This window comes from Phyllostomus discolor, chromosome 10, assembly GCF_004126475.2.
Source record: "Phyllostomus discolor isolate MPI-MPIP mPhyDis1 chromosome 10, mPhyDis1.pri.v3, whole genome shotgun sequence".
In the NCBI taxonomy this organism is placed as follows: domain Eukaryota; kingdom Metazoa; phylum Chordata; class Mammalia; order Chiroptera; family Phyllostomidae; genus Phyllostomus; species Phyllostomus discolor.
In genome coordinates, this window is record NC_040912.2 from 48,309,795 (window position 1) to 48,381,883 (window position 72,089).

Here is a 72,089-nt window from a genome sequence, read left to right on the forward strand (position 1 = left end):
TCCTTAGAGAAGTACTTTTTCCTGTGCCTCCAAGGGCCATCTATACATCAAATTCTTATCATGAGACCTTTCTGCCCCCAAATCTATATATCCAGCTACTTAATATACACATTTAAGTATCTCAAAGACGTCTCAAGTCTTTATACAGGAATTGTGCTTTCTCCCCAAAACTGGTCTCCTTCCAGTGTTCGCTCTTAGTTAAGAGGCACTGCCATTCATAAAGTTGCACAAAGCAGAAAACAGGAGTCATCTTTGACACCTCTCCCTCTCACTCTGTAATTCTTTGAACTGAAGGAAGACCAAAAAAAAGCAAGTCTAGAAATATGCCATTACTGGAAGCACACAGTCAAATTTAACGTTTCACTAATAGAGCTAAACTTTATTTCCATGTTTATTAAATGTTTATCTTTGATGTCGAATACATATTAGAATTGATTTAACATACAACTTTGGAGAAAAGTGGACATTCTCCACTGAATGGGTTAAAAAGGAATGTAAAACTATAAAATACTTGTTTAAATGTTGAATTCTAAATTATGGCAAACAGAACAATAAATACCTTGCCATTTTTCTCTTTCTAGTTTTCCAAATTATAAAATATTTTTCATAACAATTTATTTCAAGAAAGGAAATAAGGGATAATCACTAAAACCATTTTACTTTAAGTATAGAGTACAAATAAAGAGTCTTAACACAGAACTATCTCCTATTTAAAATACAAATACTTCATGATGTTACGAATTGAGGAGGATTAACTGATGTCAGCTGCAAATCTAAAGATTTAAGCAAACCCACATGCCATTTGCTTTTGTCTGGAATAAGTTAGGCTGATTTAAGGGTGACATGGCAGAGTTCTATCTGATTATCTATGTTAACCACTGCTACTCAGAATGGTGATGGGCTAATACTAAGTGCTTAGGATGGAAATTCAGGATTAATCAGTTACAAGTGGCTAAGAGCTAACAGAATTAATCATTCCACCCTGCCATCTATGGCCATGTCCAAATGTACAGATTTTAGCATTCACTGAAAGTTTTAAAATAAAACTCCTCTAGACACTCTGAAACTGCTGAAATTCACAGTACAAAATAATACTGTCTGTAGTATAATTCCAGTGTTTGAACAAAATCAAACTTATGGGTGGTCATCACAGGTATTATTGGTAATAAATGTATTTTCTTTTAATTTACTATAAGCCCCTTAGCACATTTTGTGAAGATGTGTTCTTTTTAATGCTACTAATTGTTACTTGAATACATTTTTAAAAATCAGCTTAAAATTATTTTTTACCAGAAATTACAAGACGAAAACTTTTACTGAAGGAGAATAACACTTACTATTCACATTAAACAAGTGTTTAGAATCATCTGCAAAAAAAATTACTTTCTTGTGTAACTGTTCAGGTCAGATGATTTATGGCTTTTCAATTTATAAAATTTCACATTTAATATGTTAAAGCTTTTCTAAATCGGTCTTCCAACCAGATTCTTTGATGAGAAAAGAAAGGACAAAAGAGAGACGAACTCTGTATCAACTTAGCCTCCTCTCTTCCCTGAAAACCATTATTTCTCATAAAATTCAAGGCACACTCCTGAAGAGCCAGATAATAAACATTTCAGGCTTTCTGGGCCATGTGGTCACTACTGCAACTATTCCTGCTGCTGCCTAAGAAAGCTGCCACGGACAAGATTTTACCAAGAAAAAAAAAAAAAGAAAAGAAAAAGCAAAAAAAAAAAGCGCAGTCCAAATTGGCCTGTGGGCCATAGATGTCCAATCCCCTGCCTTACAAGAATAGACCTATATGTAAAGGAATCAATTATAAACCCCAAAAGACAAACAAATGGTCTCCTGTCAGATGTGATGACTGACTCAGAATCTAGCAGTTAATCACTCTAGAACATTGTGAGGTTGAACACTTTGAAATTAGCCAACTTTCTGCTTCTGGTTAAGATTCTTCTATTCAAACATGTCATCATGCTTTTTCATTGGGGATCATTCATCTTCATTTAAAAACTTAATGAAATGCTATTTATTAAGGGATTCAGTTTAAAATTAATAAATGATGTCCATACAATTTAATATTCAATTTAATTTTTTAAAAAACTTAATGAAAAATATAACAGAATCAAAAAATTTAAAATAATAAGTACACTGACTACCCATTCCAGTATTAAGTCATATTAACCATAGAATAGGAAAAATAAACTCAGACGTGTAATTACTTTAAAATACACTACTTCCATTTTTGTCAGTATTTTACATTTATGTATATATTCTATAGTGGAAGCAGAAATTCTTTCTAAAAACATTATCTCCTTAAAATCTTGAGGTGAATATTATAGCCACAGGCAATATCTGACATATAAAACTGCAGTACAGGCCTTTCAGATTTGGCATTTCACTGGTACAATACAATGACCAACGTATATAATCACTGTACAGTGCCTAGACATTCCAGTAAGAACCATTATTTTCTTTAATGTAGAATGATTAATACATATTCTACAAGGGGCAGTGAAATTAGTAATTCTATAGGGTATGTCCCGACATAATTTTCAAATTGTACATAACACAAACAACTTTGTTAAGGCCATGTTTTATTTGCTGATTAATGGACAAAAGGCAATGTAAATTATTTTCAAGTATTTTCTTGAAAGTCTGTGCTCATAAAAATCATGAAAAGTTGGAAAGTGTTAAATCACTGAAACTTTAAATATATCGTACACAATCTTGTTTGTACAAAAATACAAGTTAAATATAAACATAAAGCAATCATGATAATTTTATGCAAATCTGTTTTATGTGATCTTTAGTTATATATAAAAGTTTCTCAGTTCTGTTATTTGAGAAAAGATCAATACCAGATTAAATTACTATCTATTGGCAAAGGGCCTAAAAAGCTTACTTGAGCATTGATCTTTTACATGGTCAAGTGCATTTACTAATTTGAGATCACCTAAACACTGGAAAAAACGAAAAAAATTAAAGGGCAGTATGTCCATAAACCAACAAATAATTTGGCTGTAATGTATCATAAAATAAAGAAACCCCACACATCTGTACAATGTGTTATGTATCACACATTCGCACACACAGGCAAGAACACTCACGCAGTCAGAAAACAAAGTCTAATGAGGTGTTGCTTCCAGTTCAATATTCAGCTTTGCATTTTTTCTTACTTCATCAAATGAATAGCTTTTTGTCACCTTCCCATTCTTGAAGACAGTATGGAGAAGATCCTGCACAAATATAACAATACTAAAATTTAATGATTAGACTATCAAGCAAAATACTTACCGTATGCGATGCTTGATGAATGAGTAAATACAGAGTTATGCCTCAAGTTATGAAATTGTTTTACATGCAGAGAATGCTGGTAGAGCAGGCAGAGAGCAAGGCATTATCTAAAATGGTTATGTAGAAATATTTAACTTTTATGAACAGAAATGATTTAACATTACATTCTTAGGACAGTTTTCCTTAAAGAAAAAACCAAAACACCTAGATGACCCCATCTTCCTCTCCCCCCCAGGTAGAACACAAGTTGCCCAGAACCCTGGCTGTTGCTGATAATCACCACTGACGGTGCAAGAAGAAAAACCTGCCAGACTTTCCCTTGTTCCTAGCCAACAGACTCAACACCAGTTAAATGCATAAGCCTGGAATTTAATAAATTTGTTAGTTACCGAGTTTTTGACTTAAAATAAGCAAACAAACAAAACCCTGAAGAAGAAGAAACCAAACCTAAACAGAAACAAAAATAATTATTGATTTCTTAACTAATGCACAGTGACTGATTTAAAGAGACACTGTATATATCCAAAAGTCACTGATATATGTAATCCATTTGATCCCTGCAAGGGTAGCAAAGATATATTAGCAAAGACAATTTAAGAAATTAGGACTAAATTCCCTTTTGGGTCTGTTAAAGCCACTACTGTCTCACTGAAGAATTATCTGCTTCTAATTTCCCTTTGAAAAAATCATAATCTACCATGTTTAAGTTTTCTATCTAGTATGAATATTGTTAAACATATGATATTACACATCATTGTTTTTTAAATCGCACTGCTCTAGCCATAGCATTTTCTTTCATAAAGTTAAATATAACCTGTCAAAATGCTTAGATACTGCCTTAAATATTCTGGAATATCATTCACATATGCTTAATATCAATGGCTTTTTTAAATTAATAGTTATGATTATGCCTAAAGTAATTCAGGATAGTCCTGGTAGCTACAATTAAGTGAAAGCTACTCAAAGAACTGCATAAACAGGCTCTATAAAGGGATCTAATTCTAAAATTTGTTTATAAACTTTTTTTCATTAAAGTTAACAAAAATGTTATTTTGTTAATTCTGGTTCAAAATCTTAAAATATAATAAAAGTAACAAGTAGAATATTTGAAATAACAAATCTAAAGTTATAAGTTAATGTGTTTATGTTTAATGTAAATTTTCTCTTGTGAATATATTCATGAGTAGTTTCCCTCTAAAATTGAGTAGTTTTTTAATTCAGAGGCTTCAAAAATAGAAATTTTGTAACTTTTGAGTTCACAAATATAAACGTACTTGTATATGTTAAAGACCATTAGATCATATGGACTACTTTAGCATACTATAAATTTTTCCAATTTGGTTGACTTGAATCCGAAAACAGTTAAGTCTAGGTTTCACCTTTTATTCCTTATGTAATCACATAGTTTTCACCTTTTACACTAATAAGGTAACATAATTTGCCTTTTTATCCCATAGAGTTGCTGTGACAATCAAATGAGACTAAAGAAAACCATCTAGACTGGATTGTTGTTTTTTAAAAATTAAGTTAACTTTAACAACATTTGAGAATTTGGATAGTCTTTCTTTTAACTATTAAAATTACCAAAGCTTATAGTAATATAGATAGCTATGGGAAGTGTAAGAGCATCCTTTAAGTGTTTGTAATATTCCTCTTCGGAAAAAATTCACTACTAATTGGCAAAAAAAAAATTCTCTGCTCATGGGCAAAAAATGGAAGATCAAATACAGGTTGCTGAAACTTATAGTCACTACTCTGCTGGTCACTATTTGGAAAAACTTTTACTTTTTTTGAATGTTACAAAATATTTCACCCAAAGTATAAATAAGTCTCACATTTATGATCTAACCATTTTTTGTTTTTCATCCTAATTGGGTAGGCTAAGTCAGCTATTGTATAATTTATAAAAAACTACTTTGTCCTCCAAAAAAATTGTTCTGAAAATAATTTAAAACTAAAATACAACATAAAATCCTCCTTTTTAAATTTGGAGAGCCAAGCTATTACTGTTAAAACAAAACAAAACAAAACAAAACAAACTTTATCAGCATAGATACATACATGACCATATTCCTCAAGGTCTCCTTTTCCTTCCTCTAGTGTAACAAAATTCCCTGCTGGTGTCCTATGTAAAGATAATCGGCCCTTTTTGGACCTTTTGTTGGGATCAGCAACTGGGTCCTTGAAGACATTAATCTGAAATCCAAATTCAGAAAAAGAAGACTAATCATAAGAAATGGTCACTTAACTCTATTTTAAAAAGCCATACACTTAATTTATGTATAAATTTTAAGGCATTTTATAGGTATAATGAAACCAATCCACATCAAACTTTTAGAAACATAATTCTAGCCTGTTTTGGAGGACAGAGTGAGTCCTCTGCTAGGAAAAAACAAAATCTAAATCTTGGCTATCCTTTCTTACCACTGCAGAACACCAAATCCTCCTTTGTAGGAAGTCACTGAGGTTAACATTAATCCTTAAGGTATCTTCTTTTACATTACAAGTTGTCTTTAAACTGATCTAGGCATAGCACAGGCATGCTAGAAAAACAATTCCAGGTCAACTCAATTATATAATCTGTGGCTCCAGAAGTAGGATTTTACTAAGGTAAAGGCTTTCCTATTTAATAACCTTTCCATTTTGCTACTTTTTATTCTATTACCTTGTTACTATTAGAAGCAAAAAAGACCTAGAGAACCTAAGAGCAGAATGCTTGCTTCACAATAAGAAAGGCAGGGGGCAAAACATAGTAAGAAGCAACTACTGATGGCTTTGAAAGAAGCAGGTGGGTCAATCCCAGTAATCTCCAAAGAAAGGTGGAGGTGAACAAAGCAGGGTATTGAACCGTGTGTTCTTAGGCGAGGATTCCCCTCCTCCACCCTCTACCCATGGACTCTTAAGCAGGGGTGTCCAACCTTTTGGCGTCTGTGGGCCACACTAGAAGAAGAGTTGTCTTAGGCCACATATTAAATACACATACACTAAACTGATGAGCAAAAAAAAAAAAAAAAGGTTTTAAGTAAATTTACAATTATGTGCTGGGCTGCATTCATAGCCATCCTGAGCCACATGCTGCCCAAGAGCCGTGGGTTGGACACTGGAGTGTATGAAGGGCTAAGGGGAATACCGTTCAGTTGCCTAGCAGCTTGGGTTCCCCTATTCTAAGGCTATGAGCACATGATTCTGGTAACAGAACTCCAACCTCACACTCCACCTTTCTAGGTTAGCTGATGTTCCTAGTCAAGTAGGGTCAATTTTTTATTCAAAGTTCTATACTGTAGGGAGCAGTAGAAAATGATTGACCTGCACTGTCTCTGAATCTCTCATCTCATTTTTCCTAGTCTCCTTTATTGTCCTAAGCCATGCTATATTTATTACCTAGTGTCTCTTTTCTTTCCTTTTTTATGAGCTACAGTGAGTGATACCTGACAATATATTAATATCTCAGGACCTTTTATTCTTTATAACTGCATTCTACATAGACACATAAAGAAGGTACTAACATATTAAAGGTTACAGGACATACCCCAAGGCCATTGGTTATAACGTAACTACATTTGAAGGAACAATTCAAGAGGTCCCTTGTTAATTTCTGCAGCAAAGCTCCACCAGAACCGAAAGAAACATTTTCAATACTCCATTTTTTTTGTTTCATGCCTTCTACAATCTAGAAGATTAAAAAAATAAAACAAATGCTAAATTATTTGGAAGAGAAAAACAACAACAACAACAACAAAAACACTAAGTAATTTGGAAGAAAAAGAAGGTAATTGGGAAGAAAAAGATAATATGGGCCCATATGCATCAATAGCCCATACTGATGAATAAACCCATCCTACAATTGTCTTACAACACAGTAAATAATAAAGTATATACAAAATTACATCCCACATTTTCTATTTTAAAAATCCAACTATCCCAAAAAGGGCAATCTGAAAGGGATTTTGTATTGTCGTCATACCTGTGGTTAGGATTAAGGAAATGAAGGAAATTAGAGGGTAAGAAAAAAATTGGTTATAAGTAGCTAAGTTTACTTGAATACACTTCTCTGCCTCCTGTAGTTGTGGCCCAGATGCCAGCAGCACAAGCAATGAAACCTAGACATTTGTCCCGTATTACTATATGTTATCTATCACATGCCATAATACATGTCAAATGTAATGGGGCATTTAAAAAATAAATTGATATTGGTGGTAAAACAATATAAAATATTCTCTCCTACATATCAGTTCAGACACTGTCAGAGTCATTTTACTCTGGCTGGAACTCCAGTGCCATAAACACAATTATGACTAGACTGGGCATTAACATTTATCATTGGATCATTTTTGGCAGAAAGATTATCTACAAGCCAGCTAGAGAGACCTGTTTGAACATATAGTTCTGACAACTAGAATAGTTTTTATCAAGGGACACATAATTTAAGTTACACTGATTTATTAAACTACATTATTATTGTCATTTATATTTCTTTTTTCTAAGTAGGACTTATTTACCCTGCATCTGTCTTATGTATCATATCTTGAATCACTTTTAAGGTAGAAGGCTGTGCCCTGGCTGGTGTAGCTCAGTGGACTGAGCACCAACCTGTGAGCCAAAGGGTCTCCAGTTTGATTCCCAGTCAGGGCTCATGCCTGGGTTGGGGGCCAGGTCTCCAGTAGGGGGGCTGAGAGAGGCAACCATGCATTGATGTTTCTCTACCTCTCTTTTTCCCTCCCTTCCCCTCTCTAAAAAGAAATAAATAAAATCTTTAAAAAAAAGGGCAGAAGGTTTCAAGTGAAATTTAGTAATTGTTCCTTAATTTCATGAGAATAGTAAAAAGTAAGTACTGGAAAGTCTAGTTCCTTTTTATTGAAACAGAATTTTCAGAAATAATTGAAAATCATAAGCAGATTTAATTTTATGCAAATCATTAATATAAATTCACTATATTCTCCTCAAATAGTAAGAGTCTTAACCTGATGTATCTACTATTTGCAACAATGAACAATAAAAATATTTTAACAATCCCACATTAAAAAAGGCAAGTTTCTTCCTAAATCCCATCTAATTCTACTACTATATGTGATAAATCAAGATGAAAACATAAACAATTTAATTTAAAGTGATTCCTTAGGATATATATATATATACAAACTCAGTCTCATGTCATTATTATTAAACCTGAATTCAAAAGTATTCAAAGGTCCTGGATTCAGATTTATTTTTTATTGATATAACCGTGAACACAGTATAACTAAAAAAATAAAAATCTTATAAACAATACAAAATTAAGACGTTTCAAAACAGTAAATTTCAATATGGAAGAAATGTAAAGAGTAGAAAACAAATATGGAGGAAAAGAAAGGGAAATGATTGGAGGGTAAGGTGGTGAGGTTAAAACAAACAAACAAACAAACAAACAACAAACAAACAGAAAATAAGTTTTGGACCTGTCATATGATTTTAGATATGCCTCAGAAGCATAAGAATGAGGAAATTACAAAGAGTAATCACCTAATGTCATATCTCTGCACTCCTGGGCCAGTTTCTTACAGATATTCTTCTAATATAGCTGCACCAAAAGTTATACAATTCAGACAATTTAAAGTTTAAGTGAGCTGTTCTGTTAAGAGTACAGGAAATTACAGAATCTGGGAGAAAATTATTACTTAAAAATATTTACACATACCATCAAAAGGAAATCTGATTAGACATAAATTGACAAAATTTAACTATTAGACACTACTCTTCGTTTTCCTATTTATGCCCAGGGTATCTAACTGAAATGAGAAGAGCCATATTATGCCATCAGTATTTAAATAAAATGTTCTTGTGCCCTGGCTGGATATATCTCAGTTGTCAGAGAATTGTCCTAGTACACCAAGACTGTGGGTTCAATCCGCAGTCAGGGCACATACAAGAAACACCCAATGAATACATCAATAAGTGGAATAATAAATTGGTATCTCTGTGTGTGTCTCTCTCCCCTCCATCTCTCTAAAATCAATAAAAAGTTTTAAAATATTTTTGTTATCACATCCATACATCTCAATCATGCACTATGATCTATAATTGTTTTTACAATACATTATATTTAGATAAATTAATGTGTCCCTATTGTTAAGATTTATATAAATCTTCTATTTAGTCTATGGACCAAAGTTGTGAGGGTTAGGGGAAATTTCCTAGAAATGTAAAGAAAAGGGTTCTAGGGAAAAAATACTAGATAGCTAAAAGGAAAGAAAAGTGTTTAAAATATGTGGGACTTCACTTGCAAAGAAATCTTCTCACCAAAATTTGAGAATTTGATATCATTTTAACATTGTTAATGAACCACTCCAATAGAAAGGTCTCCCCGATAAATCAAGATGACTGAATCCCTAACCAAGACACAAACAGAAAAAGAAGATATCTGTATTTTGTCCAACACAAAAGAGATTTTACTTCTTTTCCTAAATAAGCAGACTGATTTTGGTACACACAAGCTAGGGCGTGCTTATGTCATAAATTTCATGTGGATGTCACAGGGAAGACTGGGAATAAGCAGTCCAAATAGTGAGGCTGACAGTCAATGAAAGAAGTCAGATGTCTGAAATTAAACAGATTTTTCATTTTGTCAAACTTAAGGCATCCAATTTAGTATATATAAAAAGCAAAAGCACTACATAAATCCTTCCTTCTGCTTCTAAAAACTTATTTTGACCCACTTCCAATATGAAGAAAGCAGGTTTCACTCTTTAGGTAAATCAACATGAGTACATTTGCATTACAAAAATTATTCATTCTCTGATCATTCTGTTTAAGGTTTTACCAATGCCAATCACTATTTGTGTGCCTGTCTCAGTATTTGACTTTTCGTTCATGGTTAAAAAAAAAAAAGAAAAGAAAAAAAAGAAAGCCAAGAGTTTCAGTTTCTAAAGGGAAGTTCAAATACCTGATTGAACATTCCAACTTAGGGCCCACCACTGGAACAAGGGAGGGCAGATATAAGTAGAGGGAAGAACATGGAGCTAATGGTTTTCCTGAAAATGGTACAGTACCCTGCCCATGTTTCTTCATCTGAAAGAAGGATAAAGAGGGTACCTACTAAACTGCCTAAAGTGTAGAAATGGGATGCCAAGATAAGAAACCTTTGATTCAGCTGAGCTAAAAAGACAACAGAAATTACACATGCCCACTGAGATCTCTAAAATAAGGTCTTTTTCCTCATCACTACAGACTTTTTTTCTATTTCTTCTTTCCCTTTCACAGGAAAGCCCCAAATGTTCCAACCCAAATGTCTTACAGGAGTCTGGGGAATTTCCACTTTTCTTGGGCAAAGCAGTTTGGGAGAGTTGGTGGAAGAAACCTCATTTTGGAACTCTAAATCCATATCACTACAGAAATCCTATTTCTTCTATTCAGTAGTTCTTTCTTTTAAATGACTCTTTGGAAAACACATTATTTAAAATTTGAGTACTGATCTTACTCTAACCACACTAAATTCTGTCAAACAGAAAAATCTTTGATGACTCATATTATACAAGTGGATACCATTGGGGACTGGTATACATTAAAATGTCAATGGTTTATAAGGGCAGAGAGTCCACATTATGAAATCAGTGATAACCATAACTTTTTGGAGTATATTTTATGAAGTTATAGCTCTTCAGAAGCTTATCTGAGAATAAAAGAGGCAAAAGTTTAACATAATACACTATTTGACTAAATCTAACAATAATAGTGATGACAGTCGAGGCTTAATTTAGAAGAGCTGACCAACCATTTTATAATTTTGAAAACACACATATGAATACATGTGAGTTTCACATGGTTAGAGTATGTGAAGCTCCACTCCATTAAAACTGAACCTGTATGAGCAGTGTCAAGACTTTTTGTTTTAGCACTGACTGGTGTGGCTCAGCAGATTGAGTGCTAGCCTGTGAACAAAAGGGTCACTGGTTTGATTCCCAGTCAGGGCACATGCCTGGGTCGCAGGCCAGGTCCTTGGTGGGGGTGTGTGAGAGGCAACTACACACTGATGTTTCTCTCCCACCCTTCTGTTCTCTCTAAAAATAAACTAAAATCTTAAAAAAAAAAGAAAGACTTTTGTTTTATATACAAGGAACATTCCTTGACTGGCGTTGTCTTGTTTGATAGTGATACTTTGTTAGGCTTGTCATCCAGGGTGGCCAGTGAGAACTGGGAATAGCAAATGTGGTTTGGTTGGTACTTCTATACTTTAAGTTACTATTCTTTATAAAATCTAAGCAATTAACAGAAAAGACACACACTCTTACGAAAAGAATAAATTGTGCTGAAATTATAAATGTATTATTTATCAAACTAATAAAAAAGGAGTTTAATTACGGTTATCTTATTGGAACACTTAATATAAACACATACCTCTTGTAAAGTATTAATATCTACTCCATCCCCTTGAATAACTCGAAGATAAGGTGGTAGCAGCTTGTAGCCCTTTGAGTTCTCAGTAACAGGGAACTTTTTACCCAAAATATCCAAAACCTGTACAGAAAAATACACACCCAACACAAAATAACTAAAAATGAAAAAAAAGTATAAAAGCTTTCCAAAGTTAAAAAAGTGACTTTGATTTGCTAGACAATCTTGAGAATATAAAAAACAATCAATTTACTCAAAAAATTTTACCTTATGTGTAAATCTTTCAAAATTTAGTCTGAATTCCTTCTGATAATGTTAGAAACAGGCATTCTATTTCTATCACATCATTTTAACAGTAAAGTGTCTCAAAACAGTATTTTTCCCTACATCTTTTAAATTATATAGATTCATTTAAAAAAAAAAACTAACATTAGGAGCTTAAGATAGTAAATAAAGGTATAGAAAGCACTACTTAACAAACTCTTGATTATACTTTTGATTTGGATTTATTCTTTTTGTCCCTGATAGTTTTGTTTGGTTTAATTTTGATAAAACAAATATAAATCCATTTGAATTACAAAGTTCAGAGAACTATGATTTGCAAGACAAAGTTGGAAATGAAGCACATATAACCCAATTTCTCTGAAGTTCTCCTCAATTAAAGATGACACACAATTTTTAAGCTAAACTGCATAATATGCAAATCATACCACTCATTCATTAACTACTAAAAGTTGTGTAGCAGCTGAAATACCCAAACATTGATTTAAAATTTCTCAGAAAGCTTAAAAATTCAAAAGACCTATCAGACAATTTTCCTCCTCAACAACACTCCCTTCTCCTAAACAGACTGATGATTCTAACAATGAGGAAATTCCATATTGATGACTTTCTTCTTCTTCTTCTTCTTCTTTTTTAAGATTTTATTTATTTATTTTCAGAGAGGGAAGGTAGGGAGAAAGAGAGAGAGAAACATCAATCCTGCAACCCAGGCATGTACCCCGACTGGGAATCGAACCTGCGATACTTTGGTTTGCAGCCCGCACTCAATCCACTGAGCTACGCCAGCCAGGGCCAGACTTTATTATTCTTAAAACTAAGTCTACATATTTTTTTATTAGGTAACAGGAAAAACATGAAAACTGTTAAATTTGTTAAAACTAAATCTGTTAACATTTGAGGCTAAGATAAGACTTTAAGGCTCTGGCTGATGTGGCTCAGTGGCTTGAGTGCTGGCCTGCAACCCAAGAGGTTGCCAGGTTGATTCCAGTCAGGGCACGTGCCTGAGTTGCCAGCCAGGTCCCCAGCTCGGGGCACATGAGAGGCAACCACACATTGCTGTTTCTCTACTTCCTCTCTCTCCCCCTCCTCCCGCTCTGTCTAAAAATAAATAAATAAAATCTAAAAAAAAAAGACTTTAAGATTGGCCTATTACATAACAGGATAAGAAAAGACTTCCTTGGTTCTATATTCCCCTTTTTTAAGTGGTAATTTATCATCCAATCATTAGGTGGGAAACTGGTAAAATGAGAAGGTGACAATGACAATGGATACTTGGCTATTTTACATGTTGTGTGACCTTGAGCAAGTTACTTTAACCTCTTTATCTAAGTCTGTTTCTTGGTCTATAAAAAGAGAATGTAATACTTATCATAGCGAGTAAATGACAGCTTAAGTACAGCACCTAATGCAATATTTTTCTAGTGATGAGGATCAAATAACCTGCTCTAATTTAGTACTTTTCAAAGAAGGCAAACCAAGTCCTGAATACTAAAAACAGACAACACTGCTACACTGAGGACTGAAGTACCTTTAAAGAATTACTACTTGAGTGGATTGAGCGCAGGCTGCGAACCAAAGTGTCGCAGGTTCAATTCCCAACAAGGGTACGTGCCTGCGTTGCAGGTCACAGCCCCCAGCAACCGCGCATTGATGTTTCTCTCTCTCTCTCTCTCTTTCTCCCTCCCTTCCCTCTCTAAAAATAAATAAAATAAAATCTTAGAAAAAAAAAAGAATCACTACTTGAGTATTTTCAATTTTTTTTTTTACTACATCACCTTCCACATATTTCTTTTGCACTAAGAATTTGAAAGGTATAGCAATGGCTTGTGATAAAAGAAAAATAAACAAACTATAAACTTGGTTAAGTCACAGGATTCCTTAAAATGGTAATGCTATTTATTAATTTTGAAAGTAAGCAGGAAATATCAGTAGTACTTAACTGTCTATTTGACAGTTTATATAAGTAACCCATAAGTCTGGGTACCCTTTCTGTTATTATCGTGTGACCTTGGGCAAATCTATTACCCTCTCCTGGCTGCAACTCTAAAATAAGGTCCAGATAGCTCTGAAATGGCATGTGTATAAATAAAATCAAAAGTAGTGTTGATGCAGCTGGTCGACAGGCATTTTAATAATCAAGTTATGTATTAAAATTTACCTTTAATACAGTGTCAAGAGGATTTCCAGAATCGGGTCTGATTATTAGTGGTGCTTCTGTACTTCTTGATACTATTAAATGTCTTAGATCTTCACCCCATATTTTCTCACACGCATTATAAATATCATAGCTATCGCTGACCACAGATACAGGCACTGATGAAAACTGTGTTACTATATGTTCAAAAGCATCTTTTTCATGGTCTTTCCCCCAAGCTGTTATGGTACTAGAAAACAAAATGAAGATACAGATTTACTTAGGCGGTCACATTACTGTTCCTGAATCATATCTCATGTTTACTATACTATACCATCAACACTTCAGAGAAAGTGAGTGATTTAGTTTAAAGAATGCACAACAGGTTAGTCAAATAGTTGGACTAAACCACCCCTTGAATAACTTTTTTAAAGACTGAAACTTAATATTTTTCCTTTCCAATAGTTAGTTTAGCTATTAAGTCATATTCAACTTTTTTGGGAGGTACTCCTGAACCTACTCATTTGAACTCAGTGAATTAAAAAGCCCTTACTGAATGCACTCAATTCGTTATGCCCAGATGTTAGAAAAAATGAACACATGCTCCCATTATTTGCTAGGCAATGTAAAGCACTTAGCTCCCTCCTGTGAATTTTCAAAACCATATTCCAATAATAGCAGACATGTATTTGATCTTTTTTATCTTTCAAAATCTAAAACTTAAAGGCAACTACTTAACCTATATACAGATCCATATAGTCAACTAAATCTTTACCTATTGTATCTTCTAATGGTAAGTCATTTATTTCATTTATAATATTTAGTTTGTACAGAACATAATTTAGATGGGAAATAAAGTGTGAGAGTTTCTATGAAGCAAGAATTGTTACAGTGATTTTTATAATGTCCTCAATAATGGTTCTTCTTATTGAACAGATTAATAATATGTAACTTAAGTACTTGTGGGCTAATACAGAAGTAGGAAAAATAAGTTAATAATAATAATATAATAATAAATAATAAAAGAATAAATGTTTTGCATACTCACAACTGTCAACCTACTTATGTCTACCTGTGTATACAATCTTTTTATTATATACAAAATAATAAATTTGAAGATTGCCATTTCTTCATGCCAAGTAATTTTTCTTTATTCCCCAATTTTCTAGTCTTTGCCTTTACCTCATTTTCATAAGCAAAACAATGAAAAGACAACCCTTTCATTTATTGTAGAACACTATGCAGATTAAGTTTACCTCAAATAGTTTGAAGTGTCATACTAATTTATGTTTCAAATTGTTATTTCATTTCTACTTTTTTTTTGAAGGACTAGAGTAAACAACATTTTCCATGCTGCCAATGGTATGCTGGGCATAGCAGAGCATGTACCATTCAGGTTTATTTATCCAGAGACACTACTCTTGTCTGAAATGGAGAAATGGCCTATTTACACAGTGAACACTCTTCTAAACAACTAGAGGCTGCCAGTAACTATGTTGGCCTCATAGGTATTATGCAAACATCTACAGGCTAAGGGGAAATTAAGACATGATGAAGAGAAGCCCTTTCTTCATATTAAGAATTGCTACTGTTGCCCTGGCCAGGTGGCTCAGTTGGTCAGAGTATTGTCTGGTACATCAAAAGGTTGTCAGTTCGATCCCTAGTTGGGGGGCATACAGGAGGCAACCAACTGATGCTTCTCTCTCACAGTGATGTGTGTGTGTCCCCCTCTCTAAAATCAATAAAAAATATATTTTAATGTGAGGATTAAAAAAAACAAAGAAGAATTGCTACTGTCCTCTTTATCAGGGACACAATCTAGACTTGCAATACTGCAGAGCTTTGTAACTGAAGAAAAAATATCCTACAGTTAGAGGTCATTGCTTATGCAGTTATGTTTTACTAGCATTGTATCAATAGTCATCTAACTCAGCTATTTGTGTTTATCATGTCTAGCAAATTTAACTGTTCATTTTCAGCCTTTATTTTATGTTTTCTCTGTGGCATTTGAACTTTCCTGAAGCTTTCTCTCCCATGACTTCAATAACACCTCCTACGTTTTGATTTTTTCCTACTTCTACAGCTCCTTTTCAGTCTCCAACAGATGCTATGCTCTCTCTCCTTTCTTCATTCTGACCAAAGGTTCTGATCTGGGCACTTGTCTCCCTTTATACATCTCTGTGAATCGAAAAACTCTATATGCTTTTAAAAATATTGTGTGATGAGGGTTTCCAAAATGTGTACTCTAGCACAGGTTTTGCTTCTGTACTTCAGATGTACTTTGTTAGGTAGGAAGATGAGTATCTTCATCTCATTATCCCAGTCATTTCCTAAAGCATCCTGTACATAATCCAAATGTTTTATCTATTCTTCTAGTATAGTATTTGGTCTATGAAGACCAAATTGGTCTTCATAGTATTTGGTCTATAGTATTTGGTCTTTTTCATAAATATTTACTCAATGAACTCTATTTATGCTAATATTCCAATGTGCGGTACATAATTAGATACCTTTCCCAAGTTTGAGGGAAAAGTTATGTAACTGAATATTTCTAAACCCAGATTAACATATTCCTTAAGAAAATATCTATAATAATGGCAGTGCTGTAAATTTTAGAGTTCACTTATTTAAAAGTTATTTTAGATATCAGCTCATTTATTCTCATTTATGCCAGCTGATGTTAAAGATGTAAAATTTTTGCTCCTCCTTTTGTTTGGCTGGATGGAGGAACTGAAAAACAGAGAGATAAGTGATTTGCCCAAGGCCACCCATATGTCAGCTGTGAAGTTCTATTCACTATACTGTTGTTTAAAAGACTTTTGTATTTAAGGTCATTTGAAATACTCTTAATTTATATCAAGGAGTTGAACACTTACAAATGTAGTAAATACTATGTGACTGTATAAGTAGAATGGATTTTCACCATGTTAACATGAAAACCCTAAAGATGACACTGACGCTATCTTTTTATTCTCAGATTTATAGTACTATACACATGATGTTATTACTATGAAATAAAACCATTAGTCAAGTGTCTAACACACAGATACTATAGTAAGTTTTAAAAAATGTATATACATCTAAGTCTGAAATAAAAATACTGTTAACACTAAAACCATTATCTGTTCATAAATTTTCCCAGTTTCACTAGTCTTAAATGTGGCATTCAATAAGGCCCTAATATGGCAATTCTCATAAATGTTAGCTGAATCTACTCTCTACTGAGTCCTAATTCAAATCATCAAGTTCTAGCAACTTCATCCCCCAAGCCATTGCTCATGTTTATCTGCTTCTTTCCATTCATTTTGGCCAGTTGGTTTTGAACCTTGTCACCTCTCATAACTGCTGCAATAGCTTCCTATAAGGCCTCCTACCTTCTTGTTTCTCTTTTCCAATTCAGAAGAAACCCTGCTATCAAAATAATGTTCCTAAAATATTTCTCTAACATCACTTCTTTGCTCAAACATTTCAATGCTCACTTCCATTTGAAAATGGAATTAGAATAACCTAGCATAAATTTGAGAGTCTTCACTAACCTGTCTTCCCAGTTTACCTTTTGTTCCCTACAGTCTCAATGTGTTATCCCTGATTCCCTAAACACATTCAGTCTCCTCTTTCTTTCTGGCTCTTTCAGGACAATGTGTGATGCATGGTAGGCATGCAGTAAATTCTCATTTAGAGAATGCGTCATCCCCGTGACTGCCATTAGATTTTACCATTCCTTCAATAAGTCGATTTCACATCCTACCTCCATAAATCCTTTCTTGATTCTGTCATCGGAATGCAATCGTTCCTTCCCTTCCTTCCCTTGCACCACTAGAGCGCTTTGATTGTACTCCCTTAAAAGTATTTAATCAACAGAGAAGAACATCACTACTGTACTATTTTATCCTGAAGAGAGTCAAATTTCTATCCCTTGTAGTGCTCAGTAGATTAACTTGAATAAATGTTTAGCTTTTGCATCATATAAAACAAGTGCTTAATAAATATAAATTACTTTTTATAAAAAGCTCAAGCTTTATTCTAAGCTCACTACTGGTTTTGGCACCCTGCAATATTCTACTGTAAGTAAGACTTAATAAACCTCCCAGAAAGTAAATAAATTTTGTTACAAGAACCAGAAACAAAGTTTGACATGATTGTTTTAGCTTTTAATTTTTTTTTCTATTACCATTTATTCCACCACACCCACTTCTACTCCCCACCCCCATCCCAGCATATCTTTTCAAAACAAATTAACTCTAGGATCAGACCAGCTGCTGCTTAGATTACAACTGCCTCCTAGTTCGCCTTGAGATAATTTAGTGAGATTAGATAAGGAAGCAAAAGGAGAATCTGAACTTTCTTCTTTTCATTGAGAGGGCTTACTTGCTCATCTACAATTGAGGGTACTGAGTCCAGATGACAATTCCGAAGGCAAAGACAGGTGAGGTCATGTAGAAGAGCAGGGAAAGGGAAAAAAGTGATCAGGTTTGAGTGGTTCTAGACTTAATTTAACAGATACAATATATCTGCACATGGCCATAAGAGCAGCTGAAAAAGTCCTTTAAAGAAAAACCTATAAGAGCAATATACCAATTAAAAAGAAAAGCTTTTAAACTGTTTTCATTAGATGGTTACAAGTTCTCTACCTCCCGGATACTAATCTTTACACAAAGATAAGTAATAAATTTGTATTGCTTAAGGTCATGAAGCATTACTAGAGAACCCAGCTCTATATTTAAGCAAAATTATAACTGAATTACAAATAAACAAAGGAAAAAACTTATTAATTATAGACAACAAATATTTAGATGGCAAGAGAATGAAAACAGAATTTTACCTGTGTTCTGCTGCGGGAACAGAGTAGCCTGGAACAGGATCTTTTGTTCCATAGTATTTTTTAATTAAAGCAATTCCTGCTACTGTATCTGTTCCTTTGAAGTTAACCAAATGAGCAGACGCTCCTATGCCAGCAGTCTGGAAAATAAACCCAAAACCAAATCCAAAAGAAGAAAAAAAAAAAGACCCATACTTGGGTATAGACCATATAGCTCCCAAAGAATTACTGTCTTCTGCTATTCTTAGAGAGATATTGAACTATTATCAGAGAAAACAGTTCCTATGACAAAGATCCAGTTTTCTTACGTATTTAATAATTCAACTGTTACCTCCTCAAAGAGAATGGTTTAACAGTGACCCACTCCCATTTCCCATCACCCTCTTTTCCCTTACTCTGCCTAATGCTTCTCTGTAGCATTATCTGACATCTGCCATATTACGTTTGTCTGTCAGTCTATCTACCCACTCATCTGATATATAAAGGATAGAAACATTTGTTGAAGACTATATTCCATGAACTTTAAACAGAGGCTAACACACAGTAGGTACTTTATCTGTTCACTCAATTTCTAGAGTTTCAAAATGTGGCCTATGCAGACCAACATCAATCCCATAACTTCCCAGGAAGTTTATAATTGTAACCTACTGACAATCTACATTTTATTCAATGAGGTTTTCTTCAGTTCCTTACCTCTTGGGAAGAGACTCCTCTGTAGCCAAAATCATGCAACTTGTATTCCAGACCATCTAAGTTACCAGATGTTTCTAACAAATATTTGGCCAGTATTTTCTTCTGCTCTCTAGAATTTGTGGCCACAGTGATTGGATACCAGGACTGAACAAGAATGGTCTGTAGTAATAAAATTAACCACAAATATTAATACATAAAATACTGGGTTCTTTCTGAGGAGAATCCTAGCTTTCCCTGGAGATATGTTCTGAACTTCCACACTACTGGAAATACCATTTAGACATTTCAACTGTACAACAGGATGTCATCGCATGCATTCCAGATACAGTGCATAGCTTGGCTCTCAAATCAGCAACATAAAGGAAAAGCACACCAGGTCCTTAATAGTTGAGAACATCACATTTTTATCCAAATCTCCAAAGATGCAAATAATAGTTGGAAAGACTATCTGTGATGCAGGACTAACTTTTGAAAGTATTTTCAATCTGTCATGGACTAATAGTTTTTTTTAAATACATACACACTTGGATGGTGAGGCAACTACCATAAACGTTTCTAAATGCTTATTCTTGATTTCTGTGTTTAATGTGAAGCTGTATCAAATAGTTCATGGACCAGCACTGGTCCATGGTCTACACCTTGAACAGTATAGTATGGGTCTAAAGTTATCCTTTTACTCCTCTAGACAGACTTGGATCTAATACAACTATTGGTAGGTTATATACTTGAATGCTTTTGCTTAGCACTAGGGAATTCTATCCACTGAGTTGTGCTTTATGTCCATAGTTTTTATCAGAAAACTATGGTGACTTTTTATCAGAAGTCACTTTAAGAAGGCAGCATGAAACATTTCTGCATGTCGTAAAACTGCAAGGCCACTATTTATAATATACTTAGTACCTATTATGTAAGTTATCAAATGAGGACAACATGAAAGAATCACTAAGTTCCTTCTTTCTGATAAGAACTGTACCTTGGTTTTCTATTTCACCTTTGCTGTCAGGAAACCCAAAGTAAGTCTGATGCTTAATCATGGCAAATATATTAATTATTATGGCTTGGGAATTCATACCTTCTCCATAATAGGACCATAACTTTCTATCTTTATTTTATAAACCAGATAGTCTATTATTAGAAGTGGTCTCAAATTTATTTCAGAAAGACCTAAGATAACAACGTTTGACTGCAATCAATAATCTATTTAATGTACCAATTAGGTTTTACAAAACTAGTTTTTACTGAATACCAGTTAAGTGATCAATAAATAAAATAAGTAAAAACAAAAGATTATTTAACCTTGGATTTTCCGACTCGGTCACCTAAAAAGAAAAAACAAACAAACTGTAGCATTAGACTCCTATGATGACTGATTAAATATGGCCCCAAATCTTTGCAGCTCTTCTCATCAAAAGATGGAATCTATTTCTTCATCCCTTGATTCTGGGCTGTACTTATGATTTGCTTTTAACCAACAGAATGTGGCAGAAGTCATCTTGTATGACTTTCAAAGCTACTGTTTCAAGAGGTTTTGCAGGTCTCAGTCTCCTGGATCCTTGAGACTACAATGCTGTGAAGAAGCTAAGTTACTGAGAGAGGCCCAACAGTTCCTGCTGTCTCAGAGAGGCCCCAGACTGCCCTGTCCTAGCTGGATCCTCAGCTGCATGCAGACACCAAAGTCCAAGCAAGAGCAGCAGAGAAGCATCTAGTCAACACAGAATCATGAGAAATAACAGCTATTTTATTTTGGGATCATTTGTTAAATAACAACAGAAAACTAAAGCAACTACTAACTTAAACTCTATAACCAATTACCTTCAATCTCTAACCATTCTGTTTCTGAAATTACTCTTCTGATTCCACTGCCATTGCCCATGATTACCTACCTCTAATCTCTGACTTCCTCTTCACTTCCTTTAGGATGATAACCACTGATTATCATCCTAAAGAGAATGTTTTATTCAGGTCCTGCTATTCCTTAAAGTCATTTAATGACTATCATCCATAGAGGAAAAAGCCAATTCATACAGAAATTCGAGGCTTCCTATAATCTTGTCTTATTTACCATCTAGAGGTTGATTTCCTACTATATCTCCCACTTTAATGCTGAAGTTCCCTTTGGGCTATTTGCTACTCTAAAAATGGTTTTTAAAAATATTCTAAGGATATTGCTCAGCTATTCCTCTTCTTTATTAAAATTTATTTACTGGGTTGGCCAAGAAGTTCATTTGTTTTTTCCCATATGCTGGCTGCAGTTGTGCTTAGTTGTCTTTAACTTCGTTCAAATAATTGTGTTAGATTGTCTTGTGAAAGCTGTCGTATCAGCATTAAAAAATATCTTATCAAAATGGGTGAATTTTTGTGTAGGCATTTTTAAAACTGAAAATGAAAGAAAATATACAACACTGTCAGTGTACTATACTTTATTATTTCAAGAAAGGTATAAATGCAACTGAAATGCAAAAAGATTTGTGTAGTATATGCACAAGGTGCTACGATCAATCAAACATGTCAAAAATGGTTTGCATAGTTTGTTGGTACTACTGACATATCGGTCAAATACTTCTTTGCTATGGGGCTGTCTTATGCATTGGAAGATGTTTAGCAGTACCCATGGCCTCTACACATTAAAAGCCAGACAGTGGGAGTTAGCTGACATACTCAAAATATCTAAATCAATAAAGTTATTGGTGAAAATGAAAAATGTGTCTTTTATTTTATGGAAAAAAATGTAACAGACTAATATGTTTTCCAATTCAGATTCCTTAGAATTACCTATTTTTTCTCTACCAATTTATCATTCTTACATATGTTAGTGGTTAGTTAAGAGTAAATTGCTGCCTGGCTGGCGTAGCTCAGTAGATTGAGCGTGGGCTGCGAACCAAAGTGTCGCAGGTTCAATTCCCAGTCAGGGTACATGCCTGGGTTGCAGACCATGACTCCCAGCAACCCCACACTGATGTTTCTCTGTCTCTCTGTCTCTTTCTCCTTCCCTTCCCTCTCTAAAAATAAATAAAATTAAGAAAAAAAGAATAAATTGCTCCTCCCCCAAAGACCCTTAAATAAGACATATCTTGTCCTAATTTCTGTGTCCAGAACTTTTTTGTTCATAGCTAATACTCAATCAATGTTCACTTGTTGAATTTAATTCAATGAACTCATACTTTAATTTAACTTACACTGACATTATCTAGGAGTATGAAAAAGATAAAACATAACGTGAACAACTCTAGTTGAGTTAAAAGGTAGAAGATTGACCTTACCCCTCGAAAAATGCCAGGGAAGGAAGGAAATAACTATCAGACACAGTGATCCTTCACATCACCATTTCCTTTTCATAGTCCAACAAAATCAGCTTAAATTATACTCTTAACAAAATCAGTCCCCTTTAAAAAAGATCACTGTAGGTGTAAGCAAGGGAAAAAAAAAGGCAAGTTAGTTTGGGTTAATCCAAGGTCTAATGAAAGTAGGCCTTGTTGGAAACTTTTCCAAAATAGCAATTTGCCCACACAAATCAAGATTAAATTTTTAGCTAAAAACTAAGACTAAAGTAAATAAACCTGCAAAATTCATTTAAGATGTGTTTATTATAATGTTACTGTTACAGGATGAAGAATGTTATGAAAGAATAAAAAATGGTGTGGTATAGCAGAAAGGGGACTGGGCCTACTCTGTTAACTACAGTCCATTCACTCAGGACTCAATTTCCCCATCTGTAAAATGAGGGCATTTGATTAATGTAATGTTTTTTAAAGTCATCTTTTCTTTTTAACAGTGCAAGGTTTTGTTTTATGGTTGGAAGAGATGGATAAGTTTAGCCTAATATGCTTGATCCTTGGCCCCTTGTAAGTCTGAGACACTACTGCAGAGCCCTTAGGATCTCTTAAAAATGTTCTGAGATTTGATGTGTAAACTAAAATTTCTTCTAGCACTAGTAATGAAAGAATGGTATTAAAGAATGGTATTAATTAATTCATTCATTAAAGAATGGTATTACTAACTTGGAATATAAAATGGGAGAGAGAGTTGGAAGGAGCACTATTGAGTATTATATTTAAAATATTTTAAATCAAGAATTGCCTAAAGAAAATCTTCAAGTTTGTAAATAATAAGTTTATTGAATTTGGTAACAGATTTCATATTATAAGGCAGTAAACTTGGATTGGGGATGAGTAGAGTAGGATGAATCTCTTTTAACCCCACATAAAAACTCACAAACCCTCTTTTAGAGACCTGGTATTGAATGTAAACACAGTATTTTATAAAACATGGATCGATCAGAAAGAACAATAAGGGGATGTTTTTATAATACCATCCCTTTAAAATCAAATATTTGCCAGCACAAATACAGTAACAACTACACAAAAGTTAATAATAAAATACATTTTCTTTTACTTTGAGTTCACAGTTAATTCAAAGTTTTAAGACAGCAGTGAATTATTCAAAATCTGCATTTTAGTTAATTGTAAATTTTTTCTGAGCCCATTAGTTTATTGTTGATGGCCCATTAAGAATCTGATATGAAAGTTTTAAATTTCTTGTCAACTTAGCAAAAAAGGAGTTTCAAACATATTTTTGGACCTCTTACTTCTAAATCTTTTCAAGTTTTCAAATAAACTTCAAATGTATTATTTTACAACATAACAAATTAGTGTAAACAATAAACTAGTAAGAGTCAGTTGCATGTACTAAATAAATACCTCTCAAAGAGAAATGTGGTATTTCTACAGTCACCTTCCAAAATATTTTCTTTTATAGAGAAAATATAAGTTAAGCTGGTATTGCTTATCGGCCTTTTGGCTAAGATCAAGTGTGAATTAAGCTGTTGAGGAGCTAAGTAGATATTTAATATCAAAACTATAAGCATGTGAAAAAACATGATTGCCTGGGTGTAGATACAAGGAAAAACAAACAAAAAGTCTTGTAATATAAACTCTTATAATATAACCTCCTTTTACCCATAGAAATTAAACAAAATAACCAGTCAATCTTAAAATGTATTTAGATGAGAAATATCAGGAAGTAGAGCCTAGGCCCTAACTCATTAGGTAAGAATAAAGAAAGCAATTATTAAAAATTTGAACAGAACTCCTTTAACTGGAACAGAATATCCAAAAGATTTCTCAAGTTACTAAAAATGTACCTGTGCTGTTTTTCTAATTTTTCTCCATGATAATACACATTTAAGAGTGTGACAAATAAGATGGAAGCCAACTGAGTTTTAACAGTAATAATTCTTAATACTTTGATTTAGATAAAATCTCAGAACATTACATTTCACTGGAAGGAACCTTAAAGATTTTTTCATCCAACTGTCATTTTATAGATGAGGAAATTGAGGATTGGAAAGGTTTATTAAATTGTGGAAGACATATCACTTTATTAATAGCATTTTTAAGACTAGAATCCCAGTTGAATGGTTTTCACAACTTCAATTAATGTTAAATAAAAAATAAAAACAAAACAATTCACCTCAATCCAATTTGTAAGCCAATAACACTCTGGATCTGTGTTTTCCACTGTGAAGAGAACATTTCCTCTGGGAATGACAGAGCCCTCAGGAACAGCTTTTACTTCTATTGGAAGATGCCCATCATATTTCTGGTAAGAGACAATAATGAATTTATTTCATTCAACAGATGATGTTCATTACCTGTTTTTACGACTCTTTACATTTTACAGAGGCTAAACTTACTGTGATAGAAATGACAATTGTGGATGTTATTATAATGTTAGTAATAGAATATCCTCATCCTCCTGAAATAAAATTAGCTAAAACAGCTTAAGCAATGATATCAATTTTTAAATTTCATGCTGTCAAAGTGCTTTTGCTATGAACATTTATCATTAGAAGATACAGATAATTTCAAACTGATTATAAAAGTCTTTCAAAAAAAGAGAAGAGTTTATTTCAACATATTCCAAAAACAGTATGTTTCTTCTTAAATCATTTTCATAAAAGAAAGGCTAAAGACTGAAAGATAAAACAAAGAAACAAATAAGGGGGGGGGAGGTATCTCTGCCAGTAGAAGAATCTTAAATAGGTTTTCTTTTTACTCTTGGTGTAGCCCTGAAACTATTTTGATAGTATACTTCCTAGAGCTCTGACAACCAATATAAAAAACAATTAATTCTCTCCAAAATTAGGCTGAGAATACATTTGCTACATGGTATGTTACTAGATATTTAACTATACCTTCCTACTTTTAAAGCTAAAAGTTGTGGCTAACTTTTGGCTAGGAAGGCAAGTTGTTTCAGATTTCTTAATAGTTTATGTGATTTGGGACAAGACAACTAGATACAAGAAAAATCTGTTTAATGAGAAGCACTGAAGGTCTCGTGAGAGAGTGGAAAGAATACTCACTTAGAAGTCCTGGCTTGAACTCAAAAGCAGGTAGTAGACCTTTGGCAAGTCATTTAACATTTCTAGGTCTCAGACTCTACTTGTAAAATGGGGTTAGACAAGATTATATCTAGAGAACCTGTGAAAGCTAAGATTCTCTCAACATAAAATCAAAAGATTTATCATCTGGCCATTGGAAATTATATCAGTAAGCATAGCACCTAACTTATATATTACTATTACCCTCACAAAAACCCAAATGGAGTAAGTGCAGGAGTTACCCAACAGATTTTACTTCAGATGTGAGGAAACTACAGTTACAGAATGCTTACTGGACTTCTTCAAAGACCCATAAGACCATGAGTTCCAAAAGGTAAAATGCATTCTTACCAGATAGGTATGACAGTTTTTAATTACTTTATGTTTAATAGTTTACAATGGAAAAGATATTTGTTTTTGAAGTGTAAATTAATTAGCAAATACTTAAGATGACAAGATGCCAATAGATCCCACTCCCAATCTATTTTGGTAATAAAGAAAACCACCAGAGGACATTCAACTCTTGTAACTTAATTCTGATGTGTTTGGATACCCCAAAATTTAAGCAAATGGTTCTAAACATGCTAGATGTGAACATTACAGTACAACAAAGAATAAAAATCAACCTCATAGATCTGTACCAAATCATTCTAACTACTCAGTAAGGGAAATCTCCTAGAATTACTGTGTAGTGATAGACCCATAGCATCTATTTTCTTAGATAACCTATAGTTAAGAAAACACACTTAAATTCTGAAATTGCCAAATAAACATGCCCTTTCTTAATTATAGTGTATTTTCAAAGAAAGGGTTAAATCACCTCTTTTAAAAAAATGCTAGTTAATTAAATCATAATTCATGTATGTTATAACAAATTTGACCTGTTGTAGATTCTAGACACTAATAATTTGCCATCAGAAAAAAAATTTAAACGTTACCCTTAACTTTTCACAAGAATGTCTAAATAGCCATCATACTTAGGGTTGCAGATGGAAAAGAGTTGCAATTGTAGTCTTAATTTTCTATTCAAATTCCTTTGCAAGAAATTTTGAAGTAAATGCAAAACCAAAATAGTAGACCAAAATATGAAACTAGTTTTTACCTCAAGAATGTAGTTCCATCCCTTTTCATTAAAGACATCATCTTGAAAATGCTCTTTGTACACCTCTTTGGCTTCCTGGATCTTCTCTTTGGTCACTACTTTACCTAAAAGCAAATACATCTTCTGTTTACATTTTGAAAGGCATTCTGTGAACTGCTGAGTTGTCACAGGATTAATGTCTCTAGATATTACACCCATACTATGGATAAAAAACAAGATCTGAGAGGTTAAATAACTCACCCAAAGTTAACAGCAAAGCCAGAAAATGATTTTGGACTTGTAATAACTCAGTCTAAGTATGATAATTTTTTATTTGAACAGGAAATGTGCAGAAGAAACAATAACATGGATAGTATTTTTTAAAACTCACAGTAAATTAACTTCTAAGAAGGTATCTTTTCTGCCTCTACTTAATTTCTACGCCTCTACTAATTTCTTCAAATCTGAGAGAGTAAGCCTTTGATACAGATTATTTGCCAAGTGAAACCTCTCACTTTATTCATAAAAGGTATCTTCAGGGCCGATAATCGAACAATCTTCACAATTATTATATTTTTGCACCTCAAATATAACTTTAGTTAATTTTCTTTATCTGTAAAATGAGGATAAAACAGGAGAGTACCTACTTATGAGTGGTTGTGAGGACTAAATGAGTTATAACACATGAAGCATTTAGAATAATGCTGGCCTATAATAGGTAACCAATATGCTTTAGCTGTAATTAATAACTAGTATCTTATGAGGTTTTTGAGTTGCAGAAATGAAGTGTGACATAGTCTTTGGTAACTTTCTCAATCTAAGATCACGAGTCAACTCATTTAAAATACCTTGGGCTGTCTTGCTCACAAAGTAATTTTGACACCAAGTAGGTTTCTAGTAGTGTAACACATCTGAACTGTCTAATCTTAAAGTTGCCAAGATTATGGAAAAAGGTTATTATATAAAATTCAACTTAATCTGCATTTAATTCTAAGAGTATTTTTATATGAAAAGGTTGGAGATGAAAATTTCCAAAATATAGAAATAAAACTCTTGGAAACTGTTTCATCTCCTAGAAATAACACTACAAAACAGAGCAGAAATGGACTTTCAATTTCTGTAAAAAGGCAAAGAAATTATTTGGGAGATTTTTCTCCTTTAATATGCATTTGAGACTAAGTTCATAGTTAGAAATAGTTTTGAAAAATAGGCCTTCAAGGTAAAACTGACTAGCATAAAAATATTCCAATTACAATTGCTACCATAATTCAAAATGAGTTCCCAGGTCAATAACAAATCCTTCATTTTGAATCAATGACTAAAGTCTACTAATAAACCAGGTTAGCCTTGGAAAATTAGTGACTTTTCTAAACTTATTCCCAAACTTAGTTTCAGAAAATCTTTCTCATATTGAGAACACTAAGCACCTATACAAAATTATAAGACTGAATGTATTCAAGATTTTTAAAAAATTCCAGAACTCGTATAAAGTAGTTAAATTAATTAAATAGATAATTAGACTATTCGAAAAGTTACTTCAGATAACAGAATACAACAACATAGGAGAAAAATTATGAAGAGTTATATAGAAGAAATGTTTTAAATGTACTAGGACAAATAATACCTTTTAAATACTTATTAAGAATGTACTGCAACCCATAAAATACTGTTTCCTCATATTTCACCTTCCTTATTTTGGAGTTTTCAGTCTTCTTTTCACGGCATTCAAAGTAAGAATAAACTTTGCTTGTATTGGGAGGGTATTGTTTATAGTGAGTAACCTATATGAAAGAGAAATACTTGAGTTAGAAAGCACCAGAAGAACAGACCATAAATCACAATAACAAGGGCTTGAAATTATTTAAAACCAGAGAAACACACTTATTTAAATTGATCAAATTGTATTCCTGGATATAAAATATAAACTTTTAATAGTTTAGTATCTTAAATTCAAAACCACAGGATACCATTAAATTTTATAAAGAAGCAGACTGAACTTTAAGTACAAGGCCTCTAAGCTGCATACCTGGAACAAAAGTATAATGACAGGTATCTTATTTGATCTTGGGGAATAGTCTTCACTCAAGGGAAGAGAGATGCAGCTGCAGGGGGCCGGGGGGTGGGGACACAGCTGAACTGAAAGCAGGATTTGGTACTGTTACTACCTAAATGTGGTAAGTTTGAGAAGTCAGTCAGTGACTTCCCAGGACTCTGCTTGTTTATTTGTATAATGAGGTAGTGAGAATTATCTTTTTTAGTCTTCATAGCAACACTGAAAACCTAAATAAAAGCAAAAGAAGAAACAGCAGCAGCAAAAAAAAAAATTTCTTTGTAATCTTTTCTTTTGCTGAAATTACCTCTGAGTTGGGAAATAAATGTCTATACAATGAAATGTCAAATCCTTATAGGTTTAAAAATATGAAGAGGTATCATCACAAATTTCTTTTCCATGGATTTGGTTAAGAGTCACTATTGAAAATTTATCTGTTTTTGTTTTAAGAAAAATAAAGTGAGTGCTTATTATAATTTTATTGTATTTTATTGTGGTTAAAACATTTTACCAATAAAAAATAACTGGAAGAATAATGTGTATTTATTTGTCCAGTTGAAAGAGTAGGCATAATGCCTTAATTGCCTTAACTGGGTGGTCAATCAGGGTAATGGTGGAATAAATCTTGGCAGACCAAATTTCCTGGACAACCACTGTGAACATTAACCATTTTTCTTGTTTAGCTCTGATTGCAAGTTTAGGAAAAACAATGCTTTCCTTGTTTGGATATACAACTTAGTTTTATCTAAAGACTCTGTAGCTTAGCACAAAAAGTAAAACTTAGTAAAACTTAATTTTAATCTAAAGAATCTTTGCAGCTTGGCACAACAATTCTAAAACAAATATACTCTGTATAGAGAGCAAAAAAAATCACACGTATTTAAAATGTTTCCTCTCCAATAGAAGCAATTTGCAACTCCATAAAAATAGCACCGTCAAGTTGCTTATTAGGCAATCTTGGAGGTGAATCTTTATATTAATATGTGGTCTGATTGCCTGAGTCAGGCAATAGAGTTAGAACTTTATGTTTTTCTCAGATACAACAGATACCTATGTACTATAAGGCAAGGGAAGCCTCATCAAAACCTAGAAGCATTTGCCAGTTTCTTTCAGGTCAGAACCCAGAGACTGATAACAACTGTAAATCTAGAGCAATTAAATCTATTAGGCAATTCACTAAAGTGCAAACACATACATATATCATATATATGATACCCTAGTAACAAATGATTACCATTTCAATTACCTAAGAAATTGGTTGAAAAAGATACCAGTACCTAAAAAACGTACCCAAGATATACCCAAAATGCAAATGTATGCAAAAATGAAAATGTCCAGTTTACAATCTAAATATCTCCAACTACTTTAATGGGAATAAGCAGTGAAATAAAAGACAAAAGCCAATTATGATGAAGCAAAATTTGAATAAGGGTCTGGATCACATCACAAAAGTTTGTAAAAGATTCACCATTGCGATTGTCAATAGTTTTGACCTTCTTTATTGTTCAGATACTAAATGATACATTTTTATAAATTACTTCTTCTATATCAGATCAAAATGTAAATGTATTATTTTCATCTTCTGAGTAGACCAAGCAGTCAAAATCTAAATGGAAATGTCCCTAAACCACATAACTCTATCTTGGTATAGCAATATAATAAAACTCTTCATCTTACAAGTTCTGGACAACAATTAAATGTTATAATTTTAACGCTTCATTTTAGCTGTATTCTTTCATTATGGCACTTAAAACCTGTGCATAAATATTCAGAATGCTTTCTCTGGAAAAAACTGTCTAGGTTGCTAAATTAGAAATGAAGTATGACTTCTAAAATCTTCTTTGGGAAAATTAAAGAGAATAGTTTTAGAATTTAACTAAAGAATCTAAGTTACAGGTGGCAAATACAAGGACCATTGGCTGAATCTGGCCTTCCACCTTGTTTTATCCGGCCTGGCACTGTGTTTCTACCCAGTGGTAGCATTGAGCTCCTTGTCCCTAGTTAAGGAGTAGTCACATTTATACAGTCCTAAAATTACACTCGGCCCTTTGAAGGCAACCTCAAGGCTTCTATGGCCCCCAGTGAAAATGAGTTTGACACTCCTGCTCTAAGTCATCTAGGTAAATTCTCAGGCAATAAACCATGAAACATAATTTACTACTAACCACCTACCAATACCCAATAGTTTTATAAAATAAGAGTATGCTCATATCTACTTATACTGGCATATAACATTATTTTATGGGAAAACATTTTGTACAGAGCATTTTAGTAAATATTATTCTAAAAATACAGCCAATAGATGATTTATAGTAATTTTAGTTTTGCTATTTTTTTTTGTCCTCTTCATTTCACTTTCTGCTAAACTGGTCACTCTGAACCCCTCTTAACCTTCGTCAAAAACTGAGATGATATAACAGAAATTGAAATCAATAGATTCTTATTTTATAAATAGTTCATTCATTCACAGATATACAGGGTGGGGTTTACAGTTGTCTGTTCACATGGAAAATAACACAATAATTAACATAATACACGAATAAACTGTTTCGTGTACTGACAACTGTAAACCTACCTTTGCCCTACACTTTATAAGCTGTACTTACTATGTGTCAGGAACTGTTTTAGATGCTGATGACAGGGAAATGGATAGACTAAAGTGGTTTCTATTCTCATAGGGCTAATGAAGATTAGAAAGTCAAAAAACAATAAATAAATGAATGAAATAATTTCTGATCTATATGGATACTATGTAAAATTAAAAGAAAATGATGGGCTAGAGGGACCGGGAAGACTACTTTAAATAGGAGGACAGAAAGGCTTCTGAGATGGTGATATGTGAGCAAGACTTAAATGACAAGGAGGAAAAAAAACTTGATCCAAAGGACAGAAAAGAATGAAGGTCAGAGTGGTTGGTGCTTAGGGAATGGGGAGGAGGAGGTACAGGGCACAAGTCAGAGAGCTACAGAGACAACATCAGGTAAGGCTTACAAGGCTACAATAAGTAGCTTGAATTTTTATCATGTGCAATGGGAAGCCATTAGTATGTTTTAAGATGTAGTGATTCACATGTTACAAGGATCAGTCTTGTGGTGAGGTGGAGAATGGATTACAGAGTGACCAGAGTGGAAGCAGGAGCCTCAGATAAGAGGCTACTGCCAAAGACTAGATTAGGTGAGAGAACTGGCTCAATATCTTGGAGGTAAGGGAAAATTAGGCTGATAGATTAGATATGGAGGATGGGGTGGAGGGGAGAGAATTAAGGATGTTTCCTAGATTTTTGGCTTGAGCAACTGGGTAAATAATGGTGTCACTTACTGAGATGGAGAAAGCTTTGGAAGGAATGGGTAGGAAATTGAGAGCTCAGTTTTAAATGTTAAGGAACACTAACAAATTTTCATAAAATTCAAAATTAAAGTGAACTACAAAAAAGGAGCTCAAATATTTTTTAAGCACTGTTTTGACTTCGATCAGAGAAAATGGTTCCACAATAAATTTAAAATTATTTATAGATGAAGAAAAATAACAGATTTCTCAGAATATCCTCAGCAAACTTTTTTCCTAAATGTTTTCCTAAACATTTCCTAAAAATGTTTCCTAAACTGATACAGCTTTCCTGCAGCTAGTAAAGTGCTGCTGGTACATAAATATTCATGGGATAAAGAACACAGGCAAACAGGAAGGTGTAGTTCTTAGAATAAAACTGAATTTAGGGATATGATTGATTTACTTCATGAAAAGATAAGTTTCTAAAAATTGTAATACCAATTATGACATTTAAAGAGAAGTATGAAATACATTTAAGTTGCATAAAACATTTCTGTGAGAGTAAAGTCTAACTTTCTCCTGAGCTTCTCTAGATTTCCTACAAGGTTGATTTGTTATCTTTCCTGCCACAATGGGGATTACATGACCAAAGGCAACTACTAACCTCCTTTTCCAGTTACAATTTTTAACCTCAAATAATCACAAGCCAACATTTTAACAATACCACATGCATAAGAGCACATGGGGTGCATACCCAAGGTCACAGAGTAAGTTATATGCACATATCTGAGGGCATTCAGAAGAGGATCCACTCAGCCTTACTCTGGCTAAGACTTTCTACCTCTTCAAAGCTAATATGCAAAAAATAGCAAAAAACACAACTGAATTCTTTATTCTTTTCAATATGACATGATTTCTCAAGCCCTAGAAATATCTCTATTTTCTCAGAAAATAATCCATTGCAATTGGCTTTTTAAGCAAGAACTTAAAAAATACGGCTTATGGATTTTTTTTTGGATTACATCATTTTGGGGAAGGGGAGAAATTATAAAACCAGCTATAACCATTACAGCACCTCTTCCCTTAAACCTCCTGAAACAGAGTTCCTGGCAACTGGTATCCACCTCCACACTTTAAAAAGAGATTTAATCAATTGACAAAGAGGACACCAATTTCTGATATTTTTGTTTTGCAAGATATTATACAATTATTACTGACCTAAATTAAGTTTCCTATGAAATACATTCATGCTTTATATATAGGATTTATTTCTGTTGCCTGAATTTACCCTATAATAAAAACTTACTGGAAAAAGTACATCATAAGCCCTGGCTGGTGACTTGGTTGGTTGGAGCATCATCCTGTGCACCAAAAGGTTGTGGGTTTGATCCCCAGTCAGGGAACATACCAGGCTGCAGGTTCAATCCCTGGCTGGAGCACATACAGGAGGCAACCAACAGATAGATGTTTCTCTCCTCCTCTTCCTCCCTTCCTTTCTCTCTAAAATCAATAAATATATCCTCGGGTAAGGATGAAAAACACTGCATCATAAGAATACACAGGTATTCTCTGACATACAAACTACAGCAGTACCCTAGTCCTCACAAGGTTCAGGCTGCCATGAGAGCCACTGTGATAAATACTTAAGTGTCCATTCGGAAGCAGTGAAAGGAAAGCAACATGACAAAAAGGAACATCTAAGAGGAAGGCACTGGGTAGCTGAAGTCCAGACAGGACTAACTTGGCTCTAAGATGTCTCTCATTAACCCTAAATCTTTTCTTCCAAAAAGCCAAACTTTTAAGATTTGTTACTTTGCCATTAACAATGAGGCAAAATCTTTTCTCTTTTTGAAAGCTGCCTTCAGTGTCTAATCACCATAAATTATACAGACTTTCATAAGTTTTCCATTATTTATTAAATGAATGATGAAAATGTGCTGAGGTCTAGATAACCTGTTTACAAATGACCTTTGAGAAGAAACCCATACTGGACAGCAGAGTTCACAGCTAATGTGTGATGTGGTTCAAACTGTAAATTGCTTAGGGATTACTTTGATATACTATGGATTTTTTCAACAACAGTTCAATTGGTGACATCTTCCATTTTAATCTGCTAATAAGCAGAACGTTCGGAAATGTTAAAATTATTATCTGCAGTAGTTTGTTATGAACATTTATTTACACAGAACAAGGGAAAGGAAGAATGGAACAGAAATGAATCTTTTAATGATCCACAGTTACTAGAAAGCTGATCTAAGGCTATCCCCCTCCCAAAAAAATGATGTATCTCCCTTACTAAATGCTTTTTAAGCACTGCAATGCCTAAGGCCAACCCAAATGCATCTTTCCTTACCTGGCTTAGCACAATATAAATACAATTCAGTAGATAATTTTGTTCTAGGCCATTTTTTTCTAAAGATTTTATTTTTAGAGGGAGGGGAAGGAAAGGAGAAAGAGAGGGAGAGAAACATCAATGTGTGATTGCCTCTTGTGTGCCCCCAACACTGGTGGAAGACCTGGCCAACAACCTCTGCATGTGCCCTGACTGGGAATCGAAACAGCAACCCTTTGGTTCACAGGCCTGCGCTCAATCCACTGAGCTACACCAGCCAGGGCCCAAGCCATTTTGAAATGATTGAAGATGATTAAAACTTAAGACTTAAGTGTCTTTTTTATTTGTAAGAAGAATCTAGGATGAAAATGAAACCACCATATTTATCTGTTGTCCCAGTTCTTTATTATGTATAATAAAGTATGAGATTTACAGAAATGAACATATATTTTAAATGTTCCGCCTTTGGTCCAAACTGTCCTGAACTCTTTGAAGAGGGTACAAGTAAAAACAAAACATCCAAATGTTGTCTAGTGCATGGACATTACCTCATCTACCTGCAAAATACATTTTTATAGTCCTTAGACAACCAATGATCCTTTTTTCAGTTTTAGAAAGAAATCAACAACATTCTGCTGTATTCCATCAACACATCTAAAGCCACTAGTTTTCCACCTAGCCAATAGTTTGTAAGTACAAATAAGTATATGTAACATTATGTAATTTCCAAATAAGTTTCATTAGTTCTGATATCAAAATGACCATTTCTGTCTCTTCTTTACTCAACAAGATAAAAAGGCAAAAATGGAATACAGGCTATAAGGACCACTAAAAATGCACGGAAAATAAAATTTAAAGACTAAAATGTGAGTATGGAATACACAATCTCTTTTCCTGTACTGCTGTAAACCACTGGTATAAAGACATGTCAACCTGATTAAACTCTCTTGAGGGAATCTTTTGTGGAAAAAGGACAAATCTTAGTAAGATGAAAATCTAAGATATTTTCACTTTAGAATATGAATACAGTCAAATATACCAGTCTCACTTGAAAATTGACAGCAATAAACCTTATTAAATAGATGCAAATACTAATCGTGCAGTTAAGCATACCCAGCTAGGATATTAGAAAACTTGAAGGTAACTCACTCTTCTAATTAAGGAAATTCATGTTAAAGAAATTTTACATTCCTTATGTATAATGGCTAGAGAGGAACTACAAAGTTGTACTCTGTTTTGTTTTTAAAAGACCAATCAACATCCGTTTACATTTCCCATTTCAATCAAATCATGTTATTACATAAATATTTTTGAAGATTATTTTAAAGATTTAGTTAAGAAAAAATTTACTTAAAAAACTATGAATGAAACCATTTTAAAATCACTATTAAAAATAAAACACTATGACTGGACTAAGAGAACACATGAGAAAGTTTTAGGGCCAAATAAATGATAATACCGTGATCTTGTAACAGTATAGATTTCCACTTTAAAAGTCCATTAAAAAAAACACTTGTTAATGAAACGATTCTACTTTATATAACCCATCTAAACTATTCTAAATAGAATCTTAAGCCAACTGAGGAGAAATGGACAAAACAGAACTTAAATGGGATTCTCCAAAATAAAACTAATAAAAATCACACAAAAAAAATCACGCCAAAAAACATGACGGCATTATGCTCTACCATTGTATTTCAAACCACCATGTTGCTCAAATAAAAACTAAAATAGTTTGTAAAATGGAGTTTTTGATTTAACATTTCAAGACACTTTTTAGTGTCTCGGCTAACAAAGCTTAGCAAAGTATAGTCATATAATTCATATGTCATGTAATTTGCAACCTAGGAGAAAGAACACCTGCCAGATTTTTGTCTAATCATTCTTTCTTTTCTAGTGGGTTTCAAATAAAGTTAATGGGGCAGCTATATATGCAACAGTCTAATACGCATAAAAGTTCTCCAGGTTTAAAACTACAAGTTCATTTAACTCCTCGAGTTTCACTTTCCTTTTCGCATAAGTCCTGTAGTGGCCTTAAGGGCATATGGGCCTTTGCTTGCAACAAGGGGTTAAGGTCTGTGAGTGATCAGCAGGAGCAAAGGAGTTTGAAACGGAGCCCAATGGAGTGGGATAAGAAAATCCAGGACGGCTACCGGAGACGATGAGCGTCCTCCGTACCAGGGCCACCGGCAGAGGAATGTGGCTGGCCGCTCCGGTACCCCTACTAGGAATTCGCCCACACCTTCTCGAAGACACATTATCTGCCTAGCAAGGGCTGAGAGCAGCCGACTCAGCTCCGCGGGGAAAACCCCCCTTCTCAAACCACGCTCCCTCTCTCCACAGCCGAGCCCCAGGGGCTGTTACTCAATTAACTGGCCGGCTCCTCCGGGGAGCCCTGGCCCAGGTCAATCCAGCTCGGCCCAGGGCCAGAAGGCCGCGCTCCTGGGTAAGGCGTGCGCTCGGCCGCTAACACCCAAGACCGCCCGGACCCGGATCCGGATCCGGACCCGGACCCGGACCCGGACCCGGACCCGGACCCGCCAGGAGCCTGGAGCCCCGAGCCTGGAGCCTTGAGCCACGAGCCCCCGGTGGCGCGCGAACCTGCAGGCAGGCGGCTCCGACTGGGCCCGCCTCAGCCCCTCGCCGCGCCCCCCCACCACCGCCAGGCCCCGCCTCCTGCCATCCATCCTTCCACACACCTCCTCCCCACTGCAGCGCCAGCTTCACCTGCCCCGCGACGCTGCCCGCGCCTTCCCTAGGGGCTGTCCAGCGCCACGACCCCGACCGGTCGCCCCCCGTCCGCAACCTCGCGCTCGCTCCCAGTGTGCCCTCTCCTCCACCCTCACCTGCCCCCGCCCCTGGCTTCTACCTTGTAAGAGTCTGTGGCCAGGAGGATGTTGAATTCGGCTTCGGCTGCAGCATTCATCTCGGGCCGGAGTGAGGGCCGCGAGCCGCGGGCTGTCCGGCGCCGCTGCGAGAAAGAAAAAAAAATGGGCTTCTCCGCGCTCCGTTGCTTAAGTCACCGCTCGATCGGGGGCGGGGGGAGATGATGGGGAGACGGAGAGGGGAGGAGGGACGGCCCAGGAGTCCTGACGCAGCAGGGGCGGTAGCGGCGGCGGCTAGCGCACACGCAGTCTGGATACTCGGATAGCCTCTTCACCTCTGCTCCCCGCCCCCGCCCCATTATCCCGTCCGGGACGCGAGGGGCGGGGCGCGGCCGCGCTTGCGCAGCGCGTAGGGGGCGAGGCAGGCGAGCAGGACGTGCGGCACGCGCGCCTGCTAGGAGACGCCCACCTAGGGAAGCTGGAGGCTGAGGGGCTGGCCCGGCCTTTGACCCAGGCCTCAGCCTGGGTTTCATTTCCCGGCTAGGTTAGGAGGAACCGGGAGGAGGGGCTTTCCTTTCAGTGCCTCTCTTGCAATCACCGGTTCGCCAGCCTCGAACACACCTTCCCGTCCTAACCAGTCCGGGCTCGTTTTCTGAGTTCTTCTGAAGTCACGCCACCCGGCTGAGCGCCGAGGAGCCTCCTCTGCCGGTCTTCGCGTGCCCCCCACGCAGTTACTCACCTTTGTTTTCGGCTTGGCTTAGGGATCGAGCCTTTTGCCTTCATCTCTCTTGTCCCTCCTGATCCTAACCCTCGTTTTAAGATCTGAAGATATGCGGTGAGGAATAAGGTCTGATGGGCCCCTTTAAAACTGTCACATCGACCCCGCTTTCCTCTGGCTTTATGACAGATCTTTGATCCTTTGAGGGATGTTTTGACTTTCCTGGAAAAAAATAACCGCCGAAAGGTAGGGGTTGTATTCAGTCTTTACAGACAAAGAGATGGCAAGACCTAATTGAATCTAATATTGCCAAGAAGTAAACGGCAACAGTCCAAAGTCTTTGACAGGGTGCGAAACTGACTTATCATTGTTACCAAAGTTAAATCTTGGGGAACGGGTTGGCCACTAAATAACGCAAGTGAAACGACGTCAGATGACTTTACCCAAGTGCTGACCATCTATTTGCTCAATTTCCGTACGTGGGTACATTTTTGCGTAAAACAAAGATTCCCTTTGTCCACGTGGCCAATAAGCTACTGCTTTTTAATTTTGATTTGGGTTTTACAAGATACAAGTAGCTGGAAAAAAAGTGGTTTAACGAAAACTGATAAGGGACTTGATAGACTGTCCTTTAAGTTAGTGGAAGTCTGATTTTATGGGGGAAGAAAGGAAGTGTGATCAGACAGATTCATCATAAGAAAACAGACCTCTTCAATTAAAAGTAACTTCCGTCCAGATTATGGTTTGGAGCACATACATATTCTTGACAGTGGCCTCCATCTATATAGATAGATTTCATATCATCAAAACTCACAGAAGTGAGAGCTCTACGCATTCACTAAAGTAGTGAATGATACATTTTTAGAATTATTTTCAGCAACGAGGTTTAAAACAAAGGAGTTTTTTTATTTTTGGTATGACCATGTATTTACTGGGGAAAATTGCCTTTTTTTGAAATACTGTTATTTATTTATTTTTTGTTGTTCAAGTACAGTTGTCTCCATTTTCACCGCACCATGCCCCACCCTTCCCTGACTCCCACTCTGGAAACTACCCCTTTTGGCTTTGTCCATGTGTCCTTCATACATGTTCCTCAGTGGCCCTTCCCGGATATTCCCCCATTATCCCTCTCCCCCACTTACCCCTCTGGTTACTGTCAGTTTGTTCTTAATTTCAGTGTCTCTGGTTCTATTTTGCTTGCTTGTTTGTTTTGTTGATTAGGTTCCACTTATAGGTGGATCCTATGGTATTTGTCTTTCACCGCCTGGCTTATTTCGCTTAGCATAATGCTCTCCAGGTTCAACCACACTGTCAGAAGGATAGGAGCTCCTTCTTTCTGCTGTGTAGTATTCCATTGTGTAAATATAACATAGTTTTTTTATCCATTCCTTTACTGGTGGGCACTTAGGTGCTTTTAAAAATAAATAATGAAATTATTTAAGATTTTTTTATTTTGGGAGATTTTGTTAATTTAGTTCAAGCAGTGCAGTTCAGAAAAGGAAAATGATCCTTTTTGCCCCTCTTAGTTAGGTACTGTTTTCTTTATTCATTTAAAATTTCTGTAATCTATTTTGCTTAAATGACAAATTCTCTTTGTTTAGCTTCCTGGAATCCATGTATGTGTAACTCACCATTGTTCTCTACTGCTTTACACAGGGGCAAGAAAAATGAATTCTGAATACAAAGTGGGCTTTGTTTATGGAAGCATTTTTGTTCTAAAAAATGCAAAATATCCCTGGCTGGGTGGCTCAGTTTCTCCTATATACCAAAAGGTAGGTTGTAGGTTTGATCTTCCATTAAAGGCACATAACTAGGTTGTAGCTTTGCTCCCCAGTCGAGTGCCTACAGGAGGCAACCAATTGATGTTTCTTTCTCACATCAATGTTTCTTTCTCTCTCTCTCTCTCTCTCAAATCAGTAAACATATCCTTGGTGAGCATTTTAAAAAATTAAAATTAAAAAGCAAAGTAAATTTTGATTTTTCAGTATTTGAGATGGATTGGAAGTTTTAAGATGAGAAAGTTTAATATCAGTGCAAGTAAAAATGTTAATATTACATTGACATGTTAAACGTAGAAACAGTAATAAGGCCTGTACACATATTAGTGACTTAAACCCTCAGGGCAATCTCCAGAGAAAAAGAGGAAAATTCAGTGTTGTGTTTCCAATAAAAAATCACTGTTTGCTTATGATAGAATTAGGTACACTCTAAGTGTAACTATATGCTTAAGTCAAACCAGTTTCGAAGTAATCAGGGTTTAGAACTAGAACCAGGAAGTTATCACCAAATATAAAGTCAAGATTTCATTTTGAAATGACCCCCACCTTGAAAGACAGTTGAATAGCTAACATACCTAGTAACATGTAAAAAATCTGAGAAACTGTTTCTCATTGGTTCCCACAAAATGACAAAACCTGACTAGTACAAAGACTGAGATGGACCCCATCACTTTATTCAAAGCCCTGGATTAAGCTATCATTCTTACCAAACAGCCAGTCAAGCAGGGTGAATTGGGTATCCAGCTCCTTTGTACCCCACAGAGTGCTATTTGAAAGGCCTCTGGACCCATACATTTGATCAGGCAAAGTGGGTGTAACTACACCATTCCTGTTTGCACACACCTTTCCAGATAGCCTTTGGTACACTTTTGTATTTCTAAGTTGCCTCATAATTCTAGTCTGACCCATTATCACCCCAGTGAAAAACATTGGAGAAATAGATGTAGGGCTCACCCACCTACAGTCATGACGATGTTCCCATCCATCACCCTTTAAAACTTCCTTCAGCCCTAACCAACCAGCAACAATTGTCAAAAGACAAACATGACAGAGGAAGTTTTAAATTAAAGTTATACCTTTTTCTTATTCAAACTTTCATTGTTTCTTCAGGACCACTCTGAGTTCTAATTTCCTAAGGAAAAAGCCTCATCTACAGAAAGACATGGGTCTTCATGGATCCTATTATCGGTGCTAATCATCCCAGAAGCACTCTTCAGTGACCCACTCTACTGGGACCTCTACAATCATATACAGACATGCAGAAAACTGCTGAGTCTTAGCCTAGAAGTGTGGAAGTTACAGTAACCCATATATGGGAAGAATTAGTGCACATTTAGAATTGTTTACAGGCATTGCACCTCAAAATGTTCCTGTTGTCGACTAAAAAATACTATCAACCAGGTATTTCATCACCTAAAAGGATGTATTCAGGAAAAAGAAGGGTTGCAACCTATTGCATGCAGACATAGCAAGCCACATGCACACTGCCCTGTATTCCAAGGTGGGCAAGTATTTATATAAATGAAAAGGAAGTTAAGGGAAGGGGAAGTTACAGCTATAGGGTTCTTGCAATTACATAGAGTATGGTAGAGAATGAGAACTTCCATAAGCTCTTCCCATAGATCCTCCCAACTGATTATTTCCTTAATGTTTCACTTAATCTTTATCACCGTACACTTTCTATGGTATGCTAGTGGTCTGACTGTGCTACACTCTCTGTTTTCCTGGCTTGATTATCTATTGTTAAACTGTCTTCACATCTCATATTCTGCAGAAAGTCTTCCCAATCTATGTATACCGCATAGCAAGTCTTAATTTCCCCACCTTTATTAGTTGTGGTTTGGGTTTCTATTATATCCAAACATAAATTTTTCTAATCCCAACCAAATAAAATGGTAAATAAAGGTAGAAAGCAAAAAGAAAAGGTTTGAGTTCATCTTTAAAAGTAAACATGTTACATATTAGTATGTAAAGTACATGTTATGATGCTATGTGTGGAGATTTGAGTGTTATAATTACTTATAAATTTTGCTGATGGCCACTTTGTTTAAGACTCAATGACCAAAAACAATGGAGAATGAGAATGTTAGAAGTATAAAAAATTGTCATGGTCTTTTAATATGAAATATTTTTCTATGTGAGGCTTGCTTATTTGAGATGTGTATCGGTGGCACTCAGATAAACACTTTTAACTTTAATAATTATTTTAATAGGTTTTAGAAAAATATAACTAGCACATAAAACTCGACTTTTTCTGGGGAATTACTACTTAGGATGAAACCAAAGTAAGTGGGCACTCATAGACTGCTAAACCTTACTACTTTCCTTGCCCTTTTAACCTATACATTGTTTTCATAGCCTCAACATTAAGACTGGTTTCCTTGAGAGAGCTAAATATGAAGGACTACATGCTGTATAATTTCACTTATATAAAATTCTAGAAATTCTGTAGTGAAAGAAAGCAGATCAGTAATATTCAGAGACTGGGTTAAGGCAAGCATAGAGTTTGGGTAAATATTTATTGAATGAATGAAGAGGTAACTTCTATCACCAACAAAAGCAGGATGGGCCTTGTGATAGACTGCATTGTTTGTCCATATTCAAAGGCCCTCTCTATTGTATTGTTCATCCATATTCATTCTTCCTGTCCCATGTCACTGTTCTATTGAACTCAGGCATGATCATGGGAGTTGCTTTAGCCATGAAATGTGAACTGATGTGATGTACATCATTTCCCATCAGAAGCTTCAAGGGCTCATGCATGGCTTGCCATTCTCTCTTTTTCTTCTGTCACAAAGACTACAGTATTCCAGGTAGGGGCTGAGTTACATTCCTAAATCCTGAAATGTGGACAACACAGAACTGAATCAGAGCCAACCTGCACTGGCCATGTAGTAGTGTGAGTGAGAAATAAACCTTTCTTGTTGTAAGCCATGGAGATTTTGGAGATTATCATGACAGCATGACAAAGTTTATCTTGACAGATACAGACATCCACATGTTTTTTTCTTTTTTTCTCCAGGCTCAGGGAAAGACGTATCCCTCCTTCTGCCCCAGGTTAATCTTTCTCACCTGTGCTCTCATCCATCCCACATCTTCTCGCCCCCCTCCCCACCTATCTTATGTCCTGTTCATTAGTCATCACCCCTCCTTTCTTGTGAACCTTCAAACACCCGCTTTCTCCTGACTTCTCCTTAGCATGTAAACATATTTAAATTTCTCTCATCTTAAGAAACAAAACAAACAAAAAAACCTTCCCTTTTCTAGTTCCAGAAATGGCACTAGTTTCTAGTTTATCTCTTCCCTAGTCCAGAAAAAGAGGTCTCCAACTTCCATCTTTACTACTTTCTTTCCTTATTTTACCAAACTCTGTCTGTGTGGCTATATAAGCTGGCAGACCCAATGGTTGTAGTTCACAGATATTGGCTAATAACACCAGAAAAGAAAAAGAAGTTTATTTTCTTCATTTAATCATTATTCCTCTTGTTTTTCTGTCAGACATCAGGGTGAGAGAATGTTTTCTCCAAAGAAAGTCTAACCATAGTCTGTCTGCCATGGAACTTGACTGTAGTTCCCAGAAGAAACCACCTGTTATCTACCTTAAATTTTATCTGAGTCTGGGCTAGGCATTGCTTTCTTTCCCAGTGGTAAATTTTCTGTTTCTCTGAAACACCTGTCAATCAAAGACAAGGAACATTTTGGATCTCATCTTTCTAGAGGTGTTAATCATAATATCCTGGGGCCAACTATAAACCCCAAAAAGCTTTTCCCCATTTTTGTATGAGGAAAAGAGGTTCCTCATGCAAAGAGGAATCCTTGTGGTCTTCTCTGAAATTCAGAATTCTCAAGTTGGGCTCGTGGACCGGATGTCCCACAGATACTGGTCCAGAAAAAATTGTCAGGTTGCTCAAAGGTGATCAAGCTATAGAGGACTGCAAAACATTAACTAAATGGAGAAGCCATACATTGGTTTCTTTGTGGGAAAATGTAAATAACTGCTGTGTGAAATAAACCTGACTTGAAAGTGGGATTGTGTTACCTGTATATCAGGTTCCTTCTGAAAACCAGTTTACGTATCCATAATTTGTTTGGCAGATACAGAATAAGACACTGGGTGTTAGATTTTCTCAAAAGATACCTCCATTTAGCCATCTAAGTCTTGAAAATTAGCTTTCTTTATTCTTAGGTTATTTCTGTCAAAGTTAGGGCTATTGGTCTTCTAGAATCAGTGCACCCTCTACTTGGATAGTATCAGAAAACAGTGACAAATTCCACATGTACCATTTCAGTGTCCGAGGTAAGTTACAGTGCAGTTTCATTTTACACTAGTGACATTTGAACCTTGTTCTTGATGTGGGGTTGGTCATTTTCCAAGTCTTCCACCAGCACAGTTGTAAGCTGTCTCTTCAGCTTTTGGTGTTATAATCATTATTGGGTTGACCAAAAAGTCTGTATTTTTTTCCATAAATTAAGACACATTTTTCATTTTCACCAATAACATTATTGAGTTGGATATTTTGAATATCCACTGTCTCATCCACAGCATAATGTTGATTGCTCTCAATGTCTTGATTTGATCGCTATCAACTTCAACTGGTCTACCCTACTGTGGAGCATCTTCCAGTAAGAAATCCCCAACATGAAACTTCACAAACAACTTTTGACACATTTGATCAGTCACAGTACCTTCTCCATACACTGAACAAATCTTTTTGTGTGCTTCAGTTGTGTTTTTACCTTTCTTGAAATAATAAAGAATAATATGCTAAAAATATTGTGTATTTACTTCCATCTTCAAATTTTAAATGGCTGCAAAAAATTCACCAATTTTTTTTGCAATTTCTAATTTTATTGGTGTTCAAGTACAGTTTTTTGCCTTTCTTCCCCCTTTCTCCCCCAACTCCAGCCATCCTCACATCCCTCCTTTGATTCAACCCCCCCCACCCCTTGGCTTTGTCCATGTGTCCTTTATAGTTGTTCCTGAAAACCCTTCATGCTTTCCCCCCCATTATCCCCTCTTATCTCCCCTCTGGTTACTGTCAGTTTGTTCTTAATTTCAATGTCTCTGGTTATATTTTGCTTGCTTGTTTGTTTTGTTGACTAGGTTCCACTTAAAGGTGAGATCATATGGTATTGTGAGTCCTTCACTGCTTGGCTTAATTCACTTAGCGTTCCATCCACGCTGTCACAAAGGGTAGGAGCTCCTTCTTTCTGCTGAGTAGTATTCCATTGTGTAAATGTACCATAGTTTTGGGATCCACTCATTTACTGATGGGCACCTAGGTTGTTTCCAGCACTTGGCTATTGTAAATTGTGCTGCTATGAACATTGGGGTGCATAGGTTCTTTTGGATTGGTGTTTCAGGGTTCTTAGGATATAATCCCAGCAGTGGAATTGTGGGTTAAAAGGCAGTTCCATTTTCAGTTTTCTGAGGAAATTCCATACTGTTTTCCACAGTGGCTGCACCAGTCTGCAATCCCACCAACAGTGCACTAGGGTTCCCTTTTCTCCGCATTCTCTTCAACACCTATTGTTTGTTGATTTCTTTATGACGGCCATTCTCATTGCTGTGAAGTGATCTCATTGTGGTTTTAATTTGCATCTCTCTCATGGCCAGTGGTGCTAAGCATCTTTTCATATGTATCTGTGCCCTCTGTATGTCCTCCCTAGAGAAGTGTCTGTTCAAGTCTTTTGCCCACTTTGTAAATGGGTTCTTTATCTTCCTGGAGTGGAGTCTTGTGAGTTCTTTATATATTTTGGAGATCAAACCCTTGTCCAAGGTATCATTGGCAAGTATGTTTTCCCATATAGTTGGTTTTCTTTTCATTTTAATACCATTTTCTTTAGCCATGTAGAAGCTTTTTAATTTGATGAGGTCCGATATTCTTTCCTTTATGTCCCTTGCTCTAGGGGACATATCAGTGAAAATATTTCTGTGTGGAATGTCTGAGATTTCCTGCTGCTGTTTTCTTCTAGGACTTTTATAGTGTCACGACTTATATTTAACTCTTTTATCCACCTTGAATTTATTGTTGTGTATGGCATAAGTGGGTGATCGAGTTTCATTTTTTTGCATGTAGTTGTCCAGATCTCCCAGCACCATTTGTTGAAGAGGCTATTTTTACTCCATTTTATGCTCCTGCCCCCTTTGTTGAATATTGATTGACCGTAGACTTGGGTTCATTTCTGGGCTTTCTATTCTGTTTCATTGGTCTGTGTGCCTGTTCTTGTGCTAGTACCAGGTGTTTTGATAACAGTGGCTTTTAATGCATTTTGATATCAGGTATTGTGACTCCTCCTACTTTGTTCTTTCTCAGAATTGTGTCTATTCATGGTCATTAAGGTTCCGTATAAATTTTTGAAATGTTTGTTATATATCTGTGAAATATGTCATTGGTACTTTAATAGGGATTGTGTTAAATCTGTAAATTGCTTTGGGTAGTATGGACATTTTGATGATATTAATTCTTCCAATCCATGAATATGGTACATGCTTCCTTTGTCGTGTCTTCTTAATTTCTTTCTTCAGTATTGTATAGTTTCCTGAATACAGGTATTTTACCTCCTTGGTTAGGTTTATTCCTAGGTACTTTATTTTTCTTGCTGCTGTATGAAGTGGTATTTTTTTCCTGATTTCTGTTTCTGATATTTCATTGTTGGTGTACAAAAATGCCTTTGATTTCTGGATATTGACTTTGTGTCCTGCTGTTTTGCCAAATTCACTAACTAGGTTGAGTAGATTTTTGGTGTCATCTATAGGATTTTTATGTACACTATCATGTCATTTGCAAACAATGACAGTTTTGCTTCCTCCTTTCCAACTTGGATGCCTTTTATTTCTTTTTCTCTTCTGATCACTGTGGCTAGGACTTTCAATAGTATGTTGAACAGGAGTGGTGAAAGTGGACATCCTTGTCTTGTTCTAGATCTTAGTTGGAAAACTTTTATTTTTTGCCCATTGAGTGTGATGTTGGCTGTAGATCTCTTGTATGTGGCCTTTATTATGTTGAGGAATGCTCCCTCTTTTCCCACTCTGCTCTTTGTTTTTTATCATAAATGGGTGCTGTACCTTATCAAATGCTTTTTCCACATCTATTGATATGATCATGTGATTTTTGTCTTTGCTTTTGTTTATGTGATGTATTACATTTATTGATTGTGAATATTGTACCATCCTGGCATCCCTGGGATGAATCCCACTTGATCTGGTGTATGATCTTCTTAATGTATTGCTGGATGAAGTTTGCCAATACTTTCTCAAGGATTTCCTAGAGTTTTCTTTATCTCTAGCTCCACCTTCTTCTGGTTTTAACATTAGAATTATACTAGTCTCACAGAATGAATTGAGAGGCTTTGTATCTTTCCTTATTTTCTGGGAAAGTTTATACAACACAACAGTTCCTTGTTAGGATTTTTCTGTAAAAGAGTTTGGCTTAGTGCTTTCTTTTATTCATTTCTTTGAAATAACTTTTTATTATTGAGAATTTCAAACATTTACCAAAATAGAAGTATAACATAATGAAACCTGACACACATGTCACACAGCTTCAATAATTATCAACTCAAGGTTATTCTTGTTAAGCCTACTATTTTAAATATTACTTTGAAGCAAATCCTAGATACTGTACCATTTCAGTTGTAAATATTACAATATAGATCTCTAAGAGATAAATACTCTTTGAAAACATCTGCAAAGATCATTATCAAAGAAAAATATAACAATTCTTAATCAAATCAGTGCTTAAATTTCCAAGTGCTTCATAAATCATCTTTTACAATTTGTGAATCACAAATTTGATGAATGCAAAATCACATATTGCAATTGGCTGATATAGTTTAAAGTCTGTTTTTATATATGGGTTTTTTTGTATCTTTTCTTGCAGTTTACTTGTTAAAAATATTAGGTAGTTATGTAGTTTACTATGGTCTGAATCAGTGTTATACAACAGAAATAAACAGAGCCACATATGTAACTAAATTTTCTAGTAACAACAATAAAAAAGAGTAAGAATAGACCAGTAAAATTTATTTAAATAATACATTTATTTAACCTAATATATTCAAAATATTATCATGTTAACATATAATCAATATAAAATGTATTAATAAGATATTTTACATTTTTCGATACCAGTGTAGTATGTATTTATTTTACACATATATCCCATCTTAATTTTGATTAGCCACATTTCAGGTGCTCAATTACCATATGTGTTTACAGGTTATAGTACTGGACACTGTAGGTCTGGATTTTGCTGACTGCGACCCAATAGTATAGTTTCACATCTTCCTCTGGACTCTGTATTTCCTGTAAATAGTTCCTATAAATCAAGAGGCTTGATCCCTAGATGTTTAATTTTTTTTTTCAAGATTACTCATAAGTAGTATGTGAGGAAGCATAAGGAGGCACAAATGTCTAGTTGTCACTCCTGTGATGTTGGATGCCATTGATGCTTAATGTTTAGATCTATTAATTTATTTGAGGTTATACAATGGTACACTCTATCACTTCTTTTCATCATTTAGTAACAATATGTCTGTAAGGATAAACTTCCCATCATGAACTATTTGGGTATCTGGGTACCAATTTCAAGCTTGCACAAGAAAAGTAGATAAAATATTCAATTCTTTCTTTTTATGTGCTACTTTTCAAAATAATCAGTTAATTTTCTAATATCCTCCAATTTAGAGCAGTAAGTTTTATTATTATTTCCTGTTTGGGTTATCCATGCTGCATAAAAATTTTCCATAAAGTTTATTGAAAAATTAAAAAACATGTTCAATTAAAGTTGACATTTAATATTAGTTTTAGGTGTATAGCACCATGGTTGGAAACAGTGGTTGGACATTTACATAATTTACAGGGTGATCCCCAATAAGTCTAGAACTCACCTGGCACCATACAGTTATTACTATATTATTGACTATATTTCCTATGCTGTACATCATGTCCCTATTATATAACTGCCAATTTGTACCTCTATATCCTTCACCCTTTCTTTTTTCAAGATTTGGTTTATTTTGAGGGGGAGGGGAAGGGAAGGAGAAAAAGAGGAAGGGAGAGAAACATCAATATGTGGTTCCCTTTCATGTGCCCCTTACTGGGGGGCCTGGCCTGTAACTCAGGCATGTGCCCTGACTGGGAATTAAACGGGCAACCTTTTGTTTTGCAGCCCACACTCAATCCACTGAGCTACACAAGCCATGTATCCTTTACCCTTTCTTACCCAACTCTCCAATCCCCCTCCCATTTGGCAATCATCAGTTCGTTGTCTGTATCTATGAGTCTATTTTATTTGTTTGTTTATTTTGTTTTTTAGATTCCACAAGTCAGTGAAATGATATGGTATTTGTTTTCTTTCTCTGTCTGACTTATTTCACTTAACATAATACACTCTAGGTCCATCTGTGTTGAAAATGATAAGACTTCAGCCTTCTGTGTGGCTGAATAACATTACATTATATATCACATCTTCTTTATCCTTCCATCTATGTATGGGCACTTAGGGTGCTTACATAGCTTGGCTATTGTAAATGTTGCAGTTAACATAAGGATGCATATATTTTTTCAAATTTACTATTTCAGATCTTTTGGGATAAATACTCAGAAGTGGTATTTCTGGGTTATTTGGTAATTCTATTTTTAATTTGTTGAGGAAACTCCATACTATTTTCCATAGTGGCAATCTCACTCATGAGGGTTTCCTTTTCTCCACGTCCTCACCAACACTTTCAATTTGATTTATTGATGATAGCCACTCTGACAGATGTGAGCTGATATCTCATTGTGGTTTTAATTTGCATATCTTTGATCATTAGTGATGTTGAGCATCTTTTCATATGTCTATTGGTCATCTTTATGTCCTCTTTGGAGAAATGTTTATTTAGATCTGCCCATTGTTTAACTGAATTGTTCATTTTTTTGTTGTTACATTGAGTTCTTTGTATAATATCTTTTGGGTATTAACTTCTTATCAGGTGTATCATTGGTGGGTATTTTATTCCAGTCAGTGGGTTGTCATTTCACTTTGTTGATGGTTTCCTTTGCTGTGCAAGACCTTTTTAGTTTGATGTTGTCCCATTTGTTTATTTTTTCTTTTGTTTTCCTTGCCTGAGGAAACATACTGCAGAAAAATTTATTAAAGACAACATAAAAGAGTTTATTGCCTATGTTTTCCTCTAGAAGTTTCATCTAGATCTCACAGATATTACATTAAGTCTTTAATTCATTTTGAGTTTATTCTTGTATGTGGTGTAAGAAAGCATGTGTCTTTCCAGTTTTCTCAACACAATTTATTGAAGAGACTGTTTTTACCCCAGTGTGTATTCTTGTCTCTTTTGTCATAGATTAATTTGACCATATAAGTGTGGGTTTATTTCTGGGCTCTCTGTTCTGTTCTGTCAATTTATTTGTCATTTTTTTATGTCAGTATCATGCTGTTTTGATTACTATAGTTTTACAGTATAGTTTGATATCAGTAATGTGATACATCTAACTTTGTTCTCCTTTCTCAAGATTGTTTTGACTACTCAGGGTCTTTTTTTGGTTCTATATAAATTTTAGGATTATTTGTTTTAGTTTGGTGAAAAGTGCTATTAGTATTTTGATAGGGATTGTATTGAATCTACAGATTGTTTCAGGTAGTACGGACATTTTAATGATGTTGATTCTTCTTATCTATAAGAATGGTATATGCTTCCATTTAGTTGTATCTTTTGAGTTTCGTTCTTCAATATCTTACAGTTTTTGAGTACAGGTCTTTTATCTCCTTAGGTAAAATTTTTAAAAGATTTTATTTATTAATTTTTAGAGAGAGGGGAAAGGAGGGAGAAAGAGAGGAAAGAACATTAATGTGCAAGAAGAAAATCAATTTGTTACCTCTCACACACACCCCAACTAGGGACTGGGCCTGCATCCCAGGCATGTGCCCTGACCTGGAATCAAACTGGTGACCTTTTGCTTTGTGGGATGATGACACCCAACCACCTGAGCCACACTGGACAGGGCTCTCCTTTGTTAAATTTTTTCTTAGTTATTTTTTGGTGCAATTGTAAATGGGATTGTTTTCTTAATTTCTCATTCTAATAATTTGTTATTGGTGTGTAAAAATGCAACCAACTTCTGAATATTAATTTTGTATCCTGCTACTTTATTGAATTTGTTTATCAGTTCTAATAGTTTTTTTGGTGGAATCTTTAGAGTTCTTTATATATAATATCATGTCATTTGCAAATAATGATCATTTTACTTTTACTTTTCCAATTTGGATGCTTTTTATTTATTTTTTTCCTGTCTGATGATTGTGCCTAGGACTTCCAATACTCTGTTGAACAAAAGTGGTGAAAATGGAACCTTGTCTTGTTCCTGATCTTGAGGAAAAGGCATTTAACTTTTCCTTGTTGATTATGATGCTAACTGTAGGTTTATCATATATGGTTTTATTATGTTGAGATATGCTCCCTCTATTCCCATTTTGCTGAGTGTTTTAATCATAAATACATGCTAGATTTTGTAAAATGCTTTTTCTGCATCTATTGATATGATTATATGATTTTAATTTTGTTTATTTTGCATCATGTTAATTGATTTGTAGATATTGAACAAACCTTGCATTCTAGGAATAAATTCCACTTGACCATGGTGTATGATCTTTATAATGTATTGCTGAATTTAGTTTGTTAATCTTTTGTTGAGAAAGTTTGTATCTATGTTCATCAGGGATATTGACCTATATTCTTATCTTGTAATGTCTTTGGGTTTGATATCAGAGTAGTGTTGGCCTCATAAATGAGCTTGGGAGCCTTCACTCCTCTTTACTTTTTTTGGAATAGTTTCTGAAGGGTAGTTGTTAACTTGTTGAATATTTGGTAGAATTCACCTGTGAAGTCATCTGACCCAGAAGTTTGTTTTGGGGAATTTTTTGATTACTGATTTGATTTTGTTAATAGTTATTGGTCAATTCAGATTTTCTGATTCTTGTTTATTTAGACTTGAAGATACTGTATTTCTAAAAATTTATCCATTATTTCTAGATTGTCCAATTTGTTGGCATAGTTTTTTGTATTTTCTTATAATCTTTGTATTTCTGTGGTGTCAATTGTCACTTCTTTTCTTTCATTCTGATTTTATTTGTTTGGGTTATCTCTGTTTTTCTGAATGAGTTTGTTAAAGATTTATTTATTTATATTTATTTATTTTACCATTTCAAAGAACTAGTTGTTCTTCAATTGATCTTTTTATTGTTTTCTTTTATACCTTCTCTTTCATTTATTTCCTCTCTGGTCTTTATTATTTCCTCTCTTTTACTCACTTTAGGCTTTGTTTGTTGTTCTTTTTCTATTTCTTTAGGTATAAATTTAAATTGTTTAAGATTTTCCTTGTTTCTTAAGGTAGGCCTGTATTGGTATGAATTTCTCTCTTAGAACTGTTGTGGCTGTGTCCCACAGATTTGGGGTTGTTGTGTTTTTATTTTAATGTTTCTCAAATGATCTTTTGATTTCTTATTTGATCTCATGGTTAACCTATCCTTTGTTTAGTAGCAGTTATTTAGCCTCTAAGTGTTTGTCTGATTTTCAGTTTTCTTCTTGTAATTGTTTTCTAGTTTCATACCATTGAGATTGGAGAAGATGCTTGATATAATTTTAATCTTCTTAACCTCATTGAGACTATTTTGTGACCTAAGATGGTCTATCCTGGAAAATAACCCATGTGCATTTGAAAAGAATATGTATTCTGTTGCTTTGGGGTGACATGTTCTAAAAATATCAACTAATTTCATGTGGTCTCATGTGTCATTTAGATGATTTTCTGTTTGGGTGATCTATCCATTGATGTCAATGGGGTTTTCAATTTTTTGCTGTGACTGTATTACTGTTGATCTCTTCCTTTATGTCTGTTAATATTTGATTAATACATTTAGATTCTCCTATGTTGGGTGTATAAATATTTACAAGGGTTATATCTTCTTGTTGGATTGATCCCTTTATCATTTTGGAATGTCTTTTCTTGTCTCTTGTTATGGCTTTTTGTTTTAAAGTCTATTTTGTCTGATGTAAGTGTCACTTGCTACCCCAGCTTTTTAAAAAATATCAGTTGCATGAAATATCTTTCCATCCCTTTACTTTCAGTCTTTGTGTGTCTTTAAATCTGAAATGGATCTTTTTTAGGCAGAATATGTACAAGCCTTATTTTCTTACTCATTCAGATGCCTTATGCCTTTTGATTGAAGCATTTAGTCCATTTACATTTAAAGTAATTATCAATAGGTATTTAGTTGTTGCCATTTTGTTAATTATTTTCTGATTGTTTTTGTAGTTCTCCATTTTGTTTTTATTGTTTTATGCTCTTATATGTTGATGAATATATATAATGTTATGTTTTGGATTTCTTTTTCTTTATTTCTTATATATTATTGTAGATACTGGGTTCGTAGTTATCATGTGCTTTATATATCTCAAGCTGTTTTTATAGGTATGGTATATTGATGTCAGCTTAAGTTCCAACACATTCTATAATCACTACTCTTTTTACTCACCCCCACACTTTTATGTTTTTGTCATTTTTTTTACTTCTTTTGTGTGTGTATTTGTGTGTACCCCTTAATTCACTGTTGGAAGTACACATGATATTTCTCCTTTTACCTTTTAACCTTTTTACTAGCTTTATAGTTGGTTGATCCACTGCTTTTATTATAGTTTGCCTTTTTCAGTGGAAATTTTTCATCATAATATTTTCTAACTCATATTTTTGACTTCCTGTTCTTATTCATATTTTTTATCTCCTTCTGTTTTTCTTCTTCCTCTTTAAGTAGTTCCTTTAATATTTTTTATAATATTAGTTTGGTGGTGATGAATTCCTTTAGCTTCGTATTGTCTAGGAAGCTCTTTATTTCTCCTTTGATTCTAATTTGAGCCTTGCTGGGTAGTCTTGATTTGAATATTCTTGATTTCATCACTTTGAATATTTTATACTAGCCCCTTCTGGTCTGCAGAGTTTCTGATGAGAAATAAGCTAACAGTCTTATGAAAGTTCCTTTGTGGATAACTACCTGTCTTTTTCTTGTTGCTTTTAAAATTTTGTCTCTTTAAGCTTTGGCATTTTAATTATAATGTGTTCTTGTATGGGCCTCTTTGGATTCATCTTGTTTGGGACTCTCTGTACTTTCTGAACTTGTATGTCTATTTCCTTTGTCAGGTTGGGGAATTTTTCAGTCATTATTTCCCAAATAGATTTTCAATTCTTTGCACTTTCTCTTCTTCTTCTGGTACCCCTAGGATGGGAATGTTGGTATGCTTGATGGTGTCCCAGCATTCTCTTAAATTATTCTCATTTTTAATGCTTTGTTTGTTTGTTTGCTGTTCTAATTGGGTGTTTTCTGCTATCTTGTCTTCTAAATCGCTGATTTGGTCCTCTGCTTCATCTAACCTGATTGTGATTTAATGTAATGTATTTTTCATTTCAGTTATTGTAATCTTCATTTTTGGCTGGTTCTTATACATTGTTGTATAAGTTTTCACTGAGTTTCACTTATTTTCTAAGTTTGTTGACTAGCCTTATCACCAGTGTTTTGAGCTCTGCATCTGATAGATTGCTTTCTCCATGTTGTTTACTTCTTTTTATGCAGCTTAGTTCAGTTCTTTGATTTGGAACACATTTATTTTTCTCATCATTTTGATTGTCTCCCTGTATTTCTTTCAGTGTATCAGGTAGGTCTGTTATGTCTACTGGTCTTGGCTGGGTGGCTTTTTGTATTAGGCGTCCATTGGAACAGTCTCCCTGGTCACCTGAGGGGGTATTCTAGGTGTGTCATTTCTGTGGGTGGTGTGTGACCTCCTGTTGTAGTTGGGCCTTGACTGCTATTGGCATGTCAGTGGTTGGGATTAAACCTCAGGTTGATTGGCTCTGTGGACTGGTTTTGACTATAGTGAATGAGTTATATTGCAGGACTGACTGACTGCACAGAGTGGGATTCTCTTTAGCAGGGCTTGGTGCCTGCCAAGTCCACCCTTTGTGTGTGTTTTTTGTGGTGTTAATTGGGTGGTGCTCTGGCTTGGTCTGAAGCTAGCCACCAGGTATTTTGGTTTCAGGGCTTCTTAGGAAGGGTTCCATGTAGGCCCAGGTCAACAGCTGCCTGTGTCCAGCCAGGGGCCACTTGGTAGGAGCTACAAAATGATACGCTGTTTGTAGCTGCCTGTGCTGGGCTTGGGGGCACCTGGAAGAAGCTATGCTTTGAACCAATGGACGCTGGCTGCCACTAGTGCCACTCTTGTGACCACAGAGCAAGAGGTATAGGGTGTGCTGAGATCAGCCACCGCTTATTAGGGGTTTGTTGAACTTTGCCAAATTTTAGGGAAATCTGAAGCCTGGGCTGAGGGTAGCCACTTGTGTGGAACAGCCACTAAAAGAGGTTTACTCAGGAATGTGTGTTGGGTAGGTTGGGGGTTTCAGGGAATCATTATGGTGGGGTGAGGGTTGTCAGCCAGATTAATGGAGACTCACATTTGGTGCTCTCCTGTGCCTACAGATTGGGTGGGTGGAGGGCTCAACAACAGAACAATGGCATTTGCTAGTAGTTTAATCCCAGAGAAAGCTGCCCCTTTAGCCCTCAAGCCAGTGAATTCACTCTCTCCCCATAGATCCCCAGCACTTTTTTGAGTCGCTCTTCCTTTGCTAGAGTCCTGGGTGAGTGTGAGTGAGTTTGTGTTTGGGCCCTTTAAGAGTATGCCTGGTTCTCTAGAAGCCCTCTGTCTCACCTGGACTGAATCCCTGGTGATCTTCACAGCCAGATATTGTGGAGACTCCTCTTTTCAGCACTGGTGGTCCAGGTGGGGAACCCTGGTGTGGGGCTAGGACCCCTTGATTCTCAGGGGGACCTCTGCAGCCAAGGTATCACTCCTGATTCTAAACTGCCAAACATGGGTGTGGAACCACCCTGTTTTGTGTCTTGACCCCTTCTACCAGTCTCCATATGGCTTCCTGTTTACACTCCTAGTTGTAGGAGTTCTGTTTAGCTAGTCATCAGGTGGTTCTCCAGGGTGGTTGTTCCATAATTTATTTGTAATTTTGATGTGATTGTTGAAGGAGGTGTGCAGGGCATTTACCTATTTTGCTATGTTGACTGGAAGTCTTACCCTGAAATTAAAAAAAAAATGTTGTTGCTCTCAACTTCTGTGAGTCAGAAACCTAGGGCAGACTAAACTGTGCATACTTTTGGTGCAGTGTCTGTTGTAGTCAGATAGATGCTAGAGCTGAATTGGTGTTATCCTGGTGCAACTAAGAACTAGCTAGGCATTTTTCTTTTTCCTTTTTTAAGAGTTGTTCAAGAACATTTTAAAATGTTTTTCCTTTCAGTCTCAGGGCCTTTTCATGGGGTCACCCGACATGAGTTAGTTTGGATTACTCACAACATGTCAAGTTTAAGGTAGCCCACATAGTGGCTGAAGGCTTCTAGGGCAAGTATTTTAGTGAACATGGTGGAAACCACATTGACTTTTATGACCTAGCCTTGGAAGTCATACATCATCACTTCCATCATTCTCTCCCTCATGGGAGTGATTATTAGCTTTCTGGCCATGTATTATTTATTTATTCCTGCATAGTAATATCACCACAGGCTTAACAGCTGAAAACAACACATATCTATTATCTTACAGTTTTGGTGGGTCAGAAGTCCCTGCATGGCTTAGCCATTTCCTTAACTTCATGGTCTCAAAATGGTATAATTAAGGAATTGGCCAGGATTTCAGTCTCATAGGTGACTTGACTGAGAAAGGATCCTTTCCCAAGCTCATATGCCTTTGGTCAGCAGTGCATTTTCATGTACTGACTGTTGGACTGAGGATCTAAGTTTCTTGCTGGCTATTGGCTGGAGGCAACCCTTATTTCTTGTCATATGGACCTTCTCAGTATGGCTGCTTGCTTCCTCAAAGCCTGAAAGACAGAGTCTTCTAACAAAATGAGTTCTAGTCTTGTGACAGTTAATCACATACATGTAATCATGTATATCTTTCTCACCTTTGCAATATTCAATTGGTTGGGAGCAAGGCTGATTCCCTCCCACACTCAAGGGATGAAGCTCACACAAGACACTTTGGTTTTCTTTCACTTTCTGGATATGTCATGATCTGCTCTGCCTCAAAGCATTTGCATAACTCAATCTTCCTTCCCAAATAACCTTTTCCTCCCCAAAGTTTACCCAGTAAATTTCTCTGTCTCCTGCAAATTTTAACTCTATCTTAGTTGCTCTCTCAGTTTCTTGTAGAAACTTGGAAATATTTAAAACTATGCTGTCACCACAATTTTCCCCCAGAGAACATTTAAAAAATTTTATTTTATTTATTTATTTTTAGAGAGAGGGGAAGAGAGAGAGAAAGAGAGGCAGAGACACATCAATATGTGGTTGCCTCTCACGTGCCCCTTACTGGGGACCTGGCCTGCAATCCAGGCATGTGCCCTGACTGGGAATCGAACCGGTGACCCTTTGGTTGGCAGGCCAGCACTCAGTCTACTGAGCCACACTAGTCAGAGCCGCCAGGGAACATTTTAGTAGCAGAATTTTTGGTTACCTTTTAAATTTCTTCTGTGGTTTTTCAACTTTTCAAATACTTGATCTTTCTTTAAAAGCTTTGTTATATATAACAAAGAAACTTTGAAGAAAGTTTTGTTGTATCCATTTTCCAACAAGATCATTCACTTTATAGAAATAGTGGTCTTTTGTGATCTCCAAAAGTTAAATCTCTTCCATCTATATAATTGTCTCCTTTCCTAATGTGGTTTATTTGTTGTTTTTCTTTTTTTATCATAATCAGACTAGCTAAAGGTCTATTTCATTGTTCTTTTTAAGTAAATGACTGGTAATATTACTTGTTATATTTTCTATTTAATAAATTTTTGATATTAATGTGTTACTAATTACTTGCCTTTACTTTCTTTGACTTCCTTTTTAAGAGTTGTTCAAAGTCATTTAAAAATGTTTTATCTTATTAATTTCTAATTTTATTTGAGATCAGAGAATCAAGACTATGATTTCTGCTTTCAAGAATTTCTTGGAATTTGGGCTCTTTTCAGCCTGAGAGGCACACAAGGCTCTGTCCATGGACTGGGTGACACTGGTGGGACGGTAGCAAGGGTCAGTGTGTGCACTCTGATTGTGGAGGTGGTGCTGGTCTAGTACACACTCACCTTCAGGAAGAAGACAGGGGTGGAAGACCAAGATCATCAAGATAATGCAGAATTATAGAAAAGATCAGTTTTCATCAATAATCCAAGAGTAGAAAAAATTATGTGGTCTTATCAAAGGAGGAGCTATCAAATTTCAGATAACACCAGACTTTGATATGACTAAGTAGATTTTCCTATGAATGGAAAAGATGTTGAACATGTCATAATGTCATTGACAACTGTAAGCTCATTTCAGATGAATGTTTAAAAAAGTTACTGCAATTAAAGGAGAAATTATGTTACTGAATTTGATCCTGTTTTTACTGTAGAAGAGGTATACCCTGATATCAGTAATTTTCAACCAGAGTGCTGCAAAAATTTTTAAAATAAGCAATACCTGACTAGTGAGAGGTACTAACCTCTTTTCTCTTACTCTGTCAAGTAAAAAAAAATGACAACAGCCCATACAGCAATAGCCATCCAGTGTGAATTAATCAACTTTATACCTATATTTTTTCAGATTGACAAAAAATATTTTATGGTGTGCCACCAAATTTTAGTAATTAATTTATGTGTGCCATGAGATGAAGAGGTTGAAAATAGCTGCCTTATATGGTAGAATGGTACACTAAATCACATGGTTTACTTGCTGAACAGACTTTACAGAAAGCAAAACTTAAGTTGTGGCAGATTCTGATATTATGCACAAGGAAGGATATGAGAATGTCTTTGATAATCTCCAAAAACAGAGAATCCCTGCGTTCATATTTTTGTCTGAAATAGATTATGTACTAGAGAAGATTGTCTATCAAGCTGGTGTTCATTATCAAGATGTTAAAGTAGTATCTAATTTCATGGATTTTAATGACAATGGGTGCTGAAAGGATTTCAGGGAGATATAATTAGTGTATTTAACAAACATGATGATGTCTTGAAGAACACAGAGTATTTTAATCAACTAAGACAATAGTAACATAATTCTGATGGGAGACTCCCAAGGAGACTTAAGAATGGCAGATAGAATAACTAATGTTAAACACATTCTGAAAATTGGATATCTAAGTGATAGAGTGGATGAGATTTTAGAAAAGCACATGGACTTTTATATTGTTCTAGTAAAAGATGAGTCATTGGAGGTAGACAACTTTATCTTACAGAAGATTCTGTAAACCAGCATTCTTCAAGATGTCTCTCCTATAGGTGCAAAATCAGTGCAAGAACAGCTTGTGTGTTCATCTTGCTGAAAGACTTGTTTATAACATATTCTTGCTCTTGAAGTTTTTCCAAGTATTTTCAGACATGTTGAATTCATCAATTGGAAGCTCTTTCTTTTTCTCCGTTTCTCTCAAAATGCTCCTCACAATTTTTTAAAGATTTTATTTATTTATTTTTAGAGAGGGGGAAGGCAAGGAGAGAGGGAGAGAAACAACAATGTGTGGTTGCCTCTGGCATGCTCCCCACTGGGGACCTGGCCCACAACCCAGGCATGTACCCTGACTGGGAATCGAATCAGTGACCCTTTGGTTCACAGGCCTGTGCTCAGTCCACTGAGCTACACCAGCCAGGGCACAATTTTTTTAACATAAAAAAAAGCTTAAAGTCAAAATTTGAAAAGTAACTTCTTATATTTCCAGAATGAATTTTATAGTTTAATGTTATCATGAAATCTTTTTAAATTTTTTATCCTCACCCGAGTATATGTTTATTGATTATAGAGAGAGGACGGGAGAGAAGGAGAGAAACATCAATGTGAGAAAGAAACATTGATCGGTTGCCTCCTGCATGCATCCTAACTGGGAATCAAACCTGCAACCTTTTGGTGCATGATATGACACTCCAACCAACCAAGACACCTGGCCAGGGCTATTATGAAGTTTTGAGGAGTCGTTTTGCACTAGAAAAGTTTGATGTGCATGATTTTAAGTATTGCCATTTTTGTAATTTAGGTAAATTATGCTGATAGTATAATTTCTTGAAATTGTGTTATATTCATTATTTTGTTTGGGGAAAAACTTGAAATTTATCAGAAAATGCTGGCACTTGATGTTTGAAATAACTTGGTATCCACATATCACTAATCATTATAAAATGTTCCATATTGAAGCACTGGTAATAAACATGAAATGAGAAACCTTATAAAATTTCTTGAAATTCGAGGTGATTCATGCTCAATTTTTGTAGGCATTCCATTGGTATTTGAAAACAATGCACATGCTCTTTATTTTTTTGAGAGAGAAATTAAATATATATTAGATAAAGTTTATTAATTAAATTATTCAAATTCTATATATATGTCAGAAATTGATAGATTGAGTAAACAGAACTTAAGAAAGAAGGTAAAAGATTTGAATAATTTACTTAACAAATTTGATCATATATATATATGTGTGTATATATATATAGAGAGAGAGAGAGAGAGAGTCTCCCACTATGTTGTGCACTTGTCATTTTCTTTTTGTATTAATAATATTTTCAAATTTATACTTTATAAGTTATATCAGGTAAGGTTTTTGACTGTTCTATCTTTTTTTGTAAATTGTTTTTTTATTAATATAAAATATTCCTGTTTGTCATTTAGTGATGTTTTAGTCTTAAAATTTATTACACGTGAAATAAATATCACCATATTTGTTTTCTCCTTATTAGCATTTATCTTGGTTTCCCAAAACTTTATTTTGATTATTTTGGGTCATTTTGTTTTATTTGTATTTCTTTTTTTTCTTTCTTTTTAAAATTATCACCCAAGGACATACTACTAATTTTAGAGAGAGAGAGAAAGGGAGAGAGTGAGAGAGAAACATCAATCAGTTGCCTACTATACATGCTCTCACCAGGGATCAAACCCACAACCTAGGAATATGCCCTGACTATGAATTGAACCCCCATCCTCTTTGTGTATGGGATGATGCTCCAACTAACTGAGCCACTTGTCCAGGGCTGGGGTCATTTTGTTTTAGATATGTCTCTTATAAAAAGCATATGAGGAAAGACTCCATTCTCATTATAAATAGCCTGGGAAATTAAATTTTTCAGAAGTTTTCAGTCCTGTGTAAATATATTTGGATGTATATGAAACCTCCAGATAACCCTATGATTACCCCCTGAAGGAATCCAGACCACCTGACATCCACTTGAGATTCATTATCTAGACCACTGGATATGACCAGACCTTCTGGTACCTATCATCCAGACTCCTAACATCTTACTAATAACTGTCCTGAACCAATCCCATGGCTTAGAATGCTGAACTGGTTATTCTCAAGAATGTACTTTCTACCATAAGAAATCTTAATTTTGCTTTGCACTTTGGGACACTTCTGGGTTTCTGCTTAGCTGTGTTCCAAGTTTGCAAACTCTAAGACCTTTGAACAAATATTTATCATTTATTTCTAGCAGTACTTTCAGACATTTTTGAGTTTATTGACATATATAACTGGATTTTTAAAAACAAATACAGAGCTTTTTTTCCCTATTGATAGAGGAACTTAATAGATTCATACGATCAAATCATATCCTGAAATGTTATTTTATGTTTCCCATCTGCTATACTTTCTTGCTGATGTTTTTCTTCTCTCCAAAGATCAAGAGAAAGTCCTAAAAGTTTCCAGAGTAAAAAGTAAGATTACTTCTCACACCAGTCAGAATGGTTATCATCAATAAATCAACAAACAAGTGCTGGCAAAGATGTGGAGAAAGGGGAACCTTTTGCATTGTTGGTGGGAATGCAGACAGGTGCAGTCACTGTGGAAAGCAGTGTGGAGATACCTCAAAAAATTAAAAATGCAACTGCCTTTTGACCCAGAAGTTCCACTTCTGGGAATTTATCCAAAGAAACCTGAAACACTAATTCAAAAGAACATGAGCACCCCTGTGTGCACTGCAGCATTATTTACAATTGCCAAGACATAGAAGCAGCCCAAGTGTCCATCAGTAAATGAGTGGATAAAACAATGATGGGACATTTACATAATGGAATACTACTTGACCATGAAAAAGTAGAAAATTCACCCTTTGCAACAGTATGGGTGGACCTGTAGAACATTACACTAAGTAAAATAAGTCAGTCAGGGAAAGACAAATACCATATGATTTGACTCATGTGGAACCTAATGAACAAACAACTAATAAGCAAAATAGAGACAGACTCATAGGTAGAAAGCAGGTGATAACTCTGGGGGCAGTGTTAAGGGGTGGAGGGATTGATAAAAAAGGAAAAAAGACTCATGGACATGGATAACAGTGTGGTGATTGCAGGGGGTGGACATACGGGGATAAATGGTAATGGAAAAAAATACAATTAAAAATACAGGCAGCAAAAGACAAATACCATGTGATCTCACCTATAAGTGGACCCTAATGTACAAAACAAACAAACAAGCAAAACAGAACCAGAAGCATGGAAACAAAGAACAGACTGACAGTGAACAGAGGGGAGAAGGGAGTGAGATAAGGGGGGGTGATAAGGGGAAGGGTCTAGTTAACAAATAGGTATAAGTGACCAATGGACATGGACAACGGAGTGGGGATTGACTGTGGGAGTCAGATGTTGGTGCGGAAGGGGAGAGCAACAGAGGAAAATTGGGACAACTGTAATAGAACAATAATTATAAAAATTATTTTTTTAAAGATTTTATTTATTTTCAGAGAGGGAAGGGAGGGAGAAAGAGAGAGAGAAACATCAATGTGTGGTTGCTGGGGGTCATGGTCTGCAACCCAGGTATGTACCCTGACTGGGAATTGAACCTGCGACACTTTGGTTTGCAGCCCGTGCTCAATCCACTGAGCTATGCTAACCAGGGTGAAAAATTATTTTTTAAAAATAATAAGAAACAGAATGTCACAGAATGAAACAGAATGGACTTTGCATCATCAATACAGGATACTGGAAGAAAACAGAACAGTGTTGCTACTTCTGAGGGGAAATTATTTTTACATTAGAACTCTACAGTCAGTCAAATGTGACTGCATTAAAATGTGAGAGGATTTAAAAAAGACAGTTTGAACATATCATGATTCTATAGGACTTGGGAAATTGCACTGCTGCACCCTGTTTAATATGGAGTGGGGAAAACCATTATGAAATTGGAGGGTCTCCTCTGGCCTAACTCTTCTTACTCATTTAATGTATTCCTGCCAATTGTGCTTCATTGTATGCATGGATCTTGAGCTTGGGGCAGGGGTCAGAAAACTAAGGCTCTTAGGCCAACCCACCCTGCCACCTGTTTTCGTAAATAAAGTTTTATTGGAACACAGCCATGTTCATTCATTTACATACCTCTGACTGCTTTTATTCTGTAATGACAGAGTTGAGTAACTGCTACAGAAACTGCATAACTCACTCAGCCTTAAAACCAGAACTGTTATGTGGTTCATAACAGAAATTGTTTCCCTGGCCTAGAGTTTCTCTGAAACTGTGTTTCTGGAATAGTCTTCCACATATGAGATAGACCATGGTTTTTTACTTTCTGCTCTCTCTGTCAATCTAATCATACCTTTTTTTGTGATTCATTATTTTTAAAAATAAAAATAATATTTTATTTTTGGATAGGAAGAAAGGTAGGTCTGTTTTACAGAAAAATCCAAGGACAATTCAGTGTAAATGATAGCATTTTAATGTAAACTGCTTTTCACTTGTTTCTTTATTTCCAGTTTTCTTATAGAATTTGTTATTGGGAGATCTTTTTAATCCTTTCAGATTAAATCTGACAGCACAGCAAAAGACATGGTATAAAGTTATATATCCTCTTGCAACCACCTTTTGGTTCAGTTACTAAAAGGTTCATAAATATGTCACTGAAAATGTTACTGATACTGATTTTTTCTCCTTTGAGCCTTTTTATATTTATATTATGTGAGGCACAGAATTAATGTCTTTCTTTACTTCTTAGTTTTACTTTCCTGCCTTGAACAGTAAAACACTATTATTGATATGTTTATTTATTCAGCATCTACTTTGTGCCAATTGCTGTTCTAGGCTCTGGGGCTACAATGGTGGTAGGAAAACTGATGCTCTTTCTCCTCTCATGGAGTTTATGGTATAGCTGGGGAGACAGAGATTGATCAAATATTGTATTATGAACCATGTGAAATGGTGTGGAAAAAAAGGTATAAGAGTCTTCAATAAAATCTAATAGGTGGTCTCAACCTGAAATGGTAGTTCTAGGAATGCTTCCCTGAGAATGTAATGTTTGTTAAAATTTGCAGAAGGAGTAGGAATTAACTGAGTAAACTTGGAGAAAAGAAATGATTGGAGAAGAAATAACACACTATGTAAATGCTTAAGGCAGTACTAACCATGGCACATTCTATAAGGGAGAGTATTGAGAAATGAGACTGAAAAAGGGGGCATGGGTTTATATTATATTCATGATATGTATTTTGGTCTTAATCTTTAGTGCAATTGGAATCTATTGACAGGGTATTGAGCTGGGAAATGACATGATCATATTTAAAATTAAACAAAAACCATTTTGTCAACTGTGTAGGAAATTGGATGGAGAATATGAAATGGCCATTTAAAGACTTTTAGATTGATCCAGGTGAAGGTTGGTGAAAGATTGGTCTATGGTAATTAGAGAGGAAATAAAAGAAATTGATTGATTCAAGGGGATATTCAGAAGGTAACATGAACAAGTCTTTGTAATAATTTAAATATGAAGGATGAACAAGTGGTTGGTGGCAAGGACAACTCCCAAGCCTTGGGCTTGCTCAGTTGAGTGGATTTTGGTGCTGAAATATTTACTGAGGACTTCCGGTCAAGGTGGTGGTATAGGCAGACATGGCTTGCCTCTCTGCACAACAAAACTACAACTAAAATATAGAACAACCATTTCTCAGAACCATCAGAAATCGCGTTGAAAGGAAGTCTGATAACTATGGAATTAAAGAAACTACATCCATCCAGACTGATAGGAGGTGTGGAGACACAGAACAGGTTGGTCCCACATCCATGTGAGGTGGTTACAAATTCAGAAGGGATGTCTCAGGAGTGAGGAGTCCCAGCTCCACACCAGGTCCCCCAGTCCAGGGTTTGAGTACCAGGAAGATAAATCCCCACAACTTCTGGCTTCAAAAACCAGTGGGGATTGAGTCAGAAGAAGCTTCTGGAGTCCCAAGCAGTTCCTCTTAAAGAACCCACCCATAGACTCACCTACTCAGACTCACTCCTTCTGGGCTTCAGCACTAGGGTGGTGGCTTGGGTGGCTTGAGTGGTTTGAGGGGCATCAGTGACATATAGGGGGAAGCTGAGCTGTCTGGCATCAAGGTGAACAGAGGCCATTGTCCCTTTTCTGGGCCCTCCCTGCACAGAGCTGGCAGACTTTTGCTGTATCTGAGACTCCATCAAACTGGCTAACACTGACCTGCCTTGGAGATCCCCAGAGACTCTGCTCCACCCAACTTATGGGCCCACCTAAGCTGCTTTTCTATATGAATGATTGGTCTTGGCTTATGCTTCACAACTTCCTAAATCCTCTCAAACAAGCAACAGCTGGCCTCAATGAGCCCTAGGCCCAAAACTAGCAGCCTAGAATCACAGATTGGCTTTGCCTGGCAATCTCCAAGCCCAGCCAGCACAAATAGCAGCCATCTCAGATTGCTTTATCACTCAGGCAGGGTGGCCCTGGGCAAAGCACAGGCGGGAGCCAATCTTGGCCTGCACCACCTGGAAAACCCCAGGACCAGTGCACCCAGTGGACAGCTATAGACCCCATTGGAGCACCACCACCCTGCCCCTGTATAGCTGATCCTCCACGGAGGGCAGAGGTTTGTTGTAAGTGGTCACAGCCAATCCTTGCAGCTGACTAGCCTGGGTACGTCCCTCTCATCGATCTGCCAACAGCAACCAAGTCTCAACTATAAGATATGGATGTACTAAGCCTACACAAAAGATGCACCTTAAATACCCAGCTTGGGTGATAGGAGAGACTGTACCACAGGACCCTACAGGACACCTACTACATTATGCCACGCTACCAAGACATGGAGTCATATCAGCTTTACCTAATGCATATAAACAAACACATGGAGGCTGCCAAAAGTGAGGAGACATAGAACATGGCCCAAATGAAAGAGCAGATCAAAATTCCAGAAAAGGAGCTTAAAAACAAAATGGAACTAGAGTTCCAGTCAAGATGGAGGTGTAGGTAGAAACCCTTTGCTTCCTTGTACAACCAAAAGGAGGACAGCAACCAATCTAAAATCAATAAACAACCAAAAGTGCTAGAAAATCAAACTGCATGGAACTCCAACAACCAAAGAATTAAAGAAAAAATCAGCCCTGGCTGGCGTAGCTCAGTGGATTGAGTGCGGGCTGGGAACCAAAGTGTCCCAGGTTCGATTCTCAGCCAGGGTACATTTCTGGGTTGCAGGCCATAACCCCCAGCAACCGCACATTGATCTCTCTCTCTCTCTCTCTTTCTCCCTCCCTCCCCCTCCCTTCCCTCCCTAAAAATAAATAAATAAAATCTTAAAAAAAAAAAGATTTCATTTAAAAATCTTTTAAAAAAAAAGAAAAGAAAAGAAAAAATCAACCAGAACAACCAGACTGGTAAGGCGGTGGACCACAAGGGTGAATTCAGAAAAACCACAGCCACGCAGCAGACCAGGGGGGTGGGGCTGGGTGCCAAACTCAGCGGGCTGCACTGGAGGGGCTGACTTAAGGGGAAAATTGAGACTCAGAGCTGACTGTGGGCTACGGCTGGGGTTGCTGTGGTGGGAGATATTCCCAGTGTCACACAAGAGTTGGTTGAAAAGTGCACTAGAGACTCGCAGACGAGCGGCACTGTTCCCTCTCACCCACTGCCCCCACAGGTTGTGCCTCAGCGCAGCAATGAGGGTTGTCCTGCTAGGGTGAATACATAAGGCCCTGCCTCCTTACAACCTATCAGCTGTGCCAAGACAAAGAAATATGACCCACATGAAAGAACAGAGCATAACCTCAGAACTAAGTGATAAGGAGATTGCTAACCTATCTGATAGAGAATTTAAAGCCCTGGTAATCAAAATGCTCACAGATCTGATTAAGCTTGGTCAAAAAATAAAAAAAAACAATGAAGGATACCTGAAGTGAAATAAAGCAAAATATTCAGGAAACCAGCAATGATAGGAAGGAAACCAGGACTCAAAGCAATGATTTGGAACAAAAGAAAGAAATAAACATCCATTCAAAAGAAAAGGAAGAAATAAGAAGCCAGAAAAATGAAGAGAGACTTAGGAACCTCTGGGACCACTTGAAACGTTCCAATATCCAAATTATAGGGGTGCCAGAAGGAGAAGAACAACAGCAAGGAGTTGAAAACTTATTTGAACAAATAATGAAGGAAAACTTCCCGAATCTGGTGAAAGAAATAGACTTCCAGGAAGTCCAGGAAGCCCAGAGAGTCCCAAAGAAGTTGGACCCAAAGAAGAACACACCAAGGCACATCATCATTAAGTTACCCAAAATTAAATATAAAGAGAGAATCCTAAAAGCAACAAGAGAAGAGGAGATAGTTACTTACAAAGGAGTGCCCATTAGACTATCAGCTGATTTGTCAAAAGAAACCTTGCAGGCAAGAAGGAGCTGGAAAGAAGTATTTGAAGTCATGAAAGGCAAGGACCTACATCCAAGATTACTCTGTCCAGCAAAGCTTCCATTTAGAATGGAAGGGCAGATAAAGTGCTTCACTGATAAGATCAAGTTAAAGGAGTTCAGCATCACCAAGCCGTTATATGAAATGGTAAAGGGATTTATCTAAGAAAAAGAAGATAAAAAATATGAACATAAAATTACAACAAACTCACAACCATCAACAAATGAACCTAAAAGAAAAGAAAAACAATGAAAACAAAAACTAAGCAAACAACTAGAACAGGAACAGAATCAGATAAATGGACCCCACATGGAGGGATTTCAGTGGGGAGGGGGAAGGGAGGAATAGGGGGAAATGTACAGGGAAGAAGAAGCATAATTAGTAGTCATAAAATAGAGGGGGAGAGATAAAAATGGTATAGGAAACAGAAGTCAAAGAACTTATATGTGCAACCCATGGATATGAACTAAGGTGGGGGGGATGTTGGAGGGCTAGGGGAAAAGGAGAATAAAGGAGGAAAATTGGGAAAACTGTAATAGCATAATTAATAAAAATACTGAAAAAATTAAAAAATTGGAGATAAGCAATCTATTAGATACAGAGGTCAAAACACTGGTTATAAGGATGATCAAGGACCTTAGTGATGATCTCAACAGCATAAAAAAATCCAGTCATAAATGAAGGATACACTAATTGAAATAAAGACCAATTTCATGGAAACAGCACTAGAGTGGATGAAGCTGAGGATCAAATCAATGATTTGGAACATATGGAACCAAAAAACAACCAATAGAACAAGAAGACAAAGAATCCAAAAATATGAGGATAATATAAGAAGCCTGTGGGGACAACTTCAAGGTATCCAACATTCACATCATAGGGGTCCAGAAGGAAAAAGAAAGAGAAGAAACTGAAAACTTATTTGAAAAAATAATGAAAGAAAACTTCCCTAATTTGGTGAAGGAAAGAGACATGCAAGTCCAGGAAGCACAGACAGTCCCAAACAAGGTGGATGCAAAGAGGCCCACTCCAAGACACATCATAATTAAAATGCTAAAGGTTAAAGACACAGAGATGGGAGGGGGTATGTGGGAGGATGGGTGAGAAGTGAGGGGATTAAGAAGTACAAATAGGTAGTCACAGAATAGCCATGGGGATGAAAAGTACAGTATAGGAAATGGAGTACCCAAAGAACTTACACTCATGACCTGTGGACATGAACAAGGGTGAGGGGATTGCCTCACGGAGTGGGGGGTGCTGGGTGGAGGGGGGCAAAGGGGGAAAAGTCAGGACAAGTGTAATAGCATAATCAATAAAATGTAATTTAAAATATTTATTGAAATAAAAAACACCAAAAATGAACCAAGTTGGGGGGATAGATCATCTTTCAGCTTCGGATGTTTGAGTGGGAAGAGCCTCTGATACATGCAAACAAAGACTTCACCTAGCTCTCTTGGTCTAGAGCCAAAAGAAAGGTCCATGAGAGATGAACATTTAAGATATATGGCATTTAAGCTGTGGGTGTATTTGAGGTTGTCTAAGGGGAGAGCCTACAACTGAGCCTTGAGGAAGTAAGAGGCAGCATAGAAGAGGATGAACCAACAGAGAGGAAAATGAAGTAGCAGCCATGAACAAAAGAGCAAAACCAGAAGTGCACAGTATCATGGAAGCCAAAGGACAAGTATTTTTAAGGAAGGGATTTGCCATCATTGTGGCTGCTGATTGAAGAAGAGCATCAAAATATTTATTCAATCTGTTGGCAAAAAAATTATTAGTGATCTTTATGAAAATAGTTACATAGTTTGGTAAGGGAAATGTCCAGATAGACATATGTTGAGAAATCGGTGGCAGGTGAGGAAACTGTTGGAAATGTAATGAATCTTTGGTGATGAAGTGGAGTCTCCAGAAAAGAAAGTGAATTTAAAGTAGTTTTCTTTTTCTCTTTTTCTTTCTTTCCTTTATTCTCTTTTCTTGTTTTCATTATCTTAAAAATGTTTTTATTTAGTCTTTATCCAAGTATATGTTTATTGCTTTTATAGAGAGAGGAGGGGGCAGGGAGGGAGGGGAAAAGAGAGAGAAACATCAAAGTGAGAGAGAAACATCAATCATTTTCCTTCTGTATGCACCCCAACCCAAGACCAAACCTGCAATCTAGGTATATGCTGTGACTGGGAATCAAACCCATAACCTTTTCGTGAATGGGAGAGTCCTCCAATCAACTGAGCCACCTGGCCAGGGCTCATTCTTTATTTTTAATGCAAGAAAAGTGGGTATGATTAAATGGGATAGAAATATTCAGAAGAGACCAATAAGTTAAAGATACTGAAGAGAAATAAAGTTATAAAAAACTTAAGGCTCCTAAAACAGGAGAGAGTGGGATTCAGGATTTAGGGAGCATTGGAAGACTTGGAGAATGATTGTTCTCTCACAGTCTCATGTCCTCTCATGCTTAGGACAGTTATGTCTTCAAAGTACTGTTCAGGTGGATTTGTCATGATTGTTTTTTGTTTGTTGTTTTTAGCTCAGTGAAAGATAATGAAGTAGAGAAGGACCATTTAAGTCATTTGCTTTTGACATCATTATTCTAACATGCACATAGCCTTTTTCCTTTTAAAATACATTTGTGGCATGTGCTTTTTAGGGCATGAGGTCCTTCACATCAAAGACTCCTTGCCAATGTTGCTTTATGTCTCCCCTAGCTCTCTTTGTGGGATTCAATGTTTTGCCTAAAGTCTAGTTCAAATTTCAAATAAATGGGGAAGATGAAGTACAGGCAGTTCTTCTCATCATTGCTGCTGACTCACTGGCACCGCCAGTACCTCATATCTCTCTGTTATCCTGCAGGCTGTGTTTTCTGCGTAGGTCCAAATGGTAAAAACCAATGGCGAATGATCAGTAATACACATGACTGTCAAGTGTTTATCTTATGTCAAGGTGATTAAATACATGGTTTTCAGAATATATTACATCTGAAGATGAGCTAATCAGTATCTGAAGGTCAGTATCCAATCTTTTATCAAACAGCAAAAAATATGAAGACCTAGTGAACATTAATCAGATAAACCAGTCTAGAATTAAGCAGAAAAATTTAGCACTTAAAAAAAGATGTCAATCTTGTATCCTTTTTCTTTTTTGGTGTATTATTTAGTGATTTTTATCCAGCTAAACAAGTGTGAAAAACTAAGAGAAAGACAGTGTGGGATAAAAGAAAAGATACAACTAATCCAGTAATAAAATTGCTGACACTTCTTAAAAGCATTTTTTACAAAAGGAGTATCAAAATGTTCAGCAGGCATTGAAGGCAATAATCCAAATTAAAAAACTCAATTCTCTTCAAGAAGAAAAAATGGAGTAACTTTTATGTAATAGCTAGCATAAGTTAGAAGCTTGAATTCAACTATAACATGGATAAAAAGGGAGGTATTACTTCTTCTCTGTAAGACATATGCAATCAGACATGCTAAAAAATCAAAAAGCTATACAAGAAATACAGAATCCAAGCATGCAATCTAGTATGTATAATCCTTTTCAATAACTGGTGGAGAGGAAGAAAGGAAAATCCTTAAAACCTTGAGTCCAGAACATACTTATTTGAGTGGCACAGGGATTATGATGTTGGTACCACCTTGGCATGATTATGCTTCTCTACAAAAGGTCCTGCTCCTGAAGGACAGCTCTTCCCTTCAGCCATCGCTCTCCCTGGGAATTAACCTTCCCTGGGATTGCCAGCCAAGAGGAATCATTGTCCCTTGCTGATTTCCCTTAACACTGCCCACATTTTTGTAAAAATCCTTCCATTAAACTCTCTTCAATCACCTCTTTTGAAGTACCTACTGGTACCCTGAAATCAAGAGAAAGAAAGACAATACTTTAAATTCCATTTAAGTTTCACCCAGTGATGATTACAGGTCATGAGCTGAATGTGAGATGAGTTAAGAGACACAAAACTCCTCTTCCTTCTGTTAGTCTGTTTCATCTCCATATGCCCCTCGAAACGTGCTCATTTGGTGGCATGTGTGATTCTGCTGTTTGTTAGGTACAAACAGCTCCTAAATGCAAACATACTATGTTGGGCATAAGTGAATAAACAGAAATCAATTTCCATAGACACTATTAACTCATTAGAACTGTTGTGCAAGTTACTAAAAAGTTCTTCTGCTGCATCTTAATGAACAGATCAGCTGTTCCCACTCACCCCTCTGGAGATCTTGTGTGGTCAAGGCATAGCTTCCACCACCACAGTGGCCCTGCCTGCCTGTATTCCAGAGGAGGAACTGGTTATGTTGGATTTACTGAGAAACCATCCAGTCTGGAACTTTATAAGCTGGTGAAATA

The 72,089-nt window shown here is 35.9% G+C and overlaps 1 protein-coding gene and 1 pseudogene across 1 annotated transcript; one reads left to right on the plus strand and one right to left on the minus strand.

Annotated features, from left to right (window-relative positions):
- Positions 1 to 2,069: 2,069 nt before the first annotated feature.
- Positions 2,070 to 37,944, minus strand: NAMPT (nicotinamide phosphoribosyltransferase). Its single transcript, XM_028525138.2, has 11 exons — positions 37,571 to 37,944; positions 28,677 to 28,833; positions 27,074 to 27,177; positions 25,062 to 25,190; positions 19,593 to 19,751; positions 18,903 to 19,039; positions 14,105 to 14,330; positions 11,668 to 11,787; positions 6,827 to 6,967; positions 5,359 to 5,493; positions 2,070 to 3,239 (listed from the first exon to the last, which is right to left on the minus strand). The coding sequence occupies exons 1-11, from the start codon at positions 37,625 to 37,627 to the stop codon at positions 3,129 to 3,131; spliced, it is 1,476 nt and encodes a 491-aa protein (XP_028380939.1). The 5' UTR covers positions 37,628 to 37,944; the 3' UTR covers positions 2,070 to 3,128.
- Positions 37,945 to 58,704: 20,760 nt separating this feature from the next.
- LOC114507999 lies at positions 58,705 to 59,363 on the plus strand (annotated as a pseudogene).
- Positions 59,364 to 72,089: the final 12,726 nt, after the last annotated feature.

What these genes read in the sequence shown, in the direction of transcription:
- NAMPT (XM_028525138.2), bottom strand. Translation starts at nt 37,627, where the DNA reads ATGAATGCTGCAGCCGAAGCCGAATTCAACATCCTCCTGGCCACAGAC. An exon ending in TGGCCACAGACTCTTACAAG is followed by an intron (nt 28,834 to 37,570) that starts GTAGAAGCCAGG and finishes TCTTTCATATAG; the next exon opens with GTTACTCACTATAAACAATA. An exon ending in ATATTAATACTTTACAAGAG is followed by an intron (nt 6,968 to 11,667) that starts GTATGTGTTTAT and finishes TTAATCTTCTAG; the next exon opens with ATTGTAGAAGGCATGAAACA.